Source organism: Bos indicus x Bos taurus, chromosome 7 (genome assembly GCF_003369695.1).
Source record: "Bos indicus x Bos taurus breed Angus x Brahman F1 hybrid chromosome 7, Bos_hybrid_MaternalHap_v2.0, whole genome shotgun sequence".
NCBI classification, from domain to species: Eukaryota; Metazoa; Chordata; class Mammalia; order Artiodactyla; family Bovidae; genus Bos; species Bos indicus x Bos taurus.
Genome location: NC_040082.1, coordinates 70,471,459 through 70,532,406, shown reverse-complemented (window position 1 = coordinate 70,532,406; position 60,948 = coordinate 70,471,459). Strand labels below are relative to the sequence as shown.

At 43.7% G+C, this 60,948-nt stretch overlaps 1 protein-coding gene across 4 annotated transcripts; it reads left to right on the top strand.

The window, feature by feature from the left end:
• The first annotated feature begins 2,984 nt into the window (after positions 1–2,984).
• Positions 2,985–30,697, top strand: BTNL9 (butyrophilin like 9). 4 transcript variants are annotated; one of them, XM_027546774.1, is made up of 12 exons: positions 2,985–6,728; positions 8,317–8,428; positions 12,153–12,287; positions 14,810–15,157; positions 16,682–16,963; positions 22,409–22,537; positions 22,736–22,768; positions 23,060–23,080; positions 24,200–24,220; positions 24,456–24,482; positions 27,330–27,356; positions 28,460–30,697. In XM_027546774.1, the coding sequence occupies exons 3-12, from the start codon at positions 12,179–12,181 to the stop codon at positions 29,074–29,076; spliced, it is 1,614 nt and encodes a 537-aa protein (XP_027402575.1). In that variant the 5' UTR covers positions 2,985–6,728; positions 8,317–8,428; positions 12,153–12,178; the 3' UTR covers positions 29,077–30,697. The 4 variants fall into 4 exon arrangements, with proteins under 4 accessions (XP_027402575.1, XP_027402574.1, XP_027402577.1 ...); XM_027546773.1 differs by lacking the exon at positions 8,317–8,428 and having other exon boundaries at positions 28,460–29,395; XM_027546775.1 differs by lacking the exons at positions 2,985–6,728; positions 8,317–8,428 and adding an exon at positions 10,900–12,074.
• Positions 30,698–60,948: the final 30,251 nt, after the last annotated feature.

Sequence of the window (60,948 nt, the reverse complement as noted above, 5' to 3'; positions counted from 1 at the left end):
TTTACAAGAATTTACACTTGTGGAAACTGGCTCCTACCCTTCTATATAGACTAGGAGACCAGGATACTATCTTCAAGTGTTGACTGGCAGTAAACTGTTTTTTTAGCCTTGAGTTTTTTCAGGCAGGAGCTGTAACAGGGGCTAGGTCATCCCAGGGACACAGCCTTGAGTTGTTAGAAATGATGCTCAAGTTTGTTCAAGGCTCTTAGGTTGGGTGTTAGATGGAATCCTTTGTGCTGGGAGACTACAAGGTTGAAGACTAGTTAAGAATAGGGCTCAGAAGAACCTGAGTTTGGTCAAGGAGTCTGTCAGAATTTCATATGAATAAGAGAAAAAGTTAATGCTCACGTAGTGTGGTAGTCAGATTTGGAATATGAGTGCTAATGAACATCTTGCCCCCCTAAATCCTAATTGCTTTTCTTAATAGATATGGAAAGCAAAACAGCCAAACACCGAGGTCATAGATATAACTGCAGGCCACAGGAGCTGTTAGTCAAGCCCAGGATGGTGTCAGAGTCAAACCACTGCAGACCTAGGCAAGTGGAAGCTTAGGGACCTTGTCTCCTGGGGGCATCCTTCTGAACTTTCTCACCTTAGGACGGTGATTAGGATCAGGTTGTAGGGCTTAAATCAAGCCAGACTGATGCACTGTGCCTAGCGATACAGACATGGTTCTTGAAGAACTTCAAGAAGAGGAGGCAGGACTTGTTTTGAAATATGGACTGAGTTCAGGGGACCAGAGGAATCAGAGGATCTAGGAACACTTTGGTGAGTGGCAGAGGTGAGGGTTGGTTCTCTATGGGTTCCAAAGGGAGTAGGAAATATAAAGCCAAGAACTGAGAAGGCTATGGGGGTGGGTTGGGTTAAGAGATTGTTATCTAGAAACAAAATGGTCAGCTCAGGGGACAGTGTTGAAGGAGAGGTCAAAAATGCATCCCTTAGGAGGAAAGGAGAGAGAGAGAGAGAGCCAGAGAGAAGCCTGTTACACACACGCACACCCCCACACTCTTCACACATAAAGGTATGTGTGTGTGTGTGTGTGTGTGTGTGTGTGTAGTAAAAAAAGTGATGGGGTTGGAGAGACATTGATTTTGTAAACTTCTATGTGGTTTATTCTCTATTTATTTGGCCAATAAACTGAGTCGCTCACAGGTAAAACCTAACTTCATACCCCAGATTTGGTTGGAACTAAGAAGTTCCTTTGTATATTGAAGTAATTCAGGCTCATGTTTAAAGATTAAAATTGAACAAACAAACAAAAAAACAATACTTTAACCTCCCTCCCTTCTTCATCCTTTCCCTCGTCATCCCAGTCTTGTTGCCAGAAGGAGAACTCAGTGACTTTGGGGTTTGGTTTGCCTGTAATTACTTCCTTATGTGTAAATTTTATCACCAGTCCCTGTCTATTGCCCCTCTGGTCAGAGGGCTCATGATTAAGTCATTTATACTACCCTCTACCTCCTCACCACTCTTCCCCCATGACTGTTACAGGCTCATTTTCTCCCATATATATGTACATCTACATTTTTGAACAATCATTTTTCAACTAAGGAAGTGAAAGAAGATCTTCAGGAATGAAGGAGATCAGAGAAATTATTCTATCAAAGGACATTTATGGAAATAAAATACTGGAGGGTATTTCAAGCAAAATGAACCCAAGGAAAGATAAAGTAGATGAGATATGTAACATAAGGAAGAGTGGTGTGCAGCAAAATTGCCAAAAGTAATGAGTGTTATTTTAACTGTGGCTAATGTAGTGATTTTTAATGTAATTTTTAGAAAATAGTTCTTAACATAGAAGAAGGACAAAATGTATTTAAAAACATCTGAAACGAAACTTCCAGATTATTTCAATTAACCTTGGGAGTTTGGAGGGGGATGAGTAGAAAGAAAGGGAAGAGAAGTAAAAACATGTTCAATATTTTGTCTCATTGAGAAGTGACCAGCACTTCTAGACACACTGAGGAAAAAAAAATACTCTCTTACATTTTTAAGAGTAATTACAAATAGAAATAGGTTACAGAACTTTAAAACCACTAGAGGGAGCACAAAGAAAGAAAATTGTACAACCCGACTGTTAGGAAACAAATATGCAAGAAGATATTGTTTCATAGGAACATAAAATAACAAGACAAGAGTAAAAGTCAAAGCAAATCAGTAAGCACAATAAATGTGACAAATTAAGTTCTCCTATTAAAATAAAGAGATTTTGTCATGTGGGAAATATTTTACCCATTGTTTGTGTTCTAACTTTATTTATAGTATCATTCATCTTCAGTTCAGTTCAGTTCAGTCGCTCAGTCGTGTCCGACTCTTTGCGACCCCATGAATCGCAGCACACCAGGCCTCCCTGTCCATCACCAGCTCCCGGAGTTCACCCAGACTCACGTCCATCGAGTCAGTGATGCCATCCAGCCATCTCATCCTCTGTCGTCCCCTTCTCCTCCTGCCCCCAATCCCTCCCAGCATCAGTCTTTTCCAATGAGTCAACTCTTCGCATGAGGTGGCCAAAGTACTGGAGTTTCAGCTTTAGCATCATTCCTTCCAAAAAAATCCCAGGGCTGACCTCTTTCAGAATGAACTGGTTGGATCTCCTTGCAGTCCAAGAGACTCTCAAGAGTCTTCTCCAACACCACAGTTCAAAAGCATCAATTCTTCGGCGCTCAGCCTTCTTCACAGTCCAACTCTCACATCCATACATGACCACAGGAAAAACCATAGCCTTGACTAGAAGAACCTTTGTTGGCAAAGTAATGTCTCTGCTTTTGAACATGCTATCTAGGTTGGTCATAACTTTCCTTCCAAGGAGTAAGCGTCTTTTAATTTCCTGGCTGCAGTCACCATCTGCAGTGATTTTGGAGCCCCCCCAAATAAATCTGACACTGTTTCCACAGTTTCCCCATCTATTTCCCATGAAGTGATGGGACCGGATGCCATGATCTTCGTTTTCTGAATGTTGAGCTTTAAGCCAACTTTTTCACTCTTCTCTTTCACTTTCATCAACAGTAGTGAAATAAAATATATATGCTCCAATCAATAATGAATCCTTGGTTGCACAAGTGTTTCCATATGACCCTGAAAGGATATGTTGCCACATTTTATGCCTTATTTAGAAATTTTAAATATTTTAAAAAATGGTTTCCATCTAACATAACAAACAGATACTATTTGTATGTCCAAGGAGCCAGGAGAGAGTGTAGATGACACAGTGGAATCCACCTTATGCCGGGGAAGGAAGCACTGGTTTGACGCCCATGAGCATGGAGCATCCTTAAATAACAGCCTAATCACTTTTTTCTATTAAAATCTCTTCATGTAACTCAATCTCTGTCAAATCCTATTTAAAAAAGGATTTGACAGGCTGCTTAAAAAAAAAAACATAGTCGAAGCACACTGGTCAAAGCGTGCCCTCTTTTCCCTTTATGTGAACCCTTTATGTGTTCTCAACAGGGCCTGCATTAGCTGATGGCTTCTTTACAACCAATTCTTACTCTCCATGATTCTGCTCATTATAAGAGGATATTGGCTAATTCTTTACTAGACAGGGATTCCTTTAAGGCTGGAGTGTCCAATGAGGATGCCTTTGGGCCACACTCCTAAAGTCACTCCAGAAATGCCTGTTGACCTTGGAGAATTCAGGGTGGTTGAGTAGTGGAAGGGTGTGTGAGGCCCTTGTAGCCCTTTATGTCCCCCAGGACCTAGCTTAAAATGAATGCCTGAGCTGGTAGTGTGTTTCTCCTTCTCTCTCAACACAAGTGTGCATGTCACCATTTGTGTGACAAAAGCACAATGGTAGGCGCCCTGCAAGCTGACAAGCACAGGACTTTCAGTCTAAGTTTCTTGGAAAACAACAAAAGAAGGTATGTAATAGGAGAGTTCAGGGAGCCATGCTATGGGCTGGGGGAAGGTTGCTGAGAAATTAGCAAATTTTCTGCCTCTGAGCAGTGCAGAGCAAAACCCATCTCCTTTAATAACTGTCTTCTCTTCTGTGGATCAGGTCATGTGATTGGCTAGCATCTTTTGTGAGGAAGAATTACTGCTGGTACCCAAGGGTCAAGGAGACTTGGCTGCTGAAAAGCAGGAGCCAGAATTGTAGAGGAAAAAAAAAAATAGTTACATAAAGACATTTGTAAATGTGGCCCCATGAGACATTTATACAAGTTTAAACTATATGAGGCAACTTAAAAAATGAGAAGAAAGTATGTATACAGAGGTAAGAGGAAATTCATTCATGAAGGCATTGGAAGAAGAAATTTTGAGCAGAAACTTGGGGAAAGAGATTAGCAGAGAGAAGAGGTGGGTGGGATGCTGGGAGAAAATGCATGGGGGCGGAGGTAACCACCATGGGTGCTTGGCTGGTAGAGATTAGGGGCCAAAAATAAACAGAAAGAAGACTGGAAAAGCTAGAATGAACAGTGAGAGGTAGTGAGAAAGAGGACACAAGTTCCTCCATGGACTCTGAAGATGAGGGAAAGCTTTATGTATTTTCAAACTCAGTATAGAAGGGGACTTCCCCTCTCCCCTACATTTACATCTGTTCTCACAAGTTTATCTTAAGCTGTTCTTATTGCCATTTCTTCTGCTGTCTTTCCTTTTTTTTTTTTTTTTTTTTGCAGAAGAATTAACCGATCTACTTGTGAATTTGGCATGACTTTTTGTTCCATCTTCCCATGTTGTATGTGAGAATGGCCTTTATGCTGGGGGTGTTCTCAGGCTCCCCCACCCATGAATCCTCTCAGACAACCTCATGGCGAGGTTGGTATACACCAAGGAGAATTGGCCAAAGTGACCCAATGGAATAGCTGTAAAGATGTGTTCCTCACTGACCAAAGGCAGCTGAGTTCAGTTCAGTCACTCAGTCGTGTCTGACTCTTTGCAACCCCATGGACTGCAGCATGCCAGGCTTCCCTGTCCATCACCTGGAGCTTGCTCAGACAAATGCAGCTGAGGCTCCTTCCCTTTTCACTTGCAGCTCCCCAGGAGTCCAGAGCTCATCCTCTTTTTAAACACAGGCGTGTATGCATTTCTTGAGGCTTTGGAATGAGGTGCTCAGGTGCAGCTGGTAGGAGGGGGCACAGGGTCCTGTCCCTGCTGGAGGACGCACCCGGAAGTGCAGGAAGTGGCAGCTGGGGGTCTCCATCCCACTGTGTCCAGCTGTGCTGTGTCCAGAAGTCACAGAAGTGAACTCTGTATGCTGCCTTTGGATTCCTGCTGTGACATTCTCACCTCTCCCCAGGTGGTGTGTAGGACCTCAGGGAAAGACCAATAAAAATCTCAGGATTAACCTTTCCAAATAGTCCCTCAAACAATCACCATTTTTCTTCCCATCCTGAATCACTTCAGGTCCTTTGAATGTCCGATTGACTCTTGGCTGCCAACTAGGACAATGTTCCACTTCCTTCTGTAGAATAAAAGGTCCTTTGCAATTTGGTCCCATCTATTTTTCTTTCCAGGACTGCCTTCAACTGGTGATTTTTGTAAACTCTCATGGCAAGCCCATAACCTATTCCTGCCCCATACATGCTAACAGCCTCCCTCCACTCAGTGCTTTTACCCTTCCCTTTGTCTCCATCATTTCCCTGATCCTGTTCTTTATTCAGTGTCAATTTTAGGTTAAATCTGTCCCTGGGCCCTCCTCTGTCTCCCCAACCCTCCGGGACTGGGACCCACCATTTGAGCTCACTACTCAGCTCCCTTTGCTGTCCTGGGATGTCTCTATGGGGTGCATGCACCAGCCTGCCTCAATATGGAGCATCACCATCAGGTTGGGGCTCTGAAGTTCATTGTTTTCATTTCCATCCACTAACCCAGAACCCCAGCATCTGCACAGGCCCCTCCCTAAACATCAGGCATTTCTTTCTGGGAGTCCTCCATGTGCTTGAATTCCCCTGTACCACAGCTCTGACTTGTCCCCTAGGAATGATGTCAGGGTGGGGGTAATAGCTGGTTAGGCTGGCACCTTGGTCCATTGTGCTTCATTCCCACTAACACCAAAGTGGCACAGTGGCATATGGAAAAATGGGGTAAGGGTGGGATAGTCATTGTTTCTCCTCTTTTTGAGCTTTGCTCCATTAGAGGAGTCCCAGCACAACACCCTGCTGCATTTCCAAGTTGTATGTGAACAGCTATTGCAGGTTTTACTCATGGCCAAGTTCCAAGATTATTTTTCTTACTGTCCTTAACCCTGTGGAGGTAAGAGTTGAGCACCAGAGTTAAGAGTTGAGCACCAGACCTTTCCTAATCCTCAGTGGATATTCCTGTCCAGTCTCTATATGTTTTGCTATGATGGTGAAGAGAAAGGGGCAGGCATGGCCATCCTGCCTCCCTGGAACCCCAGAGATCCTGGGCAGCCAGCTGGAGCGTCTTCTCCCTGCTCTGAGCTTCTGTAGTTTGCAGTCCCTACAAAACTCCCAGATACCTTTACCCTACTTCTAAGACCTTAGTGGGGGCACTTTCCATGGAAATTCAATTCAGGCAGGATGTGACAGAGACTTCCTCGTTTTGTTCTATCTATCTCGGTTTTTATAACAAGGGACTGAGCAAGCAGCATGTATCTTAATGTGGAAGGTGAGTGAATAATTCTGTCACAGAAGAGCTGGTCCCCTTCTATTGTGTCAGCTCGTGTCTACAGGACCTTAGCATCTGGAGCCAGAATACTTCGTGATTGTCTGCCTTGCAGGGAACTTGAGATCACCTGTCATTTTGGACCCTTTGCTGCTATCTGCCAGGTATGTGACTCAATCCTGTCTAAACCTCCACCTTTCAGAAATGGGACACAGAAAACGAGGGCTGAGGAGATAGCACAGCATGGGTTGGTACCATCTTATCAGCTGAACCTGGCTGCAGGATAAGGATGTCAGTGTGACCGAGGGGAGATGCCTGTTCTGGCAGTTCCACCTGAATAGGAAGGATTCAGACACATCCCATTTCCCCCTCAAGCCATATGAAACCTCATTGAAGATCTCTCCTTGGGGCAATTCATCTCCCTTAGAGACCAGGGGTGTAAATACTCTTGTGGACCTATTGAAATAAAACCAAAGCAAGCCAGGGAGCATTAACTAACAGTTTGCGGAGGGCAAAGCATTGCCGTGGGTGCTGAAAGAGGAGAGGGTGCAAATGTGCCAAAGTCCTACCCCTGGGGGCTTAAGGCTTAGGACACAGGGAATGAGAGAGGGGGCAAAGCACACACAGCCCAAGCCTACAAAACAGCAAAAGCAAAGTAAAATAATATTCAAAGAGAAACTCAAGAGTTGAAGGACTGGAAATCAAGAAAACATAAATGTTGTTCAGGAGTTGGACATGCAGGAGGAGAAAACTGGAGTGAAGTTGGAGTGTGGCCAGGGAAAAAATGAGAAGGAACACAGAAAGAAGAGGAAAGATAAACTTGGGTGGAGGGTAGCAGCATTTCTTTGGCATTGGTGTGCACGACCCTTATTATCTCCCTGTGTCTTCAAAGGCTCCCTGGAGAGCAGGGAGCATGTTCCCCACCAGCAGAGCTTAACTCTAACCTGGGACCCCCTTTTGGGCCATCCTTCCCCTCCCTGGGTCTTCCATCTTCCTCAAATCTGCAACGTGTCCGGTCTCTCACCTTTCCCCAGCAAAACCTCACCATCAGAAAAGGAAGCTAAAATCCATTTCCACTGTGATGTGAATAGCTGAGATCAGAAGGGGTTTCCTCTCAAAGGGGTAAGGATCAGAGTGTTTCAACTGCTGAGGGAGGTTGGAAAAGGCAAACTTCTGGCAGCAAATGGGGAGGAATATGCTCTTTAGAACAGGAAGGGAGCATTCAGTTCAGTTCAGTTCAGTCGCTCAGTTGTATCCAACTCTTTGAGACCCCATGAATCTCAGCACGCCAGACCTCCCTGTCCATCACCAACTCCTGGAGTTCACCCAGACTCACGTCCATCGAATCAGTGATGCCATCCAGCCATCTCATCCTCTGTCATCCCCTTCTCCTCTTGCCCCCAGTCCCTCCCAGCATCAGAGTCTTTTCCAATGAGTCAACTCTTTGCATGAGGTGGCCAAAGTACTGGACTTTCAGCTTGAGCATCATTCCTTCCAAAGAAATCCCAGGGCTGATCTCCTTCAGAATGGACTGGTTGGATCTCCTTGCAGTCCAAGGGACTCTCAAGAGTCTTCTCCAACACCACAGTTCAAAAGCATCAATTCTTCGGCACTCAGCTTTCTTCACAGTCCAACTCACATCCATACATGACCACTGGAAAAGCTATAGCCTTGACTAGATGAACCTTTGTTGGCAAAGTAATGTCTCTGCTTTTCAATATGCTATCTCAGCCCCTCTATTTTCCCTTCAAGAATTCACCAGACGGCTTCCCTCCAATTAAAGGCTTTAAAATCAGCTCCTTCGTGTTGGAAGCAAAAGTACTATGGAGCATGACCTCCTGCTGGAGAAGACGCTGTTGACAAGGTCTGAGGGAAACACTCATTTTAAGCTGTTTTATCACAAGTGGATTTGTTTATATTCATTTACTGGTTGGTTAGTCTTGCAGCTGACATCTGGGGACTCAAGCCACTTCTTCAATTGCCGTGACATGCTGTCAGGGCGAGTGCTGCAGTCTGTGACGAGGTGGTCCCTAACAGGGGTCGTGAATTGGGGGACAGGAGAACTGAGGTGCCCTTGACACGACACTGCTGGTGAGGAAGCTGTGTCCAGAGAAGTGCAGAGCTTGGGAGGAACTCCCCCAACTCCACCACCTTCCAGCCATGTGTGCAGGGCAAGTCACTTAGCCTCTCTCTGCTTCAGTTTCCTTGTCTGTACCTTGGTCCTATAATAATAGTAATAATACTTCTGATATAGGAAAGTTCTGGGTAGATAGTAAGCACTCAATTCATATTAGTTTTTATTATTGTGGACATATGCATGTATGTATGTGTGTTTATGACCTCTTCCACCTGCAGCCTCAGTGACTGAAATCGCAAGAGTGTATCACAACAGAGAACTGCAGTCCTGATAGTAATTCCGGGGTCTTGAACACACAGACTGACTGATAGATGGCAGCTTCCTCCTTCCCCAGGAATATGGGACCTTGAATACTGATCCTGCTGTGAGGTGCCCCTTCCCCCAGCTGCAGGCCCATCTAATGCCCTGTTGCTGCCTTGGGAACACTTAAGTTGTTCCTAGCACAAGTCTTGACTAATTCCTCACAGTCTGGTCAGTCCATATGGATCCATAAACACCCTCTGAGCTCCTCTTGTTTTGGAAGGCCTTAGCTGGTGCTGATGTATCATTAGAGCTTCATACTCATAGGGCTCTGTGTCCTTTGCTCCCAGTTGGTGGGCCTGTCGCAGACACATTCCTGCTGTCAGCCAACAGGGTGAAAGGCTAGACTGCCCAGCCTGAGCCTGGGCTCTGGCCCAGGGCCTCTGTTCTGCTGGTTATTGTGTGATCATATTCTAATAGCTGCTGGCTATCAAAACAGCCAGGCCCCCTTGAAAGGGGACTCCAGTCTCCTTCCTTAGGGGCCCCTTTTGATGCATGAATGAAGCCTCCCCAACTTAGCCTCTGCTTTCCATGAGGCAAGGCCCCTGACCCACTGACTCAAAGGCCATTGCCCCTCCCTCTGGCAGTGGTCCTGTCAGCCCAGGTCCTTCCAGCACAGAGGTCATTCATGTTGCCTGCCTTCCATCAACTTACCTACACACTTCCTCAGACCATCTTTTGCTACATGACCAACAGTTTTAAAGTCTTTCACATACTGTTAGCTTTTTTTTTCATTGTCAACTATTTTATTCTAAGGATTTTGACAGTTTAGGTAAATTAATCAATTGAAAGAGAAGGAAAAAAAAATATGACTACCTGAATAGTTGCAGAAAAATAATTTACTAAAAGCTAATACATTTTTCTCTCAGCTTTATGAAGTATGATTGACAAATAAAAATGGTATGTATTATTTATTTTTTTAAACATATTTATTTACTTGGCTGTGTTGGGTCTTAGTTGCGGCATACAGGATCTCTAGTTGTGGCACGTGAACTCTTAGTGGCAGCGTGTGGGCTCTAGTCCCCTGACCAGGGATTGAACCTGGGCCCCCTGCATTGGCAGTGGGAAATCCTATATATAGGATCACCAGGGAAGCCCCCCAGATTGTATATATTTGTACCATATGATATCTTGATAAACACATTCATTGTGAAATAATAATCACAACCAAACTAATTAACATATCTACCATCTCACATAGTTATCTTTTTTGTTTGTTGTGAGAACACTAAAACTTTAATCTTAGCAAAATTTAAGTATACAATACAGTATTATTAACTATGATCCCATTCTATACGTTAGATCTTCAGAACTTATGCATCTTGTAACTGAAAGCTTGTACCGTTTGACCAACATGTACCACATTCCCCCATCCTCTTCCCCTGCTAACCGTCATTCAACTCTTGCAATTCAACTTTTTTTACTGTAAGCTTTCATATGTAGGATGGATACACAAAGTCTTACTGTATAGCATAGAGAACTATATTCAATATCCTATGATAAACCATAATGAAAATATTTTTAAAAAAGAAAGTGGATCGAACTTGGGTCTCCTGCATTTCAGGCAGATTCTTTACCGTCTGAGCCACCAGGGAAGTCTCTATAACCCAAACTGTGTGTGTGTTAGTCACTCAGTTGTGTCCGACTCTGTGATCTCAGGGACTGTAGCCCACGAGGCTTCTCTGTCCTTGGAATTCTCCAGGCAAGAATACTGGTGTGGGTAGCCATTCCTTTCTCCAGGGGATCTTCCCAACCCAGGGATCAAACCCAGGTCTCCTACATTGCAGGCAGATTCTTTACCATTTGAACAACCAGGGAAGCCCAACACAAACCATAATGGAAATAAATATTAAAAAAAAGAATAAATCACTTTACTGTACAGCAGTAATTAAGACATTGTAAATCAACCACACAATAAAAAAAGAACTAAAGTCCTTCATGTAAACCCTGCTAGTGATATTACTGATGGTGTGGCTGGGGCTCTGTAGCCACAGGACCCCAGGAACGGGTGCCATCTCGCAGGTCTGTGGGAAAAGGCAAACCAAATAGTAGAGTGGGGTGGCAGACAGAGGGAGAGGGGAGACTGGGGAAGCTGGAGAGTAGAAACTGCCATGGGCCTTTCTGCTCTGAGATGCTATGATGGAATGAAAGGAGAGGGATGTAGCCTCTAGAAGAAGATGGGGAGAAGAAAGCAGTTGGAGGCAGAGGGAGGAGCTGATTTTTCTTTAAAGAGCATCCATCTCACTTTGAATGCTTAACAACCCTCTGAGCTGGATTGGTTTCTTCTATTGTTCAAGTGAAAAAATTAACGTTCAACAAGTTACATAGTCTGCATAAAGTCCCACAACTAAATAGAGGAGAAATGTGGGGAGGCTTGTATATTTCCCAAGATGAATTGGCTGCCCAGGCTCACTGATTCTCATATTACATTACCACAGCTGCTCAAGGGGCATCAGGAGTGAAGAGGGAACAGCCCTTGCTTGCACTGGGGCTGGGTCTCTGGGGCCACAGATGGGTTTGGGGAGGGATCGATGAGACAGCCCCATCACTGTGGTCTTAAAGATGTTATTAACTCAGTGACAGTCATCAACTGACCTCCTGGGAACTCCACCTGAGGTCTCAGGGCTGGAAAAAAGTGTCCTAGGTGTGGTTGGAGTTAAAAGGCAGCCAGGCGTGCATGCCACTTAGGAAAGTGCACTGTGTTTGTTCCTCTGTTTTGTGGACCTGATGTTCCAGGTCAAAGGGAATCAGGAACAGGTTTGGGCAGAGAAAAGGAAAACGCATCTGGGAGTTCTTATAGATTTCCCTTTGTTTGGGCCAAGTCACTGAAACCTAACTCAGCTCCCACACAATGCATGGCTCTATTCCTGGCCCTAAACAATGTGAAGCTCAGAAGCTGCTTCCTCTGGGACCCTTTGGCCCTGTCCTGTTAAAGGACTGTGAGTCCAAGCAAGGGTCAACCCCACCACAAGCAATGCTGCCTGTTAAAATTAGAAGCAACTCTCACATCTGGCTATGACTGAAAGAAGCCAGGCCCTGGAGCTTGCAAGTCCCCCCAAAAAAAAGACTTGAGGTAATAACAGATGTCAGGCCTGATACATGGAGTTCTAACTCTACTGCATCACTCCAGTATGTCTTTATCCCTCTGCAGGTGGCCCCCACTTCTGTGGAAAAGTGATGGATTTCTCAGTCTTCCTGAACTCCTACCAGCGAGGACGTCTGCCCAGCAGTCTCTTCTTCCTCACTCACCTGCTCCTTCTCCTCCAGCCCAGGGTGCTGTGCTCAGGTAACATGTCTAAACTATATCCCAGACAGCCAGGACCTCAGCGAGCACATCAGCTTCTTCCCACCCCTTGTGCAGGTTATTCCAGGACTGAGATCTTGCAGCCTTTTACTAGGCTGTCTCAGGGGCTACAAAATAAGCCCTCCATCCCAGTTATTAAAGAGTCACTGACCCTGAGCACCATCCAGCCCCACAGTGCTTCTCCACCATCCCTTCAGGGCCCCCCTATCCCCAACAACTCCACAGCTCACAAACATGGCAGAAGGCATAGTGGGAGGGTGCCAGGAAAGTCTTATTGATCTATACTTAGGCTGAACCAGTTGGAAAATATTTTTAACTCCTCTGCTGCGATATAAGCCATAGCTTTTGAAGAACACAAAGGATCCTGGTCATACCATCTCTCATGAAAGAAGCAACTAACAGAGAATGTAAACTAATTATGCAAATAGAATTCCCCAACTCCCTGAGCTGGAAACCAGGGATGCTGAAGTGATTGACAAAGAACAGCCCAAATCCTCAGTCTGTTCAAGGACGGTGAACAGACATGATATACATGACTGTCCAGCTGTGTGACCAGAGCTGCAAGAGAAATGTACCCAAAGATCTGGGATCACAGCTAAGAGACCAATTTGTTTTTTCCAGAAAGCCAAGAAGGGCCATGACAGGAGGTACTGTATGAGTAGAACCTTGCAAGAGACAGTCTGAGGCAGGGTACGCCCAGGAAAAGAGCCAGCCATCAGGCATGGGAGCAGTGACAGCTGGAGAGAACCTGAAGAGGGAAGCTGGTAGGAGCAGTGTCAAGGCTATACCCAATAGGCAACAAGGGGTCTCATATGGAGAGAAGAAAGGTGCTCCCATGCTATATGGGCAGAGTGAAGGATGGGAGGAATTCATAAAGGAAGAATTGGGGGTGGGATTAAGCCGAGATTTGAAAGAAGGAAAGGAGGAACACAGAAGCCAGAAAAAAATGAATGAAGGCATGCAGGGTGGAAAGGCACTGCAGAAGGAACAGCGACTCTCATGGAAATTGCAGAAAACAGGGAGTAAAGCAGCCAGTGGAGACATCACTGCAGAGGACAATCAAATGAAAGATCCAGATGAATAAAAATCTCGACAGCAGGATTTGATTTTAGATAGGAAAACCCATGAGGCAAGAAGCACCCCTCCCAGATTATTTTAATATTCTTTGTTATTATAGAAGCTGTGCGTGTACATTATAAAATATTAGAAAATCAAAAAAGCAAAATAGGAAAACAAAAGCAAAAATAAGAAAACATCTATTCACACCATGCAGAAATGATCACCATCAGTAATTTGGTCTTTCTTCTTTCAGATCTTTTATTCTGCACATTTATGCAAATATGTCAATTTTTATTCACGTAAGAGGATAGTGTACTTTTTTTTTTTTTTTTTTTGCCAAAGATTCCATTTAATTTAATGCCCTGGCCATATTGACACAACCATCCCCTGAATAATATTGGCAGCTGATTGGTTCAAACCAGCTACCAGTACCCCACCACACATTTGTATCTGGTGGAGAGTAAAAAAGTTGGCTTAAAGCTCAACATTCAGAAAACGATCATGGCATCCGGTCCCATCACTTCATGGGAAATAGATGAGGAAACAGTGTCAGACTTTATTTTTTGGGGCTCCAAAATCACTGCAGATGGTGACTGTGGCCATGAAATTAAAAGACGCTTATTCCTTGGAAAGAAAGTTATGACCAACCTAGATAGCATATTCAAAAGCAGAGACATTACTTTGCCAACAAAGGTTCGTGTAGTCAAGGCTATGGTTTTTCCTGTGGTCATGTATGGATGTGAGAGTTGGACTGTGAAGAAGGCTGAGCGCCGAAGAATTGATGCTTTTGAACTGTGGTGTTGGAGAAGACTCTTGAGAGTCTCTTGGACTGCAAGGAGATCCAACCAGTTCATTCTGAAAGAGGTCAGCCCTGGGATTTTTTTGGAAGGAATGATGCTAAAGCTGAAACTCCAGTACTTTGGCCACCTCATGCGAAGAGTTGACTCATCGGAAAAGACTGATGCTGGGAGGGATTGGGGGCAGGAAGAGAAGGGGATGACAGAGGATGAGATGGCTGGATGGCATCACTGACTCGATGGACGTGAGTCTGGGTGAACTCCGGGAGTTGGTGATGGACAGAGAGGCCTGGCGTGCTGCGATTCATGGAGTCTCAAAGAGTCGGACACGACTGAGTGACTGAACTGAACTGAACTGAACTGTAATGTGTCTTGTGTAGTTTTTAACATGGCACATCCAGCGATTTCATGACAATTACTTGTTCAAGAAACAGGATTGGTTGTACTGTAGAGTGTTTCACCTTTGTCATTTGAATAGTTCACTGTGGATTTCTGAGCTGTAAAAAACAAACAAACAAACAAATAAACATTTTTGAGGCATTAAATTACATGGAATCTTTGGCAAAAAAAAACGAACCCACAAAACATATGTACACTATCTTATTTGAGGAAAGTTAATCTGGGCCATTGTCTGGGATCTTGTCCTAGAGGAGATCAGGGTGGTAGGCCATGAGGAACCCATTCTGGCACATGTCGGGGATGAAGTGGAATTCTCCTGCCACCTGTCACCATACCGGGACGCCCAGCACATGGAGATCCTCTGGTTCTGGAGCCAGGCCTCGAACGTGGTGCACCTGTACCGGGAGCAGCAGGAGTTCTATGGCTGGCAGATGAAGCAGTTCCAGAACAGGACCCAACTCATCAGGGACGATATCATAGATGGCAGTGTGACTCTGCGGCTCCACCGCGTGGTCCCCGCCGATCAGGGTCTGTATGGGTGCCGCTTCCTCTCCAGCGACTTCACTGGGGAGGCGACCTGGGAGCTGGAGGTAGCAGGTGAGTGATCTGGTCAATCCCCAACACGGAGGGAAGAAGGATCCATTTGGAAAGAGCTCAGGAGAAGATAGATTGAAAAGCACAGAGAAAGGGAAAATTCCTCTAATTAAAAAAAAAAAAAGAATATTAAAAAAATTCATTAGGAAATGAACCCCCAAAATGCACACAAAATGGCCCTTGAACAAAGGAAAAGACAATTATTTTACTCACAGTGAGAAAAAGGCAAATTAAAACTACAGAGAGGTAATTTTTTCCTATCAGACTGACAAACATTCAATAGTTGGACTACACACTCTTGTTGGAGGAAGCAGGACCCTTCTTACTGTGCAGGTGGAATTCAAAGTCCTGAGCTTCAGGGTAGGGGGATTTGGCAATAGCTAACTGGACTTCCTTTGTATCTGCCTTTGAACAGCAATTCCACCTCTGGGAGTTGACCCTGGATATATACCTCCCACAACTCCAACTGAAAGAAAGGCGTTTGTATAAATTTACATTGTTCAGCAGTGTTGCTGCTGTTCAGTCCCTAAAGTCATGTCTAACTCTTTGCGAACACATGGCCTACAGCACATCAGGCTCCTCTGTCCTCAAATTCATGTCCATTGATTCACTGATGCCATCTAACCATCTCATCCTGTACCACCCCCTTCTCCTCCTGCCTTCAATCTTTCCTGGCATCAGGGTCTTTTCCAATAAGTCGGCTCCTTGCATCAGGTGGCCAAAGTATTGGAGCTTTAGCTTCAGCTTCAGTCCTTCCAATGAGTACTTAGGGTTGATGGAAACTCCCTAAATGTCCAAGCATAGGTGCTGAGTAAGGTCTATATCAAGCTATGTAGCTTAAAAAAAAAAAAAAAGAGGAAGAAATTGAGGACAAGTGCTAAGCTGATGTGGAGTGATTTCTAGGGTGTTTTTAAGAGAAAAAAGCAAGATGCAAAAGAAGCTCTATAGCATATTAATTTTTGTGTAAGAAAGAAGAAACATGGCACAAAAGAAGCACAGGAAGCTAATGAAATTGGTTACTTAAAGGAGAGGGAGCAATGAGATGCAAAGGATGGAGAAAAGCCTGGGGCTTTTTTGATCTACCTTTTTTTATAGTATTGATGTTTAAACCATATTAATGTTTTGCATATTAAAAATATAAAGCTAGTTTACTTGGGTAGAGAGATTTTAAAAAGTATGCATAACAAAGATACTTTAGTTCTGGTGGGATTCAAGAGATAGAGAAGACAATCTATTGAAATTTTGGATGGGATTACTCTTCAACCAAGGGGACGGTCCCTTGCATTATATGGCTAAATACCAGCAGCCTTTCCCTATTTAAAAATGCCCTTCAGAGGTAGTGCTGTCCCCACATGCCATCTACAGTTTAGCCTGTCATTTATAATCCATGGTGGGCTGCAAGCCCACATATGTTGAGTAGTCACAGTCACCATGCCTTATGGTGACTGCAAATGGTGAATGGTGACATGAACTTCATGTACATCTGGGAAGGAGCCTGATCTTTCCTACTCTTCCTGCCTCTCCCAGGACTGGGCTCAGACCCTCATATCTCCATTGAGGGCTTCAAGGAGGGAGGCATTCAGCTAAGGTGCCACTCCAATGGTTGGTACCCCAAGCCACAGGCTCAGTGGAGAGACCATCACGGACGATGCCTGCCCCCGGAGACTGAAAACATCACTGAGGATGTCCAAGGCCTGTTCAGTCTGGAAACGTCTGTGGTCGTCCAAGAGGGGGCCCACAGCAATGTGTCCTGCTCCATCCAGAACCACCTCCTAGGCCAAAAGAAAGAGTTTGTGGTCCACATAGCAGGTCAGTGGGTGCCAGCTCACCCTCATCTTCTTAGCCTTTAAGTTCTCCATGTCCATTATCCCTATGTGTGTGTGTGCTCAGTCACTTCAATCGCGTTTGACTCTTTACAACCCCATGGACTATAGCCTGCCAGGCTCTTCTGTCCCTGGGATTCTCCAGCAAGAATACTGGAGTGGGTTGCCATGTCCTCCTCCAGGCCATTATCCCCAAAACCATCTATTAGGACACAAGGGCTCTGGAGCTTGGTTGTGTACAGGGCAGGCTGAACTTGACACCTGAAGCCATAATATTTAAAACCTACTAAGAGTACAGTAATTGGGGGAGGTTCCAGAAAGCCAATATTATTAGACAGCATCATAAGAACCCACGTGTTCCTAATTTTATCCCTCAAACAATATTTATTGAGCACTCACAATGTTCCCCAAACCCCTGCCCTCAGGAGCACATTCCATGGGGGAAACAGATACACAAAAGAGTAAATTATAGCACATGTTCGAAGGTATTAGGTGATACAGAGAAACATGAAGCAGGGAAGAGTGCTAAGTATGGTGGGTTGTATATATATACATGGATTTTAAAGTGGTGAATCAGGAAAGAAGACTGTTAGGCAATGAGTTGAAAGTGAGGCCATTATCTAGCATCAAAGTTTTGTTATGAGGCCCCCACTGATGGGTTTAATGTTCATAGGGATATATATGTGTGTGATACATAGTTCACCCAAAATTCACCTGGTAATTGGGTAACTTGTAACATCTGTGTTAGCTAATTGCTTTTATGCAAAGGAGAAAGATATCTCTTATCTCAATGACAAGCATGTAGCTACAACTTGGAGCCAGGTGCCTAAGGGAACCTCCCAGGAGGCCTGGAGATAGGAGTGCTTTCTTCTTGATGTTTCCATTTCAAAGAAATGGCTCTGAGCTCCTTAAGAAAATCATTCCTCGATTGTAAAGCTGGAAGGTCCTTATATAACTTTCAGAAACATTTATATACATCTTGAAGGAATGTGCATGCTAAGTCACTTCAGTCGTGTCCAATTCCTTTTGACCCCATGAACTGTAGTCTGCTGGGCTTCTCTGTCCATGGATTTTCCAAGCGAGAATACTGGAATGGGTTGCCATTTCCTCCTCCAGGAGATCTTCTCGACCCAGGGACTGAAGCCAGGTCTCTTGCATCTCCCGCACTGGCAGTCAGGTTCTTTTTTTTTTTTTAACCAGTTTTTTTTTTTTTTTTTCCTTTTTAAAAATTATTTATTTATTTTAATTGGGGGATAATCACTTTACAATATTGTGATGTTTTTGCCACACATCAACATGAATCAGCCACAGGTATACGTGTCCGCCCCATCCTGAACCCCCCTCCCACCTCCCTCCCACCCTATCCCTCTGGTTGTCCCAGAGCACCAGCATTGGATGCCCTGCTTCATGCATGGAACTTGTACTGGTCATCTATTTTACATATGGTAATGTGCATGTTTCGGTGCTATTCTCTCAAATTCCGCCCTTGCCTTTTCCCACTGAGTCCAAAAGTTTGTTCTTTACATCTGTGTCTCCTGCATGTAGGATCACCAGTACCATCTTTGTAAATTTCATATGTATGCATTGATATACAGTATTTGTTTTTTGACTTAACTTCACTCTGTATAATAGGCTCCAGGTTCATCCACCTCATTAGAACCAACTCAAATGCATTCCTTTTTATAGCTGAGTAATGTGCGTTTGAGTGAACTCCAGGAGTTGGTGATGGACAGGGAGGCCTGGTGTGCTGCAATTCATGGGGTCGCAAAGAGTCAGACACGATTGAGCGACTGAACTGAACTGAACTAAACTGAATATTCCATTGTGTACATGTACCACAACTTCTATATGCATTCATTTACTGATGGACATCTAGGTTGCTTCCATGTCCTAGCTATTGTAAACAATGCTGCAGTGAACGCGTGCAGGGTACGTGTGTCTTATTCAATTCTGGTTTCCTCAGGGTGTATGCCCAGTAGTGGGATTGCTGGGTCATATGGCAGTTCTATTCCCATTTTTTTTTTAAGGAATCTTCACACTGTTCTCCATAGTGACGGTACCAGTTTGCATTCCCACCAACAGTGCAAGAGGGTTCCCTTTTCTCCACACCCTCTCCAGCATATATTGCTTGCAGACTTTTTGATGATGGCCATTCTGACTGGTGTGAGATGATACCTCATCGTGGTTTTGATTTGGGTTTCTCTAACAATGAGTGATGTTGAGCATCTTTTCATGTGTTTATTAGTTATTGATATGTCTTTGGAGAAATGTCTGTTTAGGTCTTTTGCCCACTTTTTGATTGGGTTGTTCGTTTTTCTGGTATTGAGATGCATGAGCTGCTTGTATAGTTTGGAGATTAATTATTTGTCAGTTATTTCATTTGTTATTATTTTCTCCCATTCTGAGGGTTATCTTTTCACCTTGCTTATAGTTTCCTTCTTTGTGCAAAAGCTTTTAGGTTTAATTAGGTCCCGTTTGTTTATTTTTGTTTTTATTTCCATTACTCTGGGAGATGGGTCATAGAGGATCTTCCTGTGATTTATGTCAGAGAGCGTTAGCAGTTGAGTTCTTTGCCACTAGTGCCACCTGGGAAGCACTTGAAGGGACAGAGAAAGAATTTATAAATTTTCTAAAGGAAACAGTCTAAGAGAAGGGGAAGGGGAATCTCGCTCGCTTTTTTGCACAAACCTTTAAATTTGTGTTTAACCTTGACAAAGGGTGTTGGTCACATGGATTTCTGCAAGGAGACCATTTAGGTAGAGGGAACAGCAAGTGCAAAGGTCCTGAGGTGGAAATGTGCATAGCTACTGGAGGAGCTGGAAAGATGCAGGAAAGGCTGGAACAGAGAGCCAGATGGAGATCACAGATCATCAAAGCATAGGACTCTGAGCTCTCAAAAACCATCTGTGGAGAAGGACCGGTCCTTTGTGGCTCAATACTTTTACCAAATAATAAAAACACACTGCTAAAAAAAGAAAATTAAAAACCAACCAAAACTACACATTATGTTAAGTGAAATAAAGGCAAACACAAAAGGACAAATATTGTATGATTCTATTTATATGAGGTACCCAGCATCATCAATTCATAGAGAGGAAAAGCAGAATAGAAGTTACCAGAGGCTGGGGTGGGAAGATTGGGGAGTTAGTGTTTAATGGGTACAGACTCTCAGTTTGGGACAATTAAAAAAAGTTCTGCTGGTGTTGGTTGCACAATCATGTTGGTGTACTTTTTTTTTTTTTTTTTTTTTTTTTAATCTTTTTGGCCATGCCACAATGGCTTGCAGGATCTTGGTTCCTCAACCAGGGATTGAACTCAGTGGACTGCCAGGGAATTTCCAGTGTTAATGTACTTATGCCACTGAACTATAAACTTAAAATGGTTAAGATAGTAAATTTTGTGTTGTTTATTTTACTACAATAAAAAAGAAAAAATTAAAGACCATTGAGATAAAAGCACCAATTTCATTATCTTCAACAGACATAAAATTATTCTATCAAATTTCCACAAGAGTTTCTAGAGGATTGCTCTGTTTTGCATGTATTTCTTTACTGTCTGGCCACTGTCTCTATAAGCTCTGCACCACACTCTGCTTCTGGGCAGATCCTCCTTAGGATGTCTGGAGTGGGAAGAGGGGAACTGTCAGTCAGCCCTACATGGCTTTGCTAACGATTCTTGCAAAGGTGTGATGAGAAGTAGAAGCCAGGTGTTTGCACGAAGGGCAATATGACACATGGATTCATCAGAGCAATCAGTTCAGTTCAGTTTAGTCACTCAGTCGTGTCCAACTTTTTTTGACCCCATGGACTGCAGTATGCTGGGCTTCCCTGTCCATCACCAACTCCCAGAGCTTACTCAGACTCATGTCCACCAAGTCAGGGATGCCTTCCAACCATATCATCCTCTGTTATCCCCTTCTGCTCCCTTCAATCTTTCCCAGCATCAGGGTCTTTTCCAATGAGTCAGTTCTTTGCATCAGATGGCCAAAGTATTGGAGTTTCAACTTCAGCATCAGTCCTTCCAATGAATATTCAGGTCTGATTTCCCTTAGGATGGACTGGTTGGATCTCCTTGCAGTCCAAGGGACTCTCAAGAGTCTTCTTCAACACAACAGTTGAAGCATCAATTCTTCAGTGCTCAGCTTTCTTTATAGTCCAACTCTCACATTCATAATGACTACTGGAAAAACCATAGCCTTGACTAGATGGACCTTTGTTAGCAAAGTAATGTCTCTGCTTTTTAATATGCTATCTAGGTTGGTCATAACTTTTCTTCCAAGGAGCAAGCGTCTTTTAATTTCATGGCTGCAGTCACCATCTGCAGTGACTTTGGAGTCCAAAATGATAAAGTCTTTCACTGTTTCCATTGTTTCCCCATCCATTTGCCATGAAATGATGGGACTAGATGCCATGATCTTCGTTTTCTGAATGTTGAGTTTTAAGCCACCTGTTTCACTCTCCTCTTTCACTTTCATCAAGAGGTTCTTCAGTTCCTCTTCGCTTTCTGCCATAAGGGTGATGTCATCTGCATATCTGAGGTTATTGATATTTCTCCCGGCAATCTTGATTCCAGCCTGTGCTTCTTCCAGCCCGGCGTTTCTCATGATGTACTCTGCATGTAAGTTAAATAAGCAGGGTGACAATATACAGCTTTGACATACTCCTTTCCCAATTTGGAACCAGTCTGTTCCATGTCCAGTTCTAACTGTTGCTTCTTGACCTGCATACAGATATCTGAAGAGGCAGGTCAGGTGGTCTGGTATTCCCATCTCTTGAAGAATTTTCCATAGTTTGTCAGAGCAATAGGTAGCAATTATTCACTGGGTTTCAGATATAAACACCTTGATTTCTAATTTTCTTAGATGTAAAGCAAGAGTGAGAAGAAGTAGAGGGAGGTCAGGGCTGTGGTCACATAAGTTCTAAGATGAAGGACTGGGCAGAGCCCATCAGCTCTTCCTTTTACATCCTTCAGTTTGCAGTATTTTCCCCTCTGTGCTGAGCAAGTTCAAGTTTCTGCTCTTCCTCAGATGCTACTTCTCCTAAGCACCATGCAATAGCTTTCATGCCCATTTTACAGATGGCTGTTGTGGGGCCTGGGCTTCCCAGGTGGCTCAGTGGGAAAAGAATCTGCCTGCAATGCAGGAGACACATGAAATGTGGGTTCAATCGCTAGATACAAAGATCCCCTGGAGGAGGGCATGGCAACCCACTCCAATATTCTTGCCTGGAGAATCCCATGGACAGAAGAGCCTGGTGGGCTACAGGTGATGGGGTTGCAAAGAGTTGAACACATGACTGAAGCAACTAAGCATGCACACACACACACGGTAGGGCCCAGAAAGGGCCAACCAGTTGCTAGAAAGATTTTCTGGCATACAGTGTCTGGACCAGTCTTCTCACTTAGTGTTTAGTGATGAGTGGTTGTTTTCCAGATGTGTTTTTACCTGGAACCTCTCCCTGGAAGAGAGCTTTCCTTGGGACTCTGGTGGGTCTGCCGCTCCTTCTGGCTCTCCTCATGATGCTGGTGCTGTACTTCTTTCGGAAGCAACGGAAGTCCCAAGGTACCAGGCAGTCAGGGGGCTGCCCTCCTGGAATTGGCTTTGCCAAGGAGAAAAGTGGTGGAGGCGGCCATGGTGGTGGGGTGGGGAAGGCCATTGCTGAAGGGCTATCTTGCCGGGCGGCAAGGTGGGAATGGGACCTGGAAAACAGGCAGAGGAGTGCACGCACTGACCTCTGCTCCCCTTTATTCTTCCTTTCAGAAAAGCTGAAGAAGCAGGCAGAGAGAGACAAAGGTAAGCGGGAGGAAAGATGGGCTTTTCACTCACATCTCTGAGTAACAGAAGTCTGGGCACTGGGTCAAGAAGACAAGTAGGGCACATGGGGTTAGGGGAGTTTGGGAGGGGGCAGAGAGGGATTGCGGCAGAGGTTTACTTTCACTTCTCTCGCCTTGGAGCCTGTTCCTCCCCCATGTCCAGCTCAAACTGGCTCTCCAGAGCATGTGGGTTCCAAGTCTGTGCACTTTGGAGAAGCAAGCCCTCAGTGATGGATGGAAATGTTTCTCTATTCTTTGTTTTTTTCTCCAGGGAAACTCACAGTGGAGCTGGGTAAGTTCTGGGTGCCATGCTCATTGTGCTGGCTGTGGGCTAGGGGGGTAACCCATGGCAGAAGCAAGGGTTCAGTGATTTTAGGCCCCCTTTGGAGAGCACTGAATCACAGTGATCTAATTCTATATCCAGCCTGCTGCACATCCTGCCTTTCCCCTCCCAAATGGACGTGTGCACACCTGCCAAGGAAGTATGACTTAAGATTTTCTGGATAGATTTTGCCAGGCCCTCTCCTGCAAATTATATGATTCAGTTACAGTTCCACGGTTAAAGGTCTCCTCCTTCTGGTTCATCTTCCTAGGATAGCCTTCTTTTTTTAAAGCAAATGTCACTGAGAAAGAAGGTATCTGTAATTTGCACCAAAGTGAAAGTAATTTATCAAATCCACTTTTCTCCCCAGGGAGATTCAGCACCTTGAAACCATGTTGGGGGAGGAGGAAAGAGTGAATTCAAAGGATGAGGGGATGGAGGAGAAGGCCACAATGGGTAGGGGAAGACCTTGAGAACCACTTTGTCTGCTCCAGAAAAACACCAGACAAAATAGTGAAGTAGAAGCTTGTCTTGCAGTCTACCTAGTCATGCAGGGAAAATAAACAAAAGGCAATTGACCAAACAACAACAAAACAGCACGATAAATCATTAACACCATAGTCTGAACTAGTGTATATTATTGCCTTTCCTACTCTTAACTTTTAAAAGATGGCATAGAGAACTCAGAAGAATGCATTTCTAGTGGCAAAATATCAGAGTCTTGGTATCTGGCCAGGGGAAATAATTGAGTGTGATATCCACCCGGTTTTTAAAATAATGTAACCAGTAAGTGACCTTGAGGTTCGTGCAGGATGTGCCCAGTGCCTGGACTTACCCAGGACTTCCTCCCTAGGAAGAGCTTGCAGTTTCAGGGCAAAGGTTTTCCCTTCCCAGCCCTGTGCAGATTTCTGCCGTAGAGCAAAGAATAGGATGAGGAGTAAGAAGCTTGCAGATGGGTGATGCAGCACCTAAAACAGGAGTGGAATGAGTAATAGTTTAAGACTATGAAACGTCTCAGAGACCTAACTGCCTTGCAAAGGTGGTTTCACTCATCCAAAGGCTGATATTTTCTCTGGGTTCTGCTTACAGGGAAGCTTCAAGTAGAGCTGGGTAAGTGACTCTCCCCCACCCAGAACTATCTCTTCTTGTCTACCTTGTAGCACCTGGTTATCTGTAAATGTTCTTCTGATCTCCCAAGCAGGTATGATAGCCAGATTGGAACCCTGCTGGCTGTGTGGGTGGCAGGAGAAAGGGGAGTGGAGCAGGGGTGGGTGCAAAATTTGATGTGTGAACAAGAAGGCTGAAGGGACTTTGTTCTAATTCTGCTTTTCCTTGGCTACTTCAGACTGGAGAAGGGCCGAAGGCCAGGCTGGTGAGTGAATCCCATGTTTCTCCCACTGTCCACTTTATGCCTCAGCATCCTAGTCACCTGCTCTAACCAACTATGCTTCATTCTGATTTATTCCATTGCTGCACACATGTATTAATCTACATCACTCAGTATAGGTTATATTTGACTTTGACTTTTATATTTATGTTTACATTGTCTTGAGGTGGAGAAGGCAATGGCACCCCACTCCAGTACTCTTGCCTGGAAAATCCCATGGATGGAGGAGCCTGGCGGGCTGCAGTCTATGGGGTTGCCAGGAGTCGGATATGACTGAGCAACTTCACTTTCACTTTTCACTTTCATGCATTGGAAAAAGAAATGGCAACCCACTCCAGTGTTCTTGCCTGGAAATCCCAGGGATGGGGGAGCCTGGTGGGCTGCTGTCTATGGGGTCACACAGAGTCGGACACGACTGAAGTGACTTAGCAGCAGCAGCAGAGGTGTAAGCATACAGTAAATCATTGGTGCCAATCCTGGTTGTACATCAGAATCACCTAGATTCCTGGTGCCTGCCCTCAAAAACTCTCATCTGTGGTTCTGGAATGGGCATGTTACCTTACATGTAAATATTTGTCCCTGTACCTTCTTCGATTTCCCCAGTAATGTGTATCTTTATTTTGTATGTATTCTTGAAAGAGGTGAAATTTCTGTTTTGTGCACATACACTGTAGTTACTGTAAAGATATTTACAGTCTCATGCTGTTCCTTGCTTTTCTCACTCATCACTGTGCTTTAACATCCATCCCTGCTGCCACATGTAAATCTAGTCTGTATCCTCTTGCTGCAGAGCCCTCCATTTGAGTCAGCCATCCTCCTGGAGTAGACATCCAGCCTTCTAACTCCATATCACTACAGACCACTAGTGCTGAATAAATTGTTTTCTAGCCCTGTGTGGAGATTTCTCTAAGAGGAGAAGTGCTGGCCCACTAGGGATAAAGGGATTCCTGAAAGTAGCACCATCATCCCATGCCAGCAGTGCATGGAAGCTCCATGAGCCCACATCCCGTGTGAGCCAGCTTTCTAAGCTTGCCAGTCAATGGAGATGAGTAATTATTCTTTGGGTTTGCACTCATCTGAGCATCTCTTTACATGCTAGCTGGCTTTTGGGCTCCCTCTTCTGAAAATTGCCAGTTCATGTCCTTTGCCTATTTTCCATATGTTGTTGCTATCTTTTTCTTGTTGATTCACAGGACAGGGCTGGTGTCAGTGCTGGGGAATGGAGCCTTTGGGCTTGAAGGCATCCTTCATGCAATATTATTATTATATAATATATATGATAGTAATCTCTCATTGTTATTACACATTGTGAATTCCTTCTTCTCTTCTGTCATCTGCTATTAGCTTTGTCCAATGGTGCCCCTTATTGAAAAGAATTAGTTCTGATAAAATATAATCTATCACACTTTTACTTTATGGTTTGTGTCTTTTAACTTTTGTTGAAGATCTTCACATTTAGGTCACAAATCTAGTCTCCTACATTTTCTTCTATTCACTTTATATGTTATGTGTAAGTCTTTTTATCCATCTAAAATTCACCTTTTTATGTGGTGTTAGACAAGAATGCAGTGATTTTTCTCATATAAAGAGTTAGCTTTCCCAGTGCCACTTACTACACACGATCTGTGACTTACCCATCAATGTGGACATCACCTTTAGTGCATACTCAGTTGCCATGTCTTGATGGGTCTGCCTCTTGGTCACCTATCACCTTGGCTTTTAAAGTACCTGAAAGTACAAGTTCTCCTCCATTTCCCCTTCCTTTTTAAAGTTTGTGGACCTTTTTAAAATATAAATTTTAGGATAAATTTATGAAGTTCCCCCAAAACATCCAAAAGTAGTTTTAGCTGGGATTGGTTTGAATTTACAGCTAAATTTAGGGAGGATTGACCCAACCAGTCCATTCTGAAGGAGATCAGCCCTGAGATTTCTTTGGAAGGAATGATGCTAAAGCTGAAACTCCAGTACTTTGGCCACCTCATGCAAAGAGTTGACTCATTGGAAAAGACTCTGATGCTGGGAGGGATTGGGGGCAAGAGGAGAAGGGGACAACAGAGGATGAGATGGCTGGATGGCATCACTGACTCGATGGACGTGAGTCTCAGTGAACTCCGGGAGTTGGTGATGGACAGGGAGGCCTGGCGTGCTGCGATTCATGGGGTCGCAAAGAGTCGGACACGACTGAGTGACTGATCTGATCTGATCTGACATCTGTATAGATTTGAGTTATTCTATGCAACAGCTCTAGATTTGTGAAGTTCTACTGGTTATTCTGATGCAAAATCAGGGTTGAAAGGCCCTGCTATAAATTTATGGAGCTCTGAAGACGTCTTCTACTGCTTCTGCATTTTGTGACTTTGGTGCTCTCTTCTGTAATATAGGAAGAGATAAAACAAAACAGAAATCCACACAGTAAGAAAGAGAGCAAGTCAGGGTGTCCAGAGGATGTCTTAGGCAGGAGCCAAGCTCAGCTGGGCCTCCTGGGGACTAAGCCAGTCAGAAATAGAGGCTTTGTTTCCATCCTTCAAGGCACCCAACTGCCTATATTGGTTCTCTTTGCTCACATACTCTAGCATCCCACTATCCAGCACCACCTCAGCCTGTACAAGCTTTGGCATAAGCCAGCACTGGTACCAGCCTCCCTGCCCAATCCCAAATTCCTGGGAAGATGCCATGGTGGACCCAGGCTAGTCTGGGTCCAAATAAGTTATCATGGTGGAAATGAGATTATTCAGTTTACAGGCATCCTTCATGCATCTTGAGGCTCCCTCAAGGTTCTGGAGTTACTGACTCAGATCTCTGAGTCCCTTTTTCTTCTCTGTTTGGTTTCAGAGTGGAGAGCAGCTCAACGACATGCAGGTAACTGAAGCCAAGGAACTGTATCTTGTGAATTAAGTTGGCTGGATCTTAATCAGAAGGGAGGTATCCAGAACTGAGATTAGAAGAAGGATCTGTCCAGCAGCCATGGATGGAGCCTGCATACAAACTCATAAGCTCACTTGCACACACATGCAGTATGACACATATGCCTGCACACATACATGCTCATATGCACAAATGTGATTGCACTTACACATGCACACATTTGTGTGCACTCTGACGCTCCCACATGCATATAACTTTCTGGGTTTTACTAGATTTGTATCCATCTGGCAGAACTTCCCACATTATCTGACAGAGGGATCCTTGGGGTCCCTGTCCATCAAATGAGTGTGATTTGGGGGGTGGGGGGAATGGCTTGCTGGAGTGCAGGATACTGGACTAGATGATCTCTGGGGTCCCCTTCAGTTTTAAAATCCTAACATTGCTGTACAACAGAGGCCCAGAGCTCACTGGTGATCTCAAGGTCACACTGAGTGATGAGAGCAGCCAGGAAGAACCAGTCCTAAGCTCCTTCCTATTGACTGTGTGTGTGTGCTAAGTCACTTCGTGTAGGACTCTTTGCCACCCTATAGGCTGTAGCTGGTCAGACTCCTCTGTCCATGGGATTCTCCAGGCAAGAATACTGGAGTGGATTGCCATGCCCTCCTCCAGGGGATCTTCCCGACCCAGGGATCAACCCCTCTCGCTTATGCCCCCTCGGGCATTGGCAGACGGGTTCTTTACCACCATCGTTACCTGGGGAGCCCTCTTGCAGCCCAGGTCTTGGGGAAAGTGAGCCCGCCTCCATCCCCACAAACCTCCCTCATTTGCTATCTGTGCTCTGTATGGCATCATGGAATTCAAGAGTCTTCCGGTTAAGGAAGGAAATGAATTCCTCTTATCACTTTCAAAAGCTAGGGAGTGACTTCCATGCCTCTTCAGTCCCAGGGTGGTGGTAGGAGGGGCTTCAGGAGAGGGGTAACTATTCCACCGATTGCTCCATCTGGAGAACTAGAGGTTTGCCTATCAGGGGAGGGGACAGGGATGTGGGTGGGGGCAGAACCGTCCCTGGCGGGCACTGACCCTGTGCCTTTGCGCAGTGGATGTGACCCTGGATCCTGGCTCCGCTCACCCCAGCCTGGAGGTTTCCGAGGATGGCAAAAGCGTGTCCTCACTCAGGACTGCGCCGGGGTCAGAGAACCCTCAGTGGTTGTCTGAGCAGACGTGCGTCCTGAGCCGGGAGCTCTTCTCCACTGGCCGCCACTACTGGGAGGTGCACGTGGGCCGCCGCAGCCGCTGGTTCCTCGGTGTGTGTCTGGCAGCGGTGCCTAGGGCAGGGCATGCTCGCATGAGCCCGGCGACTGGCTACTGGGTGATGGGGTTGTGGAACAGCTGTGAGTACTTCGTCCTAGACCAGCACCGCGTCCCGCTCAGCGTGCGCGTGCCACCGTGCTGCGTGGGCATCTTTCTGGATATTGAGGCTGGAAAGCTGTCCTTCTTCAACGTATCCGACGGCTCCCACATTTTCACCTTCACCGACACCTTCCCGGGGATGCTCTGCGCATATTTCAGGCCTAGAGCCCACGATGGCAGCGAACACCCAGATCCGCTCACCATCTGCCCATTACCAGTTGGTGAGAAACACGTCCTCGAAGAGGAGGACAGTGACGCCTGGTTACAACCCTATGAGTCCTCAAACACTGACCTGGGCCTGTAGTGAAGTGCTTTCGTGGCCACTGGACTGGGTCCTGGGCGGCTTCCTGAATACCCAGCTGGCGCTATGCTCTCCTGCTTCCTGTAAAGCCAACAGATACACTAACCCCACTGTCTGCCACAGAATGCCGGCAAAGGCTAAAAGGCTCAGTGTAGCAGAAAGGGGGCAAAGAGAGACCTTTGCCTATGTAGATGTGAACGTGTACATGTATGAATATGATTTTTCCTTCTTTTTTTTTTTTTAAAGAAAGACAATTCCAAAGCTTATCTCTGTGTGTTGTAGGATTGAGCAGATGAATAAACATATGTTCATGTTGCTAGGAGTCACAGTGTTCACTGTGAAGACATGAAAGAAACTGGAATGGGGGAAAAACGAGGAGAAAATTTATCAGATAAGATTAGGAGTATCAGTTAATTTCTGTATTTTAATATTTTTGCATGTATTTTCTAGCTCTACAAAGGTCTGGAAACAATGACACTTCATAAGCAATAAGTTCACCTAAGGCTCAGATGCTAGTTTTCACTGCCAATTAGTACCAAAATGAACTTGGAGAAGTGGTGAAAGTAGAGAACATCTTTTGCTTTTATGTACAAGAATGCTCAAAAACGGATGGGAACATAGCAAAAAGACACTGGAACTAGGTGAAAGGGGCTCCATTGAGTCCAATTATAGGACAATTTGAACATTAAAATGAATAATGACAAGAATTGCCCAACAAGAGGTCAATTCACTAAGTGTGCTGAGAGGTTTCTTTAGCCAGAAACAAGAGATACAAAAAGAAAAAGAAAAGCTCACAAAACAAACGAAATATAAAAACATAAAACAAGACATAAGGGAAAGGAGAGAATGAAAGAATAATTGTGAACTCAAGGTTTTTACTATGAAATAGATGCATATTGTTGATAAATAGACAGATGTGATATAGCTCCTAGCTCTGTCTACACTGAGGGCTTAGAAACAACAAAACCCCTGTACCAATGAGCACATCTAGCACTGAGATCTTAGTTTTTAGTTACTATTTACTACCGAAAGGAACCGAGGCTCCTTGGAGAAATGATGCACTTCAGGGCTGGGGCAGGGAAAATACATGGTGAGATTCTGATCTACACTAGGAAATATTTATTTGGTTTCTGACATAGATTTTAGAACAAAGCTCTTAAACCCTTGAAATTTTCTAAAATATAAGAGTCGTAAGGATGTCTTTGGATATTCATAACAAGCCCTTTTAACCACACCTGAGTTTATATTACTGAGGTAATTTTTAGAAAGCCAATAAGGATGGGGCTGGTTGCCATGGGAACCAACTGTGTGACCAGAGGGTAGGGTTAGCCCTACCCTACCCACCTACCTCAAAGAGGGAAAAGGGGCTGGAGATTGAGTTCAACCACCAAGGGCCAATGATTTAACCAGTCATGCCTATGTGATGAAACCTTTCCATAAAACCCCAAAAGGACTCGGTTCAGAGAGCTTTCAGGTTGGTGAACACTGGAGATGAAGGGAGAGGTGCTCAGAGAGATCAAGGAAGAAGCTCTGTATCCCTCCCACATACCTTCGTCTATGCATCTATTCTACTTGGTTCCTGAGCTATATCACTTTATAATAAATCTGTAATCTAGTTAGTAAACTCTTCCTGACTTCTGTGAGCTGCTCTGGTAAATTAATGGAACTCAAGGTAGGGGTCTTGGGAATCTCCAATTTATAGTGAGTGGGTCAGAAGCACAGGCAACCTGGATTTGTAATTGGTATTGAAAGAGAAAGGGAAGTCTTGCAGGACTGAGCCCTTAACCTGTGGGATCTGACCCTATCTCTCGGGCTTCCCAGGTGCTGCTAGTGATAAAGAACCAGTCTGCCAATGCAGGAGATGTTAGAGATGAGGATTCAATCCCTGGGTCAGAAAGATTCCCTGGAGGAGGGCATGGCAGTCCACTCCAATATTCTTGCCTGGAGAATCCCATGGACAGAGGAGCCTGGTGGGCTACAGTCTATAGGGTCACAAAGAGTTGGACATGACTGAAGCGACTTAGCACGCACACTCTAGGTGGATAGTGCCAGAATTGAGTTAATAGATTGGGAGTGTTGAAATAAACATGTAGCAGAATGTGGAGAAGGCGATGGCACCCCACTCCAGTACTCTTGCCTGGCAAATCCCATGGACGGAGGAGCCTGATAGGCTGCAGTCCATGGGGTCGCTAGGAGTCGGACACGACTGAGCGACTTCACGTTCACTTTTCACTTTCATGCATTGGAGAAGGAAATGGCAACCCACTCCAGTGTTCTTGCCTGGAGAATCCCAGGGATGGGGGAGCCTGGTGGGCTGCCGTCTATGGGGTCACGCAGAGTCAGACACGACTGAAGCGACTTAGCAGCAGCAGCAGCAGCAGCAGAATGAGTCTATCTTTTACCAGAATGCAAGAAGTCCTCAAACAATAGAGGTGGAAATGTCAACTGGGCAGAAAAGCTAGTTTGGAGGGACTCCCATTAGCCAAATTTGAACATCAAAGTAATTAATAGGAGTTATAGATTGAGAAAAAAGGAATCCAAGAATATGTGTATCTTTACTGATATACATAAATAAATGAACAAATAAATGGGGGAGAAGGGAAAGTTTTACCAATCACCCCCACCTCCTTCCAGTCTATGCCCAGTGACCCTCTGTCAAGTTTCTAAAACTAGGACCTGGTACATTCAGTTCTCCCCGCTGTTCACATTTTCCATGCAGCTATTCCTCAAACCTGGGAAAGGATGAAAACAACATCTATGTATGGGTCCCAATCCAGTGTGTAAAGCACACCTGTGATGTGAGGCTTACCCTACCTGAGGTGGCCTCTGTGGTTAACTCACAGAGACTGGCAGAGCTGAGCGCACCTAGACTTTGATGGCAACACGCAAGTCATCCTTGTCTCCACAGGAATCTTTCGTGGAAAGACAAAGATTCCCATGGATTGGGCACATTTTTGGTGGGCTTATATATTGGTACAGCTACTTTGAGGTCAACTTTGGTAACATCAACCCATGTGGAAGACACCACATCTCTGTCCCCCACACCACTCACATCTCCTCTGAGCCAGGCCACAGTGATGCAGGAGGCAGGACCAGGAGCTCTGTGTGGCTTTGGGCAAGCAGTGAATCTGCCTGGAACTCAGTTTTCCCAACTGTAAAATGGGGCCAGTCATCATGCTCTGCTGTCCCCATAGGACTGCTGAGAGGCTCTGAGGGGGCCAGTGTAAATCCCTGTAGAGGAGAGAGGTGCTGGGAGGTAGTGTCACAGTTTACCTCCCGCACAAGACTCAGCAGCCCTCGCTGAGCCCCCTTGCTTGAGCTGGCCCCACCTGAACTTCCATATTCATTAAACATGGTCTCATTACATGAAAAAAATTTTTTCTAAACATGAACATCCTCTGACAAGCAATTCCACATCCAGGAATCTGTTCTACAGAAATATTTACACCTAATGATGCAAGAGGATGCTCACTGCAGCAGTGAAAACAGAGGTTTGGAGCCATGTACTTGCTACTAGGAGAACAGATAAATATGGCTTATTCATACTGTGGGGTACCACGGTGCTATAAATTTTTATGGTGCACATATATCTTTACAGGGAACATATATTGCTTCTGTAATTTAAAAAAAAGCTAATGAGTCTTTTCCTTCTGCCTCATCTCAATCAGAAAAAAGTCACAAGAAAATATTTTTTTGTTTTGTTTTGTTTTTTGAAAATATTTTTTAAATGTATAATTGAATCCATCTGGTTGAAGAGTCAACACCATGGGGTAGTAACGTGACATGTTGTCATGTCTGTTACAGTTTTCAAATCACTGCCTTTGACTTCCTCTATGAAATCCTTCCTTATTGTTCCTCAGTAGCATCTTGAACAGAGCCCATCCTATTCATACAGCTTTAATTATACTGTTTAGTTTGCAAACTCTGACCTTGTATCCAATTCTGACCCCAGCAGGTTGGGGGCCTAATGTGGGGAGGGGGTCATTCTGCCTCTGAAAACTTCCTGTTGCTCCACTCTCACAGGCTCTTGCCTCAGTGCTGAGGCAAGAAGAGGAGACAAGAGAAATGGTGCAGCCACAACCTCTCTGAATCCTCCCTATTCCTCAGTTCCCCCAGCTTTGGCTGAGTCCTAATCTCTGCTCCATCCTGTTTATGCCAGGACAGCCCAATACTCCTTTGATTCTGGATCCCTTCACTTGGCAGACAGCATGCTTAGGAAGGATGCAGTAAAGTGATTTAATTTTGGGTAGCTTCCCAGATGTTCTTTTGACCCATAGTAAATTCATATGTGTGTGCATATTGAGTGCAGACTGGGCATGCTGTCTTCAGGGACCACATCTCCCTGTTTCCTCTTCCTCTGGGTGGATCAAACAAGATGCTATCCTCTCAAACAAGATGTTAAGCTCTTCCTGCAGTCATCACCGAAAATTGCATGATTCTTTGAGGGTTGGATTAGGGGAGTGGCAAGTATTCCACCAGAGGGTTATTGCCTCTCACTATATGCATTCAAACACCCAAAACCTTGGTGACTCCCTCCCCCGTTTCCTTCCCATCCTCTATCCCCCAAAGGAAATGATCCTTTTTAAGCTATAAATAAATAAATACCTTATTTCATACATTTCTTTTATTTACAGTTTATTGTCAACATGCATTTGTTACATGAAGTGAGAACTTATGAATAATCAAAGTATAATTATGCAGATTCAAAATAGATATTCAACACAAAAAATACAACCGTAAAAACAGGTTAACTCATGCACACATAGCAGCATAGATGCAGCAGGTATTTCAAAGGACAGCAAGTGCTTGCTTTCTCATTTGAAGATGGCGGCCATATCATACACTCAGATGCCTCAGTTTATCAGTGCCTGAGAGCCAAAATTCACGTGTAAAAATGTTTTTCACATTGACACTGTTGTAAAAGATATGTTTTCCAGAATTAAGCCTCCTCTCAGGCTTCTTGCCAGTTTCTAACACCTAAAAACTGATACAGAAAGTATTATAAACGTAACTACACTGATTCTTAAAGGTTAAAAAAAGTATCTCTCAAAATAATTTAAAAGAATTGCAAACAGTAATGTCGGTGCTCTCCCAGATTTACTCCAGCATGAGCGTCTCTCTCTGGTTCTACTTCTGCAGCCTTCACCACGCTGCCATCGCTCTGCTTGCTTCCTTCCCTTGTTCTTCTACTGGTAGCTCCACCCTGGCTCCAGGCAGCTTTGTATCTTCTAACCATGCCTGCTTCCAAAGTCTTGGTCTGAAGCTCAGTCCCACATGGGCCAAGACTCAGGACACTCCCAACACTGATGAGGCTTGGGGGGCTCCTCCTCCAGCCAACAGACCCCTCTATACTGGTTGCCACAGTTCACATCAGGGTGAGCAACTCTTACCATCACCTTCTTTCCCAGGAACAATTTGGAGAAGATTTTGTAGACAAAGTTCCAAAACCACATTATTGCTGGCATTCCTGTGTATGTCACTGCTGCTGTGTCCCTGGATGTTCTCTAGACGTTCCCTGGAGGGGGCCTTTGGAAAAGAGCAGTCAGCAAGAGACCTGGGAGAACCCTAGGACTGAGAAACAGAGATGCAGCTGGTGAGCTGGGCAGCACGGGGTACTGGCTGGAGTCTTTGTGGGTCCTGAATCTGGATGTAGGACATAAACCCCACACAAGATGGGGCCCGCCTGTAATCTGTCTTCTACTAATCTGGAAGTCCACAACCTTATTGGAAGGCCAGGTACAGACCACCATTCTAGCTGTCACCTGTTGCTCTCAGTAGGTCAAAAGTAAGTGTAAGTAAGTGTTAGTCGCTCAGTCGTGCCTGACTCTTTGAGACCCCATGGAATGTAACCCACCAGGATACTCTGTCCATGGAATTCTCCAGGCAAGAATGCCTGGAATGGGTTGCCATGTCCTTCTCCAAGGGATCTTTCCAACCCAGGGATCGAACCCGGGTCTCCTGCACTGCAGGCAGATTCTTTACTGACTGAGCTACACGGGCAAAGAAGCATTAAAAAAAAAAACAAACAAAAAAAAAACAATCAGTGAAAGGAAATGAGTCATTTAAATGGAATTAGGTCCCTCTGTTGGCAGCCAGGGTAGGGAACCTCAGACACAGTAACCTAGACTTCAGATTTCTTCTCTGCAATATAAAAAGCTTAGAAGCATGATTCTCATTCTTACAATAAGAATAACTGAAAACACTGAAAAAATATCTCAGATCTGTCAGAGTATTGAAGTCACAAGGCAAACTGTTACCCTGAAAACTAGAGAGATAGGCAGATACAGAAAATCACAGCTTCTAGGTAAAACTGCACAACTCAGAGGAGATTCACACCTAACCAAAACTGTTTTTTAGATAAGACCGCTCATCTGGTATCAGTTTACTCAAGCTCAGGTTCTTTACATCTCAATGCAGAAGTAATTCAGTGAGATAAAATGATAGGTAAGTAGATTTATTTAGAGACACACACATTACATAGACAGAATGCAGTCCATCTCAAAAGATGAGAGTGGCCCAGAAAAAAGAGGTGGTTAGTTTTTATGAATTGGGTAATTTCATAGGCTAATAAATGGGAGGATTATTCCAACTGTCTTGGAGAAGGGGTGGAGATTTCCAGAAATTGGGCCTTTCTGACCTTTTATGGTCTGCCTCAGAATTGTCATGGTTCCTATAAGTGTATCTTTTAGCATACGCTAATGTACTACAATAAGTGTATAATGAGGCTTGAGGTCTACTGGAAGTCTAAGCTTCTACCATCTTAGATCTAGTTAGTTCTAACCAGTTAATGTATCCTCAACAGTTCTGTCATTCTTTAAGGTCTGTGCCCTGATCCCTTCCCTCTTGTTTCACAGGGAGTCCAAGTGGAGAGTATAGGAACACAAACTGTAATTAACCAACTGCTAAAGACAGAGGAGGAGGGCATGGTAACCCACTCCAGTAGATAGAGACAGAAGTGGAATAGTTTGAGAGTTTAAAACTCAAGGGGACAGCAGTTTTAGTTACCCCATCCACTTTCTTGGGGCTTCCCTGGTGGCTCAGAGGTTAAAGCGTCTGCCTTCAATGTGGGAGACCCAGGTTCGATCTCTGGGTCGGGAAGATCCCCTGGAGAAGGAAATGGTAACCCACTCCAGTATTCTTGCCTGGAGAATCCCATGGACGGAGAAGCGTGGTAGGCTACAGTCCACGGGGTCGCTAAGAGTCGGACACGACTGAGCGACTTCACCTTCACCTTCATCCACTTTCTTGAGTTTTACCTTCAGGATCCCCACTAAGTTCTCACTGTGAGGACTGGAGGAAAATTCTCTCACGCTTCCAGCAGGAACAGTGTAAAAGCAACCATTTTGAAATCTTCCAGGGCACTCAGTTCTTCCAATTCTATGTAACAAAGGCCAGGTTTTAAGGAAAACTACTTTTTCTGACCTGGGGAAGGGCAATTAGCCACTCCAGCCCCCTCTAGCCTTCCTATCATATAGAAATAAGGAAGGGGGAAGCTGAGAAGTACTTGTGAAGATTATATTCCTGGGGCCCAGACCCATAGGAATACTGAGACATAATCATAACACTACAGAATGTTCTGTCTTCCCAACACCTTCTTCCAACACAGCCACAGAATCCCTGCATAATGACAGAGATTAAAGTTGGAAAGAAAATGAAAGGCTCATACTCTTAATAAAGGACTTTGCTAGGAGAAAACAAAAACAAGGACACTAGAGGAAACTGATATCTTGGACAGCTACAGCTAAACCAAACAGCAAACCCAGTGTAACTCCCAGCCTGGTCAACATACACCATCACACTAAAGCCAGTTTACCTAGTTCCTGTTACCTAATATATCATGTTGAGTTTAAGAAAATTTACAAAGCTAAAAGCAAGAAAAAAATAGTCTGAAGAGAAATAGAAAACAACAGAACCAAATTCAGATATGGAAATTATTTTGGAATGATTGGACTAGGAATTTAAAATAACTATGATTGCTATGCTAAAGATTCTAATGGAAAATGTGGACCACATTGCAAATACAATTGATAATGCATATAGGAGACTGAAACTCTGAGAAGGAATCAAAAAGAATTGCTAGCAATCTAAGACAGTATTACAGAATTCAGAATGCCGCCTATTGAATACGAGAAATATTTGCAAATCATGTATCTGGTAAGGAGTTTTAATCCAAAAAAATAGAAAGAATCCATACAACTCAGTAACAAAAAACTAAACAATACAATTTTAAAGTGCAAAAAGGATCTGAATATACATTTTCCAAAGAATACATGCAAATAGGTAACAGATATATGAAAAGATGTTTGACATCACTAATAAAGAAATGCCAATCAAAACCACAATGAGATATCACCTCATACCTGTCAGAATGGCTATAATCAAAAATATAAAAAATAACAAATATTGGTAAAGATGTGAAGAAAAGGGAGTCCCTGTGCCTTGTTAGTGGAAATGTAAATTGGTGCAACCACTATGGAAAACAATCTGGTGGGTCCTCAAAAAATTAAAAATAGAGCTACCATATGATTCAGCAATTCCACTTCTGGTGTATTTATCCAAAGAAAATGAGAAGACTAACTCAAAAATATCTTTACAATCCCATCCCTATTCACTGCACTATTATTTACAATAGCCAAGATATGAAAACAACCTGTCCATTGATGAATGAATGAATAAAAAAAGTGCTGTATCTACACAATAGAATATTATCCAGTCATAAAAAAATAAGGTAATCCTGCCATTTGTGACACCATGTATGGACTTTGAGTGCATTAAGCTAAGTAAAATAAGTCAGAGAGAGGAATACTGTATGATCTCACTTATATGTGAAATATATTTTTTTAAAAGGTAAAAGAAAGGAAAAGGTAGCCTAGATTTGGGGAAAGTAGGTTTCCAGAAAGGAGAGCTAGGACCTGTGGCCCCACACTCATGAAGTTATTAGCTCCAGAACCATGAAGGGAGAGAGTCACAGTAGAATTCCTAGAGAAATATGTCAGTGATCCTAATTGACAAGAGAAGGAATGAAGAACACTAGAGACCCATGTGGCAGGCCAAAGACCTCTGCAAAATCATGTAGGATAAACAGGCATGGAGTGCCACTGGCCATGCACAAGACCTCAGAGACAGGCACAGATGGACCAGGACTCAGGCCACTGTCGTCCTACTTTCAGAAAACTGGAAGCTTCACCTGCAGCAGGTGCCTGGTGAATCTATCCATCGATAGATCTGACTGTGGAGCTCAAAGCTCAGAGGATGTCAGGCCCTATGCTGAAGGGTTGAGGATCCAGTGTGGGTCTTGTGGCCTAGCAGGAAGTGAAGGCATTGACCACTTATATGCAGCAGAACCATGTGCACTAGGAACTGGGAAACTGAGAAGCCAAGTGAGTGCATGATGGATTCTACCTGAGCAGGGGTAGGGGTGGGGACAAGGATGATCTCTGAAAGGAAGAGAGGCCTGAAAGATGTCTCATCAAGGCCTAGGAGAAAAGGCTAGGGTGGGTTGTCATTTCCTTCTCCAGGGGATCTTCCTGACCCCAGGGATCAAACCCGCGTCTCCTGAGTCTCCTGCATTAACAGATAGATTCTTTTACCACTGCACCACCTGGGAAGCCCAGGAGAAAAGGCTAGAGAGAAGGAAATGTCCAGTCCATGCCACTGAACCAAGGGAGCCCCCAAGAACCTGAAGATTACAGCAGAGTTGGAGTAAGATAAGTGACTGGAAGAGATGTAGGGGCAGGATGGAGAGGCCTTCAGTTCAGTTCAGTTCACTCAGTCATGTCCGAGTCTTTGCAACCCCATGAACCACAGCATGCCATGCCTCCCTGTCCTCACCAACTCCCGAAGTCCACCCAAACCCATGTCCACTGTTTCGGTGACACCATCCAACCATCTCAGCCTCTGTCGTCCCCTTCTCCTGCCCTCAATCTTTCCCAGCATCAGGGTCTTTTCAAATGAGTCAGCTCTCCGCATCAGGTGGCCAAAGTATTAGATTTCAGCTTCAACATCAGTCCCTCCAATGATCACCCAAGGATTGATTTCCTTTAGGATGGACTGGTTGTATCTCCTTGCAGTCCAAGGGACTCTCAAGTGTCTTCCCCAACACCACAGTTCAAAAGCATCAATTCTTTGGCACTCAGCTTTCTTTATAGTACAACTCTCACATCCAGACATGACTACTGGAAAAACCATAGCCTTGACTAGACAAACCTTTGTTGGCAAAGTAATGTCTCTGCTTTTTAATATGCTGTCTAGGTTGGTCATAACTTTCCTTCCAAGGAGTAAGCGTCTTTTAATTTCATGGCTGCAACCACCATCTGCAGTGATTTTGGAGCTCAGAAAAATAAAGTCAGCCACTGTTTTCCCATATATTTGCCATGAAGTGATGGGACCGGATACTGTGATCTTAGTTTTCTGAATGTTGAGTTTTAAGCCAATTTTTTCACTCTCCCCTCTTTCACTTTCATCAAGAAGCTCTTTAGTTCTTCTTCACTTTCTGCCATAAGAGTTGTATCATCTGCATATCTGAGGTTATTGATATTTCTCCTTGATTCCAGCTTGTGCTTCATCCAGCCCAGCATTTCTCATGATATGCTCTGTATATAAGTTAAACAAGCAGGATGACAATATACAGCCTTGACGTACTCCTTTTCCTATTTGGAACCAGTCTGTTGTTCCATGTCCACTTCTAACTGTTGCTTCCTGATCTGCATACAGGTTTCTCAAGAGGCAGGTCAGGTGGTCTGGTATTCCCATCTCTTTCAGAATTTCCCACAGTTTATTGTGATCTACACAAAGGCTTTGGCATAGTCAATAAAGCAAAAGTAGATGTTTTTCTGGAACGCTCTTGCTTTTTCAATGATCCAGTGGATGTTGGCAATTTGATCTCCGGTTCCTCTGCCTTTTCTGAATCCAGGTTGAACATCTGGAAGTTCACAGTTCACATATAGCTGAAGCCTGGCTTGGAGAATTTTGAGCATTACTTTACTAGCATGTGAGATGAGTGCAATTGTGCAGTAGTTTGAGTATTCTTTGGCATTGCCTTTCTTTGGGATTGGCATGAAAACTGACCTTTTCCAGTCCTGTGGCCACTGCTGAGTTTTCCAAATTTGCTGGCATATTGAGTGCAGCACTTTCACAACATTATCTTTTAGGATTTGAAATAGCTCAACTGGAATTCCATCACCTCCACTAGCTTTGTTCATAGTGATGCTTCTTAAGGCCCACTTGACTTCACATTCCAGGATGTCTGGCTCTAGGTGAGAGTGAGTGATCACACTTTTGTGATTATCTGGGTCATGAAGATCTTTTTTGTACAGTTCTTCTGTGTATTCTTGCCACCACTTCTTAATATCTTCTGCTCCTGTTAGGTCCATCCCATTTCTGTCCTTTATTGAGCCCATCTTTGTATGAAATGTTCCCTTGGCATCTCTAATTTCCTTGAAGAGATTTCTAGTCTTTCCCATTCTATTGTTTTCCTCTATTTCTTTGCACTGATCGCTGAGGAAGGCTTTCTTATCTCTCCTTGCTATTCTTTGGGACTCTGCATTCAAATGGCTATATCTTTCCTTTTCTCCTTTGCCTTTCGACTCTCTTCTTTTCACAGCTATGGATGGAGGTTGTGACATTGTACAGGAGAGGCCTTGGGGACACAAGAAGATAGCTAGGTGTTCCCCAAGAGGTAATAGAAGACCATGGCAGATAGGTCACACCCACAATGAAAATCAGATTGTCACTTTTAAGTATTCTTTCCAGGTTCAGAAGCTAGAAAATGAAAAGTGAGAGTAGGTCACAGAGATAAAAAATAAACATGGTTATCAAAGGGGAAAGGTGGGAGGGATAAATTAAAAGTTTGGGATTAACATATACATACTACTATATATAACACAGGTAACTAATAAGGACCTACTGTATAGCACAAGGAACTATATCCAAAATTTTGTAATAACCTATAAGGGAAAGGAATCTGAAAAAGAATATCAATACATGTGTATAACTGAATCACTGTGTTGCATAACTGAAAATAACACAACATTGTAAATTAACTATACCTCAGTAAAATTTTTTTTAAAGTCAGGGTAGGCTCTTGCACTGTTGGAGGGAATATAAATGATAGAGCCACCATGGAAGACAGTATGGAGTTTCCCTTAAAGACTAGGAATAAAACTACCATGTGTGTGTGCTAAGTTGCTTCAGTCCTATCTGGTTCTTTATGACCCTTTGGACTGTAGCCCACCAGGCTCCTCTGTCCATGAGATTCTGGGAAGAATTCTGGAGTGGGTTGCCATGCCCTCCTCTAGGGATCTTCCCAACCCAGGAATAAAACCCATTTCTCTTATATCTCCTTAACTGGCAGGTGGGTTCTTCACCACCAGCATCAGTTCTAATGAGGTGGATGAACCTAGAGCCTATTAAACAGAGGGAAGTAAGTCAGAAAGAGAAATATAAATATTGTATATTAACACATATATATGGAATCTAGAAAGATGGTACTTATGAATTAATTTTCAGGGCAGCAATGGAGAAACTGTGGAAAATTCTTAAAGAGATGGGAATACCAGACCACCTGACCTACCTCCTGAGAAATCTGTATGCAGGTGAAGAAGCAACAGTTAGAACTGGACATGGAACAATAGACTGGTTCCAAATAGGAAAAGGAGTACGTCAAGGCTGTATATTGTCACCCTGCTTATTTAACTTCTATGCAGAGTACATCATGAGAAATGCTGGCCTGGATGAAGCACAAGCTGGAATCAAGATTGCCGGGAGAAATATCAATAACCTCAGATATGCAGATGATACCACCCTTATGGCAGAAAGTGAAGAACTAAAGAGCTTCTTGATGAAAGTGAAAGAGGAGAGTGAAAAAGTTGGCTTAAAGCTCTACATTCAGAAAACGAAGATCATGGCATCCAGTCCCATCACTTCATGGCAAATAGATGGGGAAACAATGGAAACAGTGACAAACTTTATCTTTTGGGGCTCCAAAATCACTGCAGATGGTGACTGCAGCCATGAAATTAAAAGATGCTTGCTCCTTGGGAGAAAAGTTATGACCAACCTAGACAGCATATTAAAAAGCAGAGACATCAATTTGCCAACAAAGATCTGTCTAGTCAAAGCTATGGTTTTTCCAGTAGTCATGTATGGATGTGAGAGTTGGACTACAAAGAAAGCTGAGCACTGAAGAACTGATGCTTTTGAACTGTGGTGTTGGAGAAGACTCTTGAGTCTCTTGGACTGCAAGGAGATCCAGCCAGTCCATCCCAAAGGAAATCAGTCCTGAATATTCATTGGAAGGACTGATGCTGAAGCTGAAGCTCCAATACTTTGGCTACTTGATGCAAAGAGTTGACTCATTGGAAAAGACCCTGATGCTGGGAAAGATTGAAGGCGGGAGGAGAAGGGGTAGACAGAGGATGAGCTGGTTGGATGGCATCACCGACTAAATGGACATGAATTTGAGTAAACTCCGGGAATTGGTGGTCGACAGGGAGACCTGGTGGGCTGCAGTCCATGGGGTCACAAAGAGTCAGACACGACTGAGCGACTGGACTGAACTGCATGGAGAAACAGACACAGAGAACAGAATTATGGACATGGGGAAGGGAGAAGGGAAAGGGTGAGGTGTGTGGAGAGAGTAACATGGAAACTTATGTTACCATGTGTAAACTAGATAGCCAATGGGAATTTGCTGTATGACTCAGGGAACTCAAACAGGGGCTCTTTGACAATCTAGAGTGGTGGGATGGGGAGGGAGATTTGGGAGAGAGGGGACATGGGTGTACCTGTGGCTGATTCTTGTTGATATATGACAGAAAACAATAAAACTATGTAAAGCATAATCCTTCAGTTAAAAAATAAACAAAATTTTAAAATATATATTAATAAGTTAAAAACAAGTGATGCATTTGAGTCAGTTCTAATGAGGTGGATAAACCTAGAGTCTATATTATAGAGTGAAGTCAGTCAGAAAGAGAAAAACAAATATCGTATATTAACACATATATATGGGATCTAGAAAGATGGTACTGATGAGCCTATCTGCAGGGAAGCAATGGGGACACAGACATAGAGAGCAGACTTATGGACATAGGCAGTGGGGAGGAAGGCTCTAGGGTGGGATGAATGGAGAGAGTAGCATGGAAACACATACACTACCATATGTAAAATAGAGAGCCAAAGGGAATTTGTTATATGACTCAGGGAATCCTGATGGCTCGGATTGTAAAGAATCTGCCTGCAACATAAGTGGCCCAGGTTCCATCCCTGGGTTTGGAAGATCCCCTGGAGAAGGACATGGCAACCCACTCCAGCATTCTTGCCTGGAGAATTCCATGGACAGAGTATCCTGGTGGGTTACATTCCATGGAGTCACAAAGAGTTGGACATGACTGAGCAACTAACACATTTCACTTTTCAGAAAACTCAAACTGGAGCTCTGTAACAACCTATAAGGGTGGGATGGGGTGGGAAGTGAGAGGGAGATTCAAGAAGGAAAGGGCATAAGTATACCTATGGCTGATTCATGTTGATGTATGGCAGAAACAAACACAGTGTGTGCTTAGTCACTCAGTCATGTCTGACTCTTTGCGACCCCATGGACTGTAGCCTGCCAGGCTCCTCTGTCCATAGGGATTCTCCAGGCAAGAATACTGGAGTGGGTTGCCATGCCCTCCTCCAGGGGATCTTCCCAACCCAGGGCTTGAACCCAGGTCTTCTGCATTGCAGGTGTATTCTTTATAATCTGAGCCACCAGGGAGGCCCAACAAAGTATTGTAAAACAATTATCATTCAATTAAGAATTAATAAACTAAAAAAATGAAGGTAGGGGGACAGGGCAGGAGATGAGTTCTCAGGTATAGGCAAAAGGGAGTGGTGGCTTGGAAGAATGGTGAGACTAACCAGGACATCTAAGAAGCACTTCAAACATAACCTGAGGACAAATGAGCTTTTGATGTCCCACCCTCTCCCAACCAGCTTGCTCCTTGCCCTTGCATCTCATGCATGCTCATTCACTCAGTGGTGTCTGACAATTTTCAACTCCATGGACTGTAACCCACCAGGCTCCTCTGTCCATGGAATTTTCCAGGCAAGAATGCTGGAGTGAGTTACCACTTCCAACTCCAGGGGATCCTCCCTACCCAAGGATCGAATCTGCATCTCTTGCATCCCCTGCATTAGCAGGTGGATTCTTTATCACTGCACTATCTGGGAAGCCCTCCCTGCCCTTGCTAACTCACTTCACTTCTTCCCGTTGCTCAAGATCTTGGTGCCATCTATAACTCTTATTTGTCATATTTCAGCCTAGCCTGCCCACAAATTCTATCAGCTTTACTGGCCCAATAACCCCAGAATTGCACCACTTCTTATCATGTGGTCTGAGACATCTTCATTGGCACCTGGAATGTGGCAGTAGCTCCCCTTAGCCTCCCGGTTTGCCTTAGGACTTATCTGTTTTGACAAGCTATCCCCTCTCAGGCTGCTGAAATACAGTGCTGAGCCCACTGTCTGACCCTCCCCTGCAGCCTCTAGAATAAAGTAGGATCACCATCACTTCCTTCCAAAACCATCTAGAATGTGCTCTGGCTAGAGCAGCCAGACTTACATTGAGGAGCTTTCTGTTTTGTTTGGGGAACAGTGAGGCCTGTCACCTAGCTCAAGTAGAGACTGTATATCAAAGCTTACCCTGGCCACTGTTTTGCCATCTTCCCACCACCCTGGAGATTTCAGGTGCTTTTTGGCTGTGTGGACCCTTGGACTGAATCCTATCACATCCTATCTCCAACTTGAACCATTTTCACAAGGAATTCTGCTTCTGCTCTTGAGAGAAGCATCCTGCCCCATCCTAGTTGTGGCCACTCACATTTTACTTGAGGCTCAGCAGCTCCTCCAGACTGTGGAAGTGGATGGGGCTTCTGGAAATTTTGATCCAGAGGGACCCTGAGCCACTGTGGATCAACCAGTTACAAATATAGCAGCCTGTGCTTCCCCAGCAGCCCTCTCTCCCTGCATCTTCTACAAGACTCCGTGAGAGACTATGTAGGGAGACAGCAATTGGCCAGGTGGTGGTGGTAAAACTCTTTTGCCCCACTCCACTCGTGTCCTACAGCTGGGATCATTTGTAGTGCTCAGCATGCACATCGTGGTGTGATATATATAAGCAGCACCTGAAACACTCTTGGAGAGGTGAGTCAAGGTGGTGGCATTGTTTGTGTCAGCCGTTAGAGTAAAGCATGTCTGCCTTGCTGCTGTGAGTAATGTTTGCAGTTCCTACTGGTCCTCACATCTTCTTTCAGCTTCCCAGCTGGAGTCTTACCTACCCTGGGTTCAGCAAACAATGAGATACAGCAAGATAAACCATATCAGGTGTTTGCTGTTGGTGTGGGTGTAAAGAGGAGCCCAGATCAGAGCTCACTAAGGGCCAGGCACTGCAGACCAAAGATTAATATTGCTCTCAAGAAGGCCAGGCTACAAAGAGACAGCTGGAAAGTCACAAATCAGTAGGCAAGGCCCCAAGACAGATGAAATGAGGAACAGTCAGGATGGGCAAATCCTCAGAAGCCCCATTAGCATGCAGTGCTGGAACTAGTCTTTACCATTTAGGGTGCTTCAAAACTTCCCTGGGGCTTTCATAAATACAGATCCATGAGTCCCAGCCCGAAATACTCTTATTCAGGAGTCAGGAGAACTCACAGGTTTAATGGGTTCAGGGTGATTCTGACTTAGGTGGATCTATTTTAGAAGCCTGGAGACTCAGACTGCTGTGGGGAGGGGAGCAATGGGCTGATGGTCATCAGCCAGGGAAGGTTACCAGGGAAGGTTTGGAGCCCCAGTATATTTCCTAGCAGTTCTGGTGGGTCTGGATATGCAGTGTACAAGTAGTATAGATGGGGAAGGAAAAGTGAGGCTAAAAGGCAGTTGTGCTCAACAGATGTCCCAAGATGCATGTAAAAGGAAAACACTATCCTAAGTGTTCTCTAGGAGTGAAGGTCCTGGTACCTTCCAGAGGAGACTCAGTGACACCTGATCTTTCAATCACTTCTCTAGAACAGATTAATTCTTCCTTCATGCCCCTCCTTCTTGGAATCTAACAGTCCAGTGCTCAGCTTTCATCAACTCCACATTGGCACCATCTTCCCAACTGCAGCACAAACATGAGGCTCGCTGTCTTCCAAATTCAATCCTGCCTCTCCCTTAGAACCACCAGCTGCTGCTCTTTGAGCTACAAGAAAGACTCACACAGGATATGAATCTTGGAGATATTAATTTTTTTTAAACTGCATGGAGAGTTTCAGAACAAGGAATAGAAAAATCTCACCCAGACCAGGTGAGGTCAAAACATGCTGGTGGTTAAGACCCCACATTTCCATTGCAGGGGCCACAGGTTCAATGCCTGCTCTGGGAACTAAGATCCCACATGCCCCATGGTGCAGCCAAAATAAAACAATAACTTGCTGGACGTCAAACTCCAAGGATGGTACCTTACTCCTCTCATCCCCACCTCCACTACTCTATTGATGATTTTTCTTCTAGATGGGGACAAAGTGGAAACAGTGACAGATTTTATTTTCTTGGGCTCCAAAATCACCACAGACCATGACTGTGGCTGTGAAATTAAAAGATGCTTGCTTCTTGGAAGAAAAGCTATGACAAACCTAGACAGCATGTTAAAACTCAGAGATATTACTTTGCCAACAAAGGTCTGTATAGTCAAAGCTATGGTTTTTCCAGCAGTCATGTACAGACATGAGAGCTGGACCATAAATAAGGCTGAGCACTGAAGAACTGATGCTTTTGAATTGTGGTGTTGGAGAAGACTCTTAAGAGTTCCTTGGACAGCAAGTTGATCAAATCAGTTAATCCTAAAGGAAATCAACCCTGAATATTTATTGGAGGGATTGATGCGGAAGCTGAAGCTCCAGTACCTTGGCCACCTGATGTGAAGAGCCATTTCATTGGAAAAGACCCTGATGCTGGGAAAGATTAAGGGCAGGAGGAGAAGGGGGCAGCAGAAGATGAGATAGTTGGATGGATTCACTGACTCATGTTCAATGAGCATGAGTCTGAGCAAGCCCCGGAAGATAGTGAAGGACGGGGAAGCCTGGTATGCTGTTGTCCATGGGGTCACAAAGAGTTGGACATGACTTAGCAACTGAACAAAAACAAAGAAACAGTTGGGAAGGATGTCCACTGCTTCTGCTAGATTGCAGGCAGAACATGGAGCCACAAAGTAGAAAGTAAGATTAAAGGGTGGAGGAAACTGAGGTCACTGACAGTCCAAATTGCTAATGGACTGGAAATGCAAGATGAAAGACAAGTGCTAGTTACATGGATGCCAGGAGAGAGCAGAACACAGGTACTTACTTAGGGAAGAAAGTAGGATGGCGGGCACTGAGTGCAGGGCTGGAGGAGATGGGAGGAGCTGGAGGCAAAGACTGGTCCGGAGAGCGAGGGAGAGGACAGAAGGTGGATGAACTTAGTCTTGTACCTTCCTTAGCATTTACTAGAAGTAAGGGGACTTCCCTGGTAATGCATTGGTTAAGACTCTGTGCACCCAATGCAGAGAATGTGGGTTTGATTCCTGGTCAGGGAACTAAGATCCCACATGCTGTACAGCAACTAACCTTGCAAGTTCTGAAGCCTGGGTGCCACAACTAGAGAATCCATGCACCACAATAAAAGATCCCGCTTGACGCAATGAAGATCTCATGTGCTGCAACTAAGACCTGAGGAAGCAGAGTAATTAAAAAAAAAAATAAGAATGAAAGTTAAGCTTACTCTGCCAGCTAAAGAACAGTGACCAGCTGAGGTGCTTGCTGAAGCAAAGGGAATACAGGATGGGTAGTAGAAAGTAGTGATAAATGCCAGCTACAACCACACAATTGGTCACAGAAATGAGGACTAAAATTGTTACAAGTATTTCCTTATTTTGTTATACATGTTTGTGTTATATATACATAAATTAGCAAATATCTATTATTTCCTTTCTTCTTTTCTTCTTCTCTTATCTTAACCCTCTTAAGATAAGCCATATTGACTTTGTGTCAGTACTTCAGTATTTCTAGGGCTTCCCAGGTGGCACTAGTAATAAAGAACCTGCCTGCCAATGCAGGAAAGATTTAAGAGATGTGGGTTCAATCCCTGGGTCGGGAAGATCCCCTGGAGGAGGGCATGGCAACCCACTGCAGTATTCTTGCCTGCAGAATCCCATGGACCGAGGATCCTGGAGGGCAATGGTTCATAATGTGGCAAAGAGTTGGACATGATTGAAGCAACTTCAGTTCAGTTCAGTCGCTCAGTCGTGTCCGACTCTTTGCGACCCCATGAATTGCAGCACGCCAGGCCTCCCTGTCCATCACCATCTCCCGGAGTTCACTCGAACTCGCATCCATCGGGTCAGTGATGCCATCCAGCCATCTCATCCTCTGTCGTCCCCTTTTCCTCCTGCCCCCAATCCCTCCCAGCATCAGAGTCTTTTCCAATGAGTCAACTCTTCGCATCCTGCTGGGTCCTTCAAGGATTTCCAATAACATTTCTGTCATTTGGAGCCTCCCTAAAATCCAAAATGCATTTGCTTCTTTAAGAATTTAAAACCACTATGAGGTACCATTTCACACCAGTCAGAATGGCTGCGATCCAAAAGTCTACAAATAATAAATGCTGGAGAGGGTGTGGAGAAAAGGGAACCCTCTTACACTGTTGGTGGGAATGCAAACTAGTACAGCCACTATGGAGAACAGTGTGGAGATTCCTTAAAAAACTGGAAATAGAACTGCCTTATGATCCAGCAACCCCACTGCTGGGCATACACACTGAGGAAACCAGAAGGGAAAGAGACACGTGTACCCCAATGTTCATCGCAGCACTGTTTATAATAGCCAAGACATGGAAGCAACCTAGATGTCCATCAGCAGATGAATGGATAAGAAAGCTGTGGTACATATACACAATGGAGTATTACTCAGCCATTAAAAAGAATACATTTGAATCAGTTCTAATGAGGTGGATGAAACTGGAGCCTATTATACAGAGTGAAGTAAGCCAGAAGGAAAAACATAAATACAGTATTCTAACGCATATATATGGAATTTAGAAAGATGGTAACAATAACCCTGTGTACGAGACAGCAAAAGAGACACTGATGTATAGAACAGTCTTATGGACTCTGTGGGAGAGGGAGAGGGTGGGAAGATTTGGGAGAATGACATTGTAACATGTAAAATATCATGTAAGAAACGAGTTGCCAGTCCAGGTTCGATGCACGATACTGGATGCTTGGGGCTAGTGCACTGGGACGACCCAGAGGGATGGTATGGGGAGGGAGGAGGGAGGAGGGTTCAGGATGGGGAACACATGTATACCAGTGGTGGATTTATTTTGATGTTTGGCAAAACTAATACAATTATGTAAAGTTTAAAAATAAAATAAAATTTAAAAAAAAAAAAAAAAAGAATTTAGCAATGATTAATTAAACCATATAAAACTTTAAGGGCCATATCATCTGACCAACTTTCATTCCCATGAAATTCTGTATTTAAGGTTTGTTTCCTAAGACTACCCTTTGTTCCTTCTCATAAGTTTTAGTAACCAACTGGTTTTGCTTTGATAGTTTATAGTCTAAACTTATTTGACCAGTGTAAAAGGAAGGATACGCAGATTATAGCTATAACTCACACACAGATTTCAATCTATAAAAAGTTTAAAAATGTAACCAGACTTTTAAAAATTTTAGTACAAGATATTCAATGGCTATTATATCTCCCAAATAATGATCTGGCTCAGTCAAGAAATGACATTCTTGAGGGAAAAAAAATAGTGTACTTAGTTTATGTGTACTCTTTTTTTTTTCTTTAGGGAGAGTACTCATGTTTTCCTAGGCTTTTTTATTTGTTTGCTTGTTTTGAATGTTATTCAGTCTCTAAGCTCTTGTTTTCTCAGTCAACAATCTGATTAGAGCCAGACAATGTCTGTCCCAGAAAGATAAGAAATCTGCCTAGCAGAAAATTAAGGAATCTTAGTTCCAAGTGAGGCTGTTTTACTCACTGACGTAGTGAATTAGAGGAAGTAAATTAGAAGTGAGAGGACAAATGGAGATTTCTAAATGTGTTTTCCCATCATTATGGCTATTAATAGAATGCTTGCTTTTTCCAAAAAATTACTGGGTAATATTTGTGCTGTGATACATATCCATAATGACTAAAGGCATTGTAGAGGTAGAAAAACAGAAGCTTATAATAATCGGAAAAAATCATAATAAAAACATTTATCAAAGAAGTCATTGAAAGATATCTTTCTTCAATGTTCTAAACAAAGAAAAACATTTTGCAGATAAAAGAAAGTGAAGTCACTCAGTCGTGTCTGACTGTTTGCGACCCCCATGGACCGTAACTTACCAGGCTCCTCTCTCAATGGGATTTTCCAGGCAAGAGTACTGGAGCTGGTTGCCATTTCCTTCTCCAGGGGATCTTCCCAACCCAGCGAACGAACTGGGTCTCCCGCATTTCAGGCAGACGTTTCACCATCTGAGCCACAAGGGAAGCCAAAATAAGTATGCTAGAATAAGTATTCTAGAAGCTAGAATAAGTATGCTAAACATCCTCTACTGCTTCTCCTAGCTAAAAATACTAGTGAGACCAGAAGTTACACTATTTTGATGGAATAAATAGCATAGTTGTTCTATAATCTCTTCCCTAATTTCTTTGGGAATGAAAGCCTATGGAGAGAACAGAGCTGGTACTACCTAGTCATTGGTAAACTTTTCTAAAGAAAGGGTAAGCCTTTTGTAAGCTCCTTTGTCTTCCCTGGTGGCTCAGATGGTGAAGAGTCTGTCTGCAATGCAGGAGACCCGGGTTTGATTCCTGGGTTGGGAAGATCCCCTGGAGAAGGAAATGGCAGCCCACTCCAGTATTCTTGCCTGGAAAATCCCATGGACGGCGGAGCCTGGTAGGCTACTGTCCATGGGGTCTCAAAAGTAAACTTTTGAAGCAACTTAGCACAAGCAAAAAAATGTAAGGGGTGGTGAATGGGGTTTTTCCCTTGGGATTTAGTACTTTTCCTTTCTCCAGACATCCCACACCCTAAGGCAGCAGAAAGCTAGTGAGAGACAACTGAGACAGCATGGCCATGGGAGGCACTCAACTTCTAAGTGAAGAGTGAAAGGGGCTTACTGAGTAGAAGGCACTGGGGCAGGCTTTGCATGGGGGCTGAACCAAGCACTCCTGAAGCAGTGCTTCTCTAAACATGAGTGTCTCACCTGCACTACCACCTCCCTGCAGGTTTTTGGACAAATGACTTCCTGATCCTACACTTGATGTACTCAGAATCTCTGAAGGTAGACCTCCAAATCTGCTCCATCAGCAAGCAACCTGGGTGACTTTTAAACAGTCAACTTGAAAAAATCCATTGATTGAGATTTCCCTGGCAGTCCAGTGGTTAAGAATCTGTGCTTCCACTGCAGGTTCTATCCCTGGTGGGGAAAATAAGATCCCACATGCTGTGCAGTGTGGCCAAACCACCCCCCACCAAAACAAAAAACCAATTAAACAAAAAAATTAAAAAATTAAACCCCAAAAAACAAAAAGATTTCTCTAGTCTGTTTACAGTGTGTTCTGGGAAGAGAGCTTCCCTGGTGGCTCAGATGGTAAAGTATCTGCCTGCAATGCGGGAGACCAGGGTTCGATTCCTGGTCAGGAAAATCCCCTGGAGAAGGAAATGGCAACCCACTCCAGTACCCTTGCCTGGAAAATCCCATGGACGGAGGAGCCTCATAGGCTACAGTCCATGGGGTTGCAAAGAGTCTGACACGACTGAGCGACTTCACTTCAATTCTGGGAAGAGAGGTCTACACTGTACTCTGCTGCCATCTTAGTTGATTTAGTGAGTCATTTCAGTTTGCTCACCCTGCTGTGGGATTTGAAGGGGATGGGGAAGAGGTCATTGCAAGCAATGGTTCCAAACTTTAGCTGTGTGTCAGAATCACATGGATATCTTTTATTTATTTTGTATTGAACTGAAGATTTACAATACTGGATCAGTTTGAGGTGTACAGCTTTGGACTCTTCTGCATTATAGGTTATTACAAGATACTGACTTATGATATATAGTTCTGTGTGCTATACAGTAAACCCTTGTTATTTATTTTATATATAGTAGTGTGTATCTATTAATCCCATAATCCTAATTTATCCCTCCCCTTTCCCTTTTGGAAACTATGAGTTTGCTTTCTATTTCTGTGAGTCTGCTGTTTTGTAAAATAAGTTGACTTGTATTATATTTTTTAGCTTCCACATATAAGTGATGTGATATATATTTGTCTTTCTCTTCCTGACTTACTTCACTAAGTATGATAATTTCTAGGCCCATCCCTATTGCTGCAAATGGCAATATTTTCATTCTGTTTTATGACTGAGTAATATCCCATTGTATGTATATATACCACATCTTCTTTATCCATCACATGAATGACATAAATATCTTTTACAAGTTGCTTTGGCCATAACCCAGAGCAATTAAAGTCAAAAGTTCCCATTTGAGATCCAGATATCCCTGATAGCTCAGTTGGTGAGGAATCCACCTGCAATGCAAAAGATTTCAGTTCAATTCCTGAGTCAGGAAGATCTCCTGGAGAAAGGAAAGGCTACCTTCTCCAGTATTCTGGCCAGAGAATTCCATGGACTGTATAGTCCATGGGGTCACAAAGAGTCAGACACAACTGAAAGACTTCACTAAAAGCATTGAGAAGGAAATGGCAACCCACTCCAATGTTTTTGCCTGGAGAATCCCAGGGACGGGGGAGCCTGGTGGGCTGGTGGGCTGCCGTCTATGGGGTTGCAGAGTCGGACACAACTGAATCGACTTAGCAGCAGCAGCAGTGACTGTAATGGGCAACCAAATAGGAGCACCATTGCACAGAAAGAAGGGACCTTAACCCTTTTCCTACCACGTATGCCCTCTCAAAATGTTTGAGATACATTGAAAATACATAGTATTGGGACTTCCCTGGTAGTTCAATAGTTAAGACTCTGTGCTCCCAATGCAATGGGCATAAGACTGATCCCTGATTAAGGAACTAAGATCCTGCATGCCACATGATACACCCTCCATATACAAAGGAAAGCTATTATACTAATGCATGGTTATCAAAAATTAAAACAGATTTTATTTAGGTGGGCCATTTTTGAATGTCAAAATGGTCTTAAACCCGTTAGTAATTCCATGTGATTCAGCCAAATAGTAACACATACTTGTTGTTTAGTCGCTAAGCCATGTCTGATTCTTTTGCGACCCCATGGACTGTAGCCCTCCAAGCTCCTCTGTCAATGGGATTTCCCAGGCAGGCAAGAATACTGGAGTGGGTTTCCATTTCTTCTCCAGGAGATTTTCCCAACCAAGGGATTAAGCCCACATCTCTTGCATTGGCAGGCAGATTCTTTACCATTGAGTCACCAGGGAAGCCCAATATGCACTTACTAGATAGTAAATTAAAAAGATATAATAGTAAGCATAATAAATGACATAATTTCAAAGAAGTAACAAACACTATTTCAAGGTGTCTGCAACAATTGCAAGTAATCTGTAAATGGCTGTGATTTCTGTTGGTGATTTGAATACTACTATGATTCATAATTTCCAGAGAGCAGAGGCATCTGCTGGGAGCTTATTATGAACACAAACCCCGGATGGGCTGTATCTCTGGGGTCCATCAGAGCAGCAGCCAGCTCCGTTCCCTCTTCATCTCCAGGTAAAAGAATTAGTTCTTCAACCAGAAATAATTTGATAAGTGGAAAGATATCTCAAATTAAAAATAATAATCAATAAAGATTCTAGTTTTTCATCTTTTGGGGCCATTTCTATTTCTCCCATGAATTTCTGTCCACATTCCTGTCAAAATGTTATGTCTCTCTTTAGTAGCTCTTTATATATTAGAGATGTTAATTGATCTCTCTTTTGGTCAAAAATTAACAAAATTTACCAATTTGTCATTTATCTGTTTGCTTTATACATGGGTGTCTTTGATAAACAGATATTATATTCAAAGATCAATCTTTGCAATTTCTTTAGAAAGATCTTTACCTTGTCAGTTCAAGGTGAACATATACCTTGGTTTACATGCTTACTTTCAACTCCTTACTCTTTATTTTGAAATAGAAGTAAAGAGGTTTGTTTATTTTCTAAATAGTAAACAAATTATTTTAATATTCACTATGGTGAGAAGGAATGCAAAAAAAGCAAAATGGCTGTCTGGGGAGGCCTTACAAATAGCTGTGAAAAGAAGAGAAGCGAAAAGCAAAGGAGAAAAGGAAAGATGTAAGCATCTGAATGCAGAGTTCCAAAGAATAGCAAGAAGAGATAAGAAAGCCTTCCTCAGCGATCAATGCAAAGAAATAGAGGAAAACAACAGAATGGGAAAGACTAGAGATCTCTTCAAGAAAATTAGAGATACCAAGGGAACATTTCATGCAAAGATGGGCACAATACAGGACAGAAATGGTATGGACCTAACAGAAGCAGAAGATATTAAGAAGAGGTGGCAAGAATACACAGAAGAACTGTACAAAAAAGATCTTCATGACCCAGATAATTACGATGGTGTGATCATTCACCTAGAGCCAGACATCCTGGAATGTGAAGTCAAGTGGGCCTTAGCAAGCATCACTATGAACAAAGCTAGTGGAGGTGATGGAATTCCAGTTGAGCTATTCCAAATCCTGAAAGATGATGCTGTGAAAGTGCTGCACTTAATATGTCAGCAAATTTGGAGAACTCAGTAGTGGCCACAGGACTGGAAAAGGTCAGTTTTTATTCCAATCCCAGAGAATGGCAATGCCAAAGAATGCTCAAACTACCGCACAATTGCACTCATCTTACATGCTAGTAAAGTAGTGCTCAAAATTCTCCAAGCCAGGCTTCAGCAGTACGTGAACCGTGAACTTCCAGATGCTCAAGCTGGTTTTAGAAAAAGAAGAGGAACCAGAGACCAAATTGCCAACATCTGCTGGATCACTGAAAAAGCAAGAGACTTCTAGAAAAACATCTATTTCTGCTTTATTGACTATGCCAAAGCCTTTGACTGTGTGGATCACAATGAACTGTGGAAAATTCTGAAAGAGATGGGAATACCAGACCACCTGACCTGCCTCTTGAGAAATTTGTATGCAGGTCAGGAAGCAACAGTTAGAACTGGACATGGAAGAACAGACTGGTTCCAAATAGGAAAAGGAGTTCGTCAAGGCTGTATATTGTCACCCTGCTTATTTAACTTCTATGCAGAGTACATCATGTGAAACGCTGGGCTGGAAGAAGCACAAGCTGGAATCCAGATTGCGGGAAGAAATATCTATAACCTCAGATATGACCACCCTTATGGCAGAAAGTAAAGAGGAATTAAAAAGCCTCTTGATGAAGGTGAAAGTGGAGAGTGAAAAAATTGGCTTAAAACTCAACATTCAGAAAATGAAGATCATGGCATCTGGTCCCATCACTTCATGTGAAACAGATGGGGAAACAGTGGAAACAGTGTCAGACTTTATTTTGGGGGGCTCCAAAATCACTGCAGATGGTGATTGCAGCCATGAAATTAAAAGACGCTTACTTCTTGGAAGAAAAGTTATGACCAACCTAGACAGCATTTTGAAAAGCAGAGACATTACTTTGCCAACAAAGGTCTGTCTAGTCAAGGCTATGGTTTTTCCAGTGGTCATGTATGGATGTGAGAGTTGGACTGTGAAGAAAGCTGAGTGCCGAAGAATTGATGCTTTTGAACTGTGGTGTTGGAGAAGACTCTTGAGAGTCCTTTGGACTGCAAGGAGATCCAACCAGTCCATTCTGAAGGAGATCAGCCCTGGGATTTCTTTGGAAGGAATGATGCTAAAGCTGAAACTCCAGTACTTTGGCCACCTCATGCGAAGAGTTGACTCATTGGAAAAGACTCTGATGCTGGGAGGGATTGGGGGCAGGAGGAGAAGGGGATGACAGAGGATGAGATGGCTGGATGGCATCACTGACTCAATGGACGTGAGTCTGGGTGAACTCCGGGAGCTGGTGATGGACAGGGAGGCCTGGCGTACTGCCATTCATGGGGTCGCAAAGAGTCGGACACGACTGAGCAACTGAACTGAACTGAACTGATGGTGAGAAATACCAGGAAAGATAAAAGCAGCCTCTGACAACTTGAAACTGACCTGACACCATCAGCCAACTTAGGACTAGACCTTGATGTTCTTCTGTTGAACATAAACACAGAACATCAACATCAGACAAAGCCATCTGATACTGAAATAAAGGAAGAAAAAAGCAAGATACTTATACCGACCTTCTAGGACACCCATCCCTCCAACCTCCCACCCCAACCCAAACACACACACACACACACACACACACACACACACTTCAACACTTGTGCTGACAAAACCTGTTACAGCAAGCCTAGAGGAAGCAGGGTCCACTTGTTGTTCTGTCTGTCCCAGGACCCTGCTCACCTTACTCTCAGGGCCTCTGGAAGTTCAACCTTTGGTTCTGATGTCTTACCTTGACCAGAGAGAATGGGGCTGTACTTCAAGCTTCCAATCCAGCATGTAAGGGTCTTAGAAGTCATCACTCCATCCCAACAAATGAAAAAGCAGAACAAACTTGAAAAATCAACAAGTCTTCTTAGATCTATCAGAGAAGTGAGGTTGTTACTGAAAGCTCAGCATCTCTGTACTCTGGTGATGAATCAAATCCCAGGGAAAGAGTTTTGGGTGAAGCAGAAAAGGATAGCTTTATTGCTTTGCCAGGCTTAGAGAGACACACTGAGCTTCTGCATTGAAAAACTACATGTCTCAACTCCAGAGAACTTGATGAAGATTTTATAATAGTAGGTCAGAGGTGGGGTCTCTGACAAGATTAGGGCGTGAGCAGGGCTTTCACTACTTAGTCTCATCTCAGGTCTCCTAATCTTGATGAGCTTCTCTAGTCCCTTTAATCTTGCTTCAGGTGATTTCTTGACTCAGTCACTCAGTCTGACTCTTTGCGACCCCATGAACTGCAGCCAGGCTTCCCTGTCCATCACCAACACCCAGAGCCTACCCAAACTCATGTCCATTGAGTCGGTGAGGCCATCCAACCACCTCATCCTCTGTCATCCCCTTCTCCTCCTGCCCTCAATCTTACCCAGCATCAGAGTCTTTTCAAATGAGTGAGCTCTTCGCATCAGGTGGCCAAAGAACTGGAGTTTCAGCTTCAACATCAGTCCTTCCAAAGATCACCCAGAGTCTTCTCCAACACCACAATTCAAAAGCATCAATTCTTTGGTGCTCAGCTTTCTTTATAGTTCAACTCTCACATCCATACATGACTACTGGAAAAACTGTAGCCTTGATTAGATGGATATTTGTTGGCAAAGTAATGTCTTCGTTTTTCAATATGCTGTCTGGGTTGGTCATAACTTTCCTTTCAAAAAGTAAGCGTCTTTTAATTTCATGGCTGCAATCACCATCTGCAGTGATTTTGGAGCCCAGAAAAATAAAGTCAGCCACTGTTTTCACTGTTTCCCCATCTATTTCCCATGAAGGGATGGGACCAGATGCCATGATCTTAGTTTTCTGAATGTATAGCTTTAAGCCAACTTTTTCACTCTCCTCTTTCACTTTCATCAAGAAGCTCTTTAGTTCTTCTTCCTTTCTGCCATAAGGGTGGTATCATCTGCATATCTGAGGTTATCGATATTTCTCCCAGTAATCTTGATTCCAGCTTGTGCTTCTTCCAGCCCAGCATTTCTCATGATGTACTCTGCATAGAAGTTAAATAAGCAGGGTGACAATATACAGCCTTTATGTACTCCTTTTCCTATTTGGAACTAGTCTGTTGTTCCATGTCCAGTTCTAACTGTTGCTTCCATACCTGCATACAGGTTTCTCAAGAGGCAGGTCAGGTGGTCTGGCATTTCCATCTCTTTCAGAATTTTCCACGGTTTATTGTGATCCACACAGTCAAAGGCTTTGGCATAGTCAATAAAGCAGAAACAGATGTTTTTCTGGAACTCTCTTGCTTTTTTGATGATCCAGTGGAAGTTAGCAATTTGATCTCTGGTTCCTCTGCCTTTTCTAAAACCAGCGTGAACATCTGAAAGATAATGGTTCATGTATTGCTAAAGCCTGGCTTGGAGAATTTTGAGCATTACTTTACTGGTGTGTGAGATGAGTGCAATTGTGTGGTAGTTTGAGTATTCTTTGGCATTGCCTTTCTTTGGGATTGGAATGAAAACTGACCTTTTCCAGTCCTGTGTACAGTGCTGAGTTCTCCAAATTTGCTGACATATTGAGTGCAGCACTTTCACAGTATCATCTTTTAGGATTTGAAATAGCTCAACTGGGATTCCATCACCTCCACCAGCTTTGTTCATAGTAATGCTTGCTAAGGCCCACTTGACTTCACATTCCAGGATGTCTGGCTCTAGGTCAGTGATCACACCATCGTGATTAACTGGGTCATGAATATCTTTTTTGTACAGTTCTTCTGTGTATTCTTGCCACCTCTTCTTAATATCTTCTGTTTCTGTCAAGTCCATACCATTTTTGTCCTTTATTGAGCTCATCTTTGCCTGAAATTTTCCCTTGGTATCTCTAATTTTCTTGAAGAGATCTCTAATCTTTCCCATTCTATTGTTTTCCTCTATTTCTTTGCACTGATCGCTGAGGAAGGCTTTCTTATCTCTCCTTGCTATTCTTTGGGACTCTGCATTCAAATGGCTATATCTTTCCTTCTCTTCTTTTCACAGCTATTTGTAAGGCCTCCTCAGACAGCCATTTTTCTTTTTTGCGTTTCTAGAGGGCCTGATGAACTATGGACAGAGGTTCGTGACATTGTACAGGAGACAGGGATCAAGACCATCTCCAAGAAAAAGAAATGCAAAAAAAGAAAAATGGCTGTCTGAGGAGGCCTTACAAATAGCTGTGAAAAGAAGAGAAGTGAAAAGCAAAGGAGAAAAGGAAAGATATAGCCATTTGAATGCAGAGTTCCAAAGAATAGCAAGGAGAGATAAGAAAGCCTTCCTCTGTGATCAGTGCAAAGAAATAGAAATCTGAATTTGGCAATAAGGAGTTCATTATCTGAGCCACAGTCAGCTCCTGGTCTAGTTTTTGCTGACTGTATAGAGCTTCTCCATCTTTGGCTGCAAAGAATATAATCAATCTGATTTCTAGAGGGCCTGATGAACTATGGACAGAGGTTCGTGACATTGTACAGGAGACAGGGATCAAGACCTAGAAATCAGATTGATTATATTCAGATTTAAATTGAAGAAAGTGGGGAAAATCACTAAACCATTCAGGTATGACCTAAATCAAATCCCTTATGACTGTACAGTGGAAGTGAGAAATAGATTTAAGGGACTAGATTTCTTTATAGCTCTTCCCTTATTAGCAACAATTTGAATCCCTTTGGAACTCAGGGAAGGTTATAATGGCTGGAGTCTTGCCTACAAGAAATGGAGGACAGAAAGGCTTCCATTTCTGGGAGCCCCATAGGTCCCTGCTCGGCTTCAAAGTCCCAGGGCAAACCACTGCCCCTCCTCCCCCCACAACTGGAGAGACAGGCAGATTCAGAGAATTACAACTTAAGTTGAAAACCTCCTCACAGATAGAAACCTTCTTAGGCACTAGTGGTAGGGCAGGAAATCCTGAGCTGTAATTGACAAATTGCTGGGGGCTCAGTGTCATCAATCAAGTCTGGAAGTTAAAAACTCCAGGGGCTCTAGTCATTGGTGGTCCCCACACTTGTGTGAGTTTTATCCTTAGGAGCTCTACCAGATTCTCACATTGAAAATCCAAGAAAAAGTAGTTAGACTGAAATACACTGTAGCAGTCTGTTGTTCACAAGGCTCCTCTGTGATAGCTTATGGTTAACGATGTTGGATTCAAGATTTCCGAAGAAGATTTAGCTTCTGGACCAGGAATCAGGCTTGATCACTCAAGAGCTTTTGTATAGCAGAATTTTATTAAAGTAAGGGACAGAGAACGCTTCTGATATAGACATCAAAAGGGGGACAGAGAGTGTACCACTTGCTAATCTTAGCAAGGGAGCTATATACTTTTTAAATTGGCTATTACAATAAATCAAAAGAATGTCTCAAAGTTGTAAAGATCTTACTAGACCCACTCTGCATTTACATTTTAAGATGACAGGATTAGAACTAACAATAGATCTTACCAGACCCACTCCCATAATATACATTTTAAGATGACAGGATTAGTCTGAAGGTTCTCAAGAAGGAGAAACATGTCCTCAAGCAGGATACATTGTTGTTATATACAGAGTTTAAGAAAAAACATATCCTTGAGCAAGATGAGATGTTTTGTTGTGCAATCATCAGCTCTGGGCTTAAAGAAAAAAGTTTGTCCTTTTCTCCCCCTTGAGAACTCCAGACCCTTATCTCCTCTTCGAGAGCCCCAGACCCCTCTCTCCTCCTCGGGGACCCCAGACTTCTTATCAGCCTACTTAGGAATTGACTCTCTCACCTGAAGAAAAACTTTACCACAGCCTCACCAACCTAGGAGAAGGGAACTACCCAATCCTATCCCTCTGGCCATCCAGTTTCATCTAAGTGTGGGAAAAGCACTGAGAAGCACTAGTAAAATACACAGCCCAAGGGCACAGGCTCTCTAAAATACTAGGACTTAATCATAGGATTATAAAATGCTTCTCCTCCCCAACTCTTTAACAGCAGTTCCTTTTACCCAGTATATCATGTGTGACTTTCAACAAAAATTTTCAAGGTGTACCAAAATGTAAAATAGACAGTTTGAAGAGAGACAGCAAGGACCAGAACCAGACTCAGATACGGCAGGGACATTGGAATTTTCAGAGCAATTTGAAGCAGCTATGATCAAAATGCTATGA

Excerpts from the sequence above, each read along its gene's own strand:
- BTNL9 (XM_027546774.1), top strand. The coding sequence starts at position 12,179 with ATGGATTTCTCAGTCTTCCTGAACTCCTACCAGCGAGGACGTCTGCCC. Across the intron at positions 16,964-22,408 it reads GTTTGTGGTCCACATAGCAG|ATGTGTTTTTACCTGGAACC; the intron begins GTCAGTGGGTGC and ends GTTGTTTTCCAG. Across the intron at positions 24,483-27,329 it reads AAGGGCCGAAGGCCAGGCTG|AGTGGAGAGCAGCTCAACGA; the intron begins GTGAGTGAATCC and ends GTTTGGTTTCAG.